The sequence below is a fragment of the Diabrotica virgifera genome, chromosome 2 (genome assembly GCF_917563875.1).
Source record: "Diabrotica virgifera virgifera chromosome 2, PGI_DIABVI_V3a".
In the NCBI taxonomy this organism is placed as follows: domain Eukaryota; kingdom Metazoa; phylum Arthropoda; class Insecta; order Coleoptera; family Chrysomelidae; genus Diabrotica; species Diabrotica virgifera.
This window is the reverse complement of record NC_065444.1, coordinates 137,478,090-137,550,178: the sequence shown is the minus strand read 5'-3', so window position 1 is coordinate 137,550,178 and position 72,089 is coordinate 137,478,090. Positions and strand designations below refer to the sequence as shown.

Genomic DNA, 72,089 nt, shown 5'->3' with positions numbered 1-72,089 from the left:
TTATTTGATAATAACGTTTCGATTAAAGGGTAATTTAAATAAACCCTCACCTTCATCAGGTTGTAACTCGACTTCTATCGCCGCTATAAAAATTAAAAAAAAAATTAATTCATATTCTTGAATGGTTTCTTTTTGACTTGCATTTTATGGCTTTTTGCTTAAAATGTACTGTTTGCGAGTTATTTTTGAAAAATCACCCAAATCACAAAAATATTAACTAACCGAGAGAAGTGTGTATAACATTTTTTGCTATGAATTGAATTCTCCATCGATTGCCGCAGTTATTTAAAGATTAAATATTTTCACCCTCAAGAATGGATGATATTCCTCCCTGGCGTACAAACGCATATCGGCAATATAAATATAGTTTTTTTTTGACATGTTTCCTATGCGCATTTCAGATTTCATGTCAATCTTAGCGGTTGTAATCCTGAGCAAAATCTGTGAAAGAATGGATTGAATTTATTTTAAAGTAAAATATAGTGTATTATGATATTTTTTGTTCAAATCGGTAATACAAGGGGCAATTCGGTAGATCTACCGAAAAGTCGGAGACGGAACATCACATGCGAGAAATAGCTTCGTTCGATTAAGGGGAACGGACCAAAATGCAAAATTTTAACGCATGTCAAAATTTTCAATGTGTTTTAAATGTATTAATTTTTTTCGAATCCGGAGAAAACTAATAAGGATTTTTGAAAAATTTAAACGCAGAATGAAAGACTGCTCTATTAACAAGGGTAGAAAATCCCTTACAATAAATAAAAAGTTTCTTTTGAATGAAATATTTGCAATTAAAAATCACACTAGATTTTCTCTTTTATTTTCATCCCTGTAACTTTGTAACTTATTAAAATAAACATTATAGAAGTTTTCAGTGACTTTCGGCCCTCGGTAATAATGTAATATTTCATTCTGCGTTTAAATTTTCCAAAAATATTAATTAGTTTTCTCAGGATTAAAAAAAATGAATACATTTAAAACACATTGAAAATTTTTATGTGTCAAAATTTTGCATTTTGCTCCGCTCCCCTTAAATACGACTAGTTACTAGTTGACAGCGGCGGATCCAGCATCGTTAAGAGGGGGGGCCGATTGGCTAAAATGAAAATCGGATCGAAGAACTGAAAAATACCTGTTCATTCTTCTTCTTCTTTATGTGCCGTCTTCTACCGAAGGTTGGCGACCATCAAACGATAGGTTTCTCTGTTTTGTGCCGCATGTATTATGTTCGCAGCTTCTGGTATTTGAAACCATTCTCTCAAGTTTCTCAGCCAGGATTTCTTCTTCCTGCCCAAACCTCTTCTACCTTCAATCTTGCCTTCGACGATAGCTGTAGCAGACTGTATTTATCATTACGGAACACATGGCCCAGGTATGACGCTTTCCTCCTTTTAACAGTTGTTAACAATTCCAACTCTTTACCCATTCGTCTCAATACCTCTGTGTTGGTCACTCTGTCTGTCCAAGGAATTCTCAGTATGCGTCGATACAGCCACATTTCTAGAGCCGCTAACTTCTTTATAGTTGCTGCTGTTAACGTCCACCCTTCTACTCCGTAAAGTAGCGTAGACAGTACATAGCATTTTGTGGCGCGCCATCGGAGGTTAACGCTTAGGTTGCGGTTGCTTAAGAGCTTTCTCATTTTTATGAATTTGGATCTTGCTATTTCAATTCGGATCCTAATCTCTACGTCTGGGTCCCACTTATCATTTACTGTATATCCCAGATATTTAAATCGGTGTACTCTTTCAATACGTTCGGCTTCAATATTCAGGTCGATATGTTGAATGTTCTTTTTACTGATCACCATAAATTTAGTTTTCTTTCTATTGATCTTCAGTCCAAATTGGTTGCCAGTTGTATTTACTCTATTTAGCATCATCTGTAAATCTTCGATGTTATCGGCTAGTATAACAGTATCATCTGCATATCGAAAATTACTTATTGGTACGCCATTAATCTTGATGCCCTCATTGTACTCTTCTAGTGCCTCTAGAAATATTTGTTCCGTGTACACGTTGAAAAGCAGTGGCGAAAGAATACAGCCCTGTCTAACCCCTCTAGAAATGGTTATGGTTTCACTCACCATATGTCCATTCTTTATGTGGGCTGTTTGATTCCAATATAGATTTTTTATAATCTGGATGTCCTTAGTGTCAAGTCCTGAAAGATGTAATAGTTCTATGAGTTTGTCATGTTTGATAGTATCAAATGCTTTCTCATAGTCGATAAAACAGGCGTAAACATCTTTCTGTTGATCCAGGCATTTTTGAATCAAGACTTGTATTGCAAATAGGGGCTCTCGAGTTCCAAAACCGCATCTAAAACCGAACTGTGTTTTACTTATGCTGTGTTCTAATTTTGCTCGTATTCTGGAATGGATAATACGCAAGAATACTTTAAGGGTATGACTCAGTAAACTTATAAGGCGATATTCCCTACACGTCTTAGAATTGGATTTCTTGGGAAGGGGCACAAATGTAGATTTCAGCCAGTCCGATGGAATTTGACCAGTATCGTATATCTTATTGAACAGTTTCAATACTACATTCATGTTGTTCTCGTTAAAAACTTTTAAAAATTCGACTGGTATTTCATCGCATCCTGTTGCTTTCCCATCTTTCGTTTGATCTATAGCTTTTATCACCTCACTTTTCAATATTTTTGGTCCATTCAGATCAAGAGAGTTCGTAGAAATATGACGATAATCCGTAAACAAATCTTTTATGTAAATTGCCCAAGTCTGTAACTGTTCTTCTTTATCTACAATAAGTTTGTTGTTCTCGTCTATTAACTTACCAAACTGTTTTTTCTTGTAAGTATAAGAAAACTCCTTAATTTTTTTATGCATGTTAAAACTATCGTGTCTTCGTTCTAGCTCTTCTATCTCTTGACATTTTTCTTGTAACCATTTCTCTTTGGATTCTTTTATCTTTCTGCTGACAGTTCTATCCAGTTCTTTATATTGTTCGGGAATATTCTTATTTTCCCTCCTTCTGTCCATGAGGTGTAATATTTTCACCTGTTCATTAATTTTTAAAAATCTATCGAATGACACCAAATACGACCCCCCACTCCAACCCCTGGAGGTGGGGTGGGGCTCAATTTTAAAATCGAATTGGAAACCCACATAACAGTTTTTATTGCAGAATTGGATTCCTTACGTAAAAGTAAGTAACTTTTATTCGAGACATTTTTTCTATTCACTTCCAAATGAAAAACTAAAAAGCACATGTTTAATATTTTTCAAAAACCTATCGAATGACACTGTATCGTGTTTGGTGGCATTCGATTATTCGATAGGATTTTGAAAAATATTCAACTTGTGTTTTTTGATTTTTCATTTGAGAGTGTGTTTCTACTATAGATATTAAACAATTTCTATAAATTACCTATGGTATCACGATAAATCGTTTTTCAGATTATAGCGCCATCTATCCCGAATTCGAAAAAATGTTCCGAATAAAAGTTGCTTACTTAGAAATACAAATCTGCAATTAAAACTGGGGGGTCTCCATTAAATATTTTAAAGTTACCCCCATCCCACTTCCAAGGGATTGAGTAGGGGGGTCGTGTTTGGTATCATTTGATAGATTTTTAAAAATTATTGAACACATATTTTTCATTTTTTCGATCCGATGTTCATTTCGCGAAATATTCAACGGTTTCGCTACTTTTGGGTTGGGACACCCTATATATAAATTTGATGAAATAAAAATAAATATATGTAGTGAATTATCATTGAAATTTAAAAAAACCTACAAAATGAGACTTTTATAAGTTAACAACTTACAGTAGTTTCGGAAATGTAATAATGAATTAACCGAATGTAATTTTCAAAAAATCAAAATACTTTACTTTTTTCAGGGCAAAAAAATTCATGTCGAAATATTAGTTTTAATTTTATTTCGTAATGGGAAAGTACGTCATGGGACACCTCATTTAAAATCGTTTGAAATACTGATTACAAAAATGTATAATACGTACATGCGCAAAATTTTGGTCAAATTCTTTTTAAACGCACTTTTTTTTCGAATCCTGAGAAAACTAATACGAGAACCTTTGAAAAATTTAAACGCAGAATAAAATATTACATCATTACCGAGGGCCACAAGTCCATTAAAATAAACAAAAAGTTTCTTTTGAATGATATATTTTAAATTAACACGCTGACGGACAGATCGTCTATAGACGTCTAATTTCCATTGATGTAATGTGACACAACGTCTATAGACGTTGCATTTTCCCCTATTCTATTTTGCAAAATACATATAGTGTCACAACACTTGCTTATACATTTGACGCACTGTCCGTCAACGTGTTAAAAATCATACTCAATTTTCTCTTTTTTTCACCCCTGTAACTTATTAAAATAAACATTATAGAAGTTTTCAGGGACTTTCGACCCTCGGTAATAATGTAATCTTGCATTTTGCGTTTAAATTTTTCAAAAATACTTATTAGTTTTCTCAGGATTATAAAAACATGAATGCATTTAAAAAGCATTGGACCGACATTTTGCACAAGTATTGCCTATACATTTTTGTAATCAGTATCTCAAAAGCTTTTAAATGAGGTGTCACATGATGTACTTTCCCATACGAAGTTTAAAATTTAATTTATTACCATAATTTTATAATGTGGATGATTGCATCCCGCGACATAAATGACGATCTATCGTACTCGTGTAGAAATACTTCTATCAAACGTGATATAAAATAAACTTATATAATATTGTAACAAAATAATTATTGACCTACCCTCGTATACCAGCTCCCGTCTCCGGACAGACAGAACACTATCGATGTTTCGAGATACGCCGATGCAGCGACGATGACGTGCAAGCGGTCACATGGACATAGCTGGAGATATATAGATATTTCTGGAATATCTGTATCGCATATATAAATAGGACATATTTGTAAATAGAGTTAGTCTTAAGCTAAAGTTTGTAAAGTAAACTTGTATAAATAAATAATAAAGTCGTAAATAAATTACGAACCGCTAGTTTTATTGTAATTAGAAGTAATTACACAAATAACCGCTACAGTGGTGTCAGGTGTGGGGTGTAAATAAATGAAAAGTGAAAAAAAAAGACTTTTGAACTTTATTCGTCGGGAATAATCGGAGTGCGTTAATTGTTCGGTATTCGGAAAGACTTTTGAACTTTATTCGTCGGGAATAATTGAAGTGCGTTGATTGTTCGGTATTCGGAAAGACTTAGACATTTTGAAAAGTACGTGTGTGCCGACCAAAGATGTTGCTACAAGAACTGACCATAAAACAGCTCCGTGAACAATTAGAAGAGTACGAATTAGACAGCAGTGGGTGCAAGATAGTCCTACAAGCACGACTCAAGGATGTCCTCACGAAGAACGGAGATGACCCAGAGACGTTCCACTTCCAGTCAGCAGAGCAAGTAATCTTATCGAAATTAAAAACTGTTTCTGAAACGATCGATGAAACTTCTAGAAAAAACAACGAAAAACTTGAAGAAGTTAGTAGAAAAAGCGACGATAAATTCGAAAATGTTGCTAAAAGATTCGACGAGACTTCTCAAAAGATCGATGAAACTTCTAGACAGAACAACGAGAAATTTGAAAGTGTTTCTCAAAAGATCGATGAGAAATTTGAAAGTGTTTCTCAAGTAATAAAAGACGTTTGTAGACAGACCGACGAGAAATTTGAAGAAGTTTCCAGAACATTCGATAAGATACAGAAAAGTGTAGACGACAATAAAGAAATGCTAGAAGAGAAGATCAAACAACTAGAGAGCATGATAACTGATACAAAAGTACAACCATCAGTTAATGCAGTAGCTTTAGATCTTGTAGTGAAGGATGAAACACCGAGAGACGAAACATCGCATCATATGAGATTTAAATTACCACCATTCGATGGGAAGTCCTCTTGGTCCATATACCTTAGACAATTCGAAGCTATTGCGACCGCCAACCATTGGACCGAACAAGAAAAGGCTGTTTCCTTGACTGCTGCTTTGCGAGGTGATGCTGCAGATATATTAAGATCAATTCCTAAGGGTCAAGAAAAATGTTACCAGACCTTGTTCACTCGTCTAGAAAAACGCTATGGAGATGCCCATCTACAACAAGTATACAAAGCACAACTGCGAAGTAGAAGTCAACGAGCAAGTGAGAATCTGCAAGAATTTGAAGCAGATGTGGCTCGTGTGGTGCGGTTGGCTTATCCAGAGGTGCCAGACAGCGTTTTAGAAGAAATTGCAGTAGATACCTTCGTCAATGGGCTGAAAGATAATGAACTACAGAAAGCTTTACGACTAGCAAGACCGAAAGTTTTAGATGAAGCACTTGCTATTGCATTGGAACACGAAACGGCTAGTCAAACTTCACGAGGCCATAGAGTAAGAACCATTGAAGAAAGTGACGAACACAACGATGAACGTCTGGAGGAAATGATACGGAGAGTATTAAGTAATCAGATGCCAAAGAGACGCGAGCCTAGATGTTGGAATTGTGGAGACGTAGGCCACATTCGTCGTAATTGTAAGAAGATCGTACAGCCGTCGGAAAACTAGAGCGGGTCGACACCAAGGGGCAACTGCCGACCTCGAGAACTAGAGCCCCCATAGTAACTGTCAACCTTACGTCCTCCGGTGGAATCCACAACTTATACATCGAAGGTCGTATCAGTAATAGATGTAGATCATTTTTGGTGGATACAGGTGCAACGAGAACTATCGCACGTCCAGATGTAGTACGAGACCATAATAAATTATCACCTGCAACAGTAAAGCTTAGAACAGCGACTGGTGAGCTAATTAATACATATGGCGAGGCTAATATGTCAGTATCCATTGGCCAGACCACAGTTGAACATCAAGTATTAATTGCCGAGATCTCCGACGAGTTCATATTGGGGATGGACGTACTACGAAAAGTGGGGGCAATATTGGATGTTCAAAATGGAGTTCTCAGGATCAACGGTGAAGAGTTGCCCTTTCACGACGACAAAGAAGATGTCATCCGCTTACTAACTACATGCGACGTAACCATACCCGGTAATAGTGAGAAAATTCTGATGACCATGCTTGATGGACACTGCCGAGAGGGAAGTTTAAGGATGGTCGAAGATGTAGAAAATGTCGAGTTCCTAACGGCGAAAACTTTGGTAAAAGTTCGAGATGTCATCCCTGTAAGAGTTATGAATTTAAGGGAAACTGCTATTAAGTTAAGTAGAGGAGCTTTGATCGGACAGTGTGTTCCCGTGGCTTCAATTTGCTCTATGAATACCAATGAGAAATCATCAAAGTCAAAGTATCCAAAAGACCTTGTCGAGATGATCATTGAAAGATGCCAAGACCTTGACTATGAACGAACGGAAAAAGTAAGGTCTATGCTGATAGAGTATCAAGATGTTTTTGCTATTGATAAGAAGGATAAGGGCAAAACAAGCATAGTAACGCATAAAATAAATACCGGAGACGCTCAGCCAATCAGACAACGGCCTAGACGACTTCCATTTGCGAAAAGAGATGAAGCCGAAGAGATTATCAAGGATATGGACAAACAAGGGGTAATTGAACCATCGAACAGTCCATGGACATCACCAGTAGTTCTGGTAAAGAAGAAAGATGGTTCAACGCGTTTTTGTATCGACTACCGCCAGCTCAATGCGGTAACAAAAAAAGATAGTTATCCTTTGCCCAGAATAGACGATACATTGGATACTCTCTCCGGTTCTCGTTGGTTTTCCACACTCGATTTAAAAAGTGGATATTGGCAAGTAGACATGGAGCCAGCCGATCGGGAGAAAACCGCATTTTCGATAGGATCAGGGCTTTGGCAGTTTACGGCTATGCCGTTTGGTTTATGTAATGCCCCTGCCACATTTGAAAGATTAATGGAGGCAGTTTTAAGAGGTCTAACATGGAAAACATGCCTGGTTTACTTGGATGATGTAATTGTGGTTGGAAGGTCCTTTGATGAACATGCCAAGAATCTAATAGAAGTCTTTCAACGATTGAGGGCAGCGAACTTGAAGTTAAGTCCGAAGAAATGTCACATGTTTCGACGAGAAGTTAAGTATTTGGGACATATTGTATCGAGTAATGGTGTAACAGCTGATCCCGAAAAGATTGAAGCAATTAAAGATTGGCCAGTACCAAAAGATAAACATGAAATTAGAAGTTTCCTTGGCCTATGTACATATTACCGACGATTTGTCAAAGGATTTGCCAATATCTCCAAGCCCCTAACAAAGTTGACGGAGGAGGGCAAAGAATATACATGGAGTGAAGAGTGCCAAAAAGCTTTCGAACAACTACAAATGGCTCTGATCAGTGCACCGATATTAAGCTACCCGGGACAGGCAGGAAAATTTGTTTTGGATACCGATGCTAGCAACAGTGCTATAGGAGCTGTTCTCTCCCAAATCCAGGACGGACAGGAAAAAGTCATCGCTTATTTCAGCAAAGTCCTGTCGAAACCGGAAAGAAACTATTGCGTTACCAGAAGAGAACTGCTGGGTGTAGTGAAGGCTTGCGAACATTTCCATAAATACTTGTATGGCAGAAAGTTCCTTCTTCGCACCGATCACGCTGCTCTAAAATGGCTCATACAATTCCGTAATCCAGAGGGCCAGATGGCAAGATGGTTAGAACGATTACAAGAATATGATTACGAGATAGAACACAGGGCCGGAAGAGTTCACTCAAATGCTGATGCCCTTTCGAGACGACCATGCAGTGCGAATTGTAATCACTGTGCCAAATTAGAGGAACGATTTTGCCCCGTGAGACGAACCACCGTAATTAATGAGCAATGGCAGCCCCAACAGTTACAAGACGCCCAAGAAGATGATCCATGTATAAAAAGAGTATTGGATTGGATGCGGCAAGGTGAAAGACCTAGTTGGCAGAACATTAGTGCATGTAGTCCAGAAGTCAAGGCCTACTGGAGCCAATGGAATTGCCTGGTACTAAAAGATGATCTTCTGTACAGAACTTTTGAGAACGATGATGGTACAGAATCTAAGCTTCAGTTAATTGTACCTAAAAGTAAAGTGTCAGAAGTATTGCGTCAGTTGCATGACGGTACATCAGGTGGACACTTTGGTATTACGAAGACTCTGCAAAAGGTTCGAGAACGGTTCTATTGGGTGAACTGTAAAGATGATGTAAGAAGATGGTGCCGAAAATGTGAACCGTGTGCATCCGGTAATGGTCCGGTTGGTAAAAAGAGAGCACCCATGAGACAGTACAATGTTGGAAGTCCTATGGAAAGAGTAGCTATCGACATTGCAGGTCCATTTCCAGAAACCGATGCTGGAAATAAATACATCCTGGTAGCCATGGATTATTTTACAAAATGGACTGAGGCCTATGCATTACCAAATCAAGAAGCTGCTACCGTTGCAGAGGTACTTGTTAAAGAATTCTTTAGCCGATTTGGTGTTCCCTTGGAGATCCACTCCGACCAAGGGCGAAACTTTGAGTCAGCTCTTTTCCAAAACGTTTGTAAATTGATTGGTGCCAATAAGACCAGAACAACACCCCTGCATCCTCAATCAGATGGGATGGTCGAGAGGATGAACCGAACGATGGGTAAACACTTGTCCAAAGTTGTATCTGAACATCAGCGAGATTGGGACCAACACATTCATTTATTCCTGATGGCCTACCGCTCGGCCGTAAATGAAACTACAGGTCAAACACCAACCTGCCTGATGTTGGGTCGTGAAGTTCGGTTGCCCTGCGACCTAGAGTTTGGCTGCGGACCTTCCGAGGAACATGTTGCAGGCGAAGACTACGTTGACCGCCTGAAATTACGAATGAACAACATTCATGAACTTGCCCGACAACACATCCAGATAGCCAGTGACAGAATGAAAGATCAATATGATTCTCGATGCAAGAATGAAAGCTTCGAAGTAGGTGATCTTGTCTGGCTTTATAATCCGCAACGTCGTCGAGGCTTGTGTCCTAAACTGCAAAGACAATGGGAAGGTCCGTATGAAGTTAAGAAGAAAATAAATGACGTAATATATAGAATTAAGAAGTTGCCAAACGGTAAACCAAAAGTTATTCACATAAATCGTCTTGCACCATATGCTGGCTCAAATGAAACAGAAGAAGCACGAGTCCTCCAACAGGAGATGAAAGATGTCGCACAGCCAAGTTTTAATCAATTTATGTCAAATTACGCAGAAAGAAAGAGTGCTAGATTCGGCGTGACCACAGAAGTTCAGCAAGATCTGTTTGGTGTTCCAGAAAACGTCTCTCTAGCCCACTGTGTTGCACAAGACCTCGAGATGACTAAAGGAATCTCGTCCGTATTCAATAGAAAGTTCGGCCGCCTGGACGAGTTAAGGAATCAACAACCTAAAATTGGAAGAGTATTGCGATTGGAAGATGGTCCTCGATCTTTGCTGTATATAGTGACCAGGAAGTCTTATACGGACACGCCAAGCTACGAGAACATATGGCGTGCTCTAACTAATTTGAAGAAAATGGTCTGTAATTATGACATCAAAGATTTGGCTTTACCAAAAATTGGCCATGCAGTAGAAAATCTGGATTGGAAGATTGTGAGAAGCATGCTGGAAGTGATCTTCAGAGAAACTGGCGTACGGATTACTGTGTGTTGCATGAACCCGAAGATGTCATACCCTTCAAAGACAGTAGACTGTTACTTCTTTTCTAGGGGTGTATGCAGAGCTGGAGAATCCTGTAGATTCCGCCATCCTGGGCCATCTAGAGTTGCTGATCGGGACGCTCAGATCTTAAGAGGGGAGCAGTGTAACAAAATAATTATTGACCTACCCTCGTATACCAGCTCCCGTCTCCGGACAGACAGAACACTATCGATGTTTCGAGATACGCCGATGCAGCGACGATGACGTGCAAGCGGTCACATGGACATAGCTGGAGATATATAGATATTTCTGGAATATCTGTATCGCATATATAAATAGGACATATTTGTAAATAGAGTTAGTCTTAAGCTAAAGTTTGTAAAGTAAACTTGTATAAATAAATAATAAAGTCGTAAATAAATTACGAACCGCTAGTTTTATTGTAATTAGAAGTAATTACACAAATAACCGCTACAATATATAAGACATACATTTCATGCATATAAGACATACCTTTTTTCATAAAACTCTCGAAAGTAGAATTGGTATTTACTACATCATCGTTGATTTTTATCGGACACACTGAAAAATCGCATGACTTGTTTTGAATGCTCTCAGAACTTAAAAATTTGATCCAAGATCAGTAGGTTACATAGTATGATCTATCTGATAAGATGTACCTTGTACATATTTATTATCATAATTACTATTAATATTATTACCCAAATTACGTTGATTTTTTAAAAAATAATCAGTTATATTGCGAAATTTGAATTTTTTACTTTTTAAGTTCTCGGTAGAAGCTTCTGATTCCTTTCGTTTATTTGACATCTTATAACTCTTAAATCACAAACTATATTAATATAAAAAAAGAAGAATAAACTGAAAATACTATTAATCACGCTAACATTTTACAAACTAAGATCTGTACGAATCAGTAGAGTTGTTACTTGCATCAATACCAAAAATACACTAATTGACTAATTACTAATAATTAATAAGGGTGTTCTTTTTTCGTGGTCAGCTAAATCGGCGCGGCGTCTGAACATATTTATATTTTCGGCGAATTAATATAGTTTTTGCTAGGCGCGCAATTTTCGAGAGATTTTCGGCGAATCGGTTATCTGCCAAACGATTTTATAATTATACGTGGAGATGCTTAAGTATGCGTTCACAGTATATAGGATTACATATTTTTTTAAATATGCTTATTGTGATCATTTTTAATTCTTAATATATAAGGATTATAAATTACTCATTTCCAAAAACACTGGCGTCCGTGGCCCGTTTTACCCAAGCCCATACATACTGTGCCCATACTAATAAAATATATTTATATGTAATTCATAATTCATATAATATTGTAATTTTAAAACTGTATAATCCATTTGAAAAAATAAATGAATGTTCTTGTAATCTTTATATTATAATTAAAAAAAATAAATCACTTGGGTTGAGAGGGGGGGCCGATCGCCCCCATCGCCCCCCCCTGGATCCGCCACTGCTAGTTGATATTAGGAAATAAACTTATCGAGCGATAATAACACTGCAGAGAAAGTAAGGGAACAAAAAATGCTAAAGGCAAGCAGAATCTCAGGGTGTCTTAAATACACGATATAGAGAAACATGCTTGAAAATCGAAGCAAAAACGTAATTATACAAATCTAAATCCGAACTACCATGACATAGGTATAAAGCAAAAACAAGGCTTGACATAAGTACTATAAGAAAATATTTGGAGAAGAATGATACGAAAATAGTAAGAAGCATAACCGCAAAACACTATTAAACCTATGCAGAATAAACAACATTAAAAAATGAGTTCAACAGACGAAAAAGAGAATGGAACAGCCTCATCAGCAAAATAGAAGAGGACAGCATAGTACGTAGTACGAGATAAGTCTCCATTTAAAAAAAGGACAGATTCACCATTAAAGAGATGGAATGATAATATTACATTTAAAGAAGAAGAATTATAATCAAACTTCAGGAAATGTCCTCACAATAATATATTATTAATTAGCAATTCTAGATTACTATCCGACGGAAACTAAACGATAGAAGAACAAATATTGTTAAAAAAGTATTGCGCTAACTTAAATTCACCATTCCTTTGAATAAAATATCATGTTCAACTTTTTAGAAATCATAAAAATACTTTGTAATTTATAAGTGTTTGTTTAAAATATCGACTACTGAAATAATATACTGTTTTAAAATATTCATTACTTAACACTCGAGAAATGCAAAATAAACTTCGTTCGCTTAAACACCAAACTGAAAGGGGAAACCCCGATTTATCTAAAGAGGCAGTGAGAGAATTGACAACATTGTATAAGTCTGTAAGGTGGTGTATACGAGGCCGTAATACCAGAATCCTGATAAAAATTATACTAATGAGGCTGTAAAAATAGAACGTCCTAATGAGGTGCTAATGATAAAAGAACCGAACGGAACAGTATATATTGAATTTAATCTTATCAAAATGAAAATTTGTGCATTGAGAATGTTTTGTCACTAGATTCAATATATTCGATATCTAAACTATTATATACACCTCTAAATAGGAGAGGCTGTAAGGTTGCGGTATGGTTTGAGTCCATAGGAATAGTAGGATGTAAATATATATATATATATATATATATATATATATATATATATATATATATATATATACAGAGAGAGTCTGTAAAGTGGAATAAATTCAATATCTCAAATACTAATTGTTTTTTTGGAAAATGCTCAGACCCGTCGATTAGTATTTCAAATTGTCCTTTTTGACATTCAATAAAAATGTATACAGGGTGTCCCAATTTAGAGATATAACGTCATCGTCGATTTTCTTAAATGGCAACACTGTCATTTTGATAGCTATTTTGATAGGGTTTGTAAAGTTATACATAACTGCAAAATATCAAATTTTTATTCTCTACCATTTACAAGATAATAGAAAATAACAAAGTTATATCTGTAATTTGGAATATATTCAATAATTAAAATACTAACTGTTTTTTTGAAAAATGCTCAGACCCGTCGATTAGTATATCAAATTGTCATTTTTGACATATAATAATAATGTATACAGGGTGTCCCAATTTAGAGATATGACGTCATCGTTGATTTTCTTAAATGGCAACACTATCATTTTGATAGCTATTTTGATAGTGTGTGTAAAGTTATACACATCTGAAAAATTTCAAAATTTTATTCCCTACCATTTACAAGATAATAAAAAATAACAAAGTTATGAAGAACAAGAAGTAATCAAATAATAATTGAATTTATTTATTTCAATTAAGCAAATGCTCATAACGTTGCCCATTGACAATTTGACAATAATTGAGGGCAACATTATGAGTTTTTGCTTAATTTATTGAAATAATTAAATTCAATTATTAGTTGATTACTTCTTTTTCATAACTTTGTTATTTTTTATTATCATCTAAATGGTAGAGAATACAAATTTGAAATTTTGCAGTTGTGTATAACTTTACACACCCTATCAAAATAGCTATCAAAATGACAGTGTTGCCATTTAAGAAAATCAACGATGACGTCATATCTCTAAATTGGGACACCCTGTATACATTATTATTATATGTCAAAAAGGACAATTTGATATACTAATCGACGGGTCTGAGCATTTTTCAAAAAAACAGTTAGTATTTTAATTATTGAATATATTCCAAATTACAGATATAACTTTGTTATTTTCTATTATCTTGTAAATGGTAGAGAATAAAAATTTGATATTTTGCAGTTATGTATAACTTTACAAACCCTATCAAATTAGCTATCAAAATGACAGTGTTGCCATTTAAGAAAATCGACGATGACGTCATATCTCTAAATTGGGACACCCTGTATACATTATTATTGAATGTCAAAAAGGACAATTTGAAATACTAATCGACGGGTCTGAGCATTTTCCAAAAAAACAATTAGTATTTGAGATATTGAATTTATTCCACTTTACAGACTCTCTCTGTATATATATATCTTTGTCAACTATTTTCCATCCACGTCTGCATGTAGGTTTCCACATGCTTCCATCTTTCTCTATCTTGCGCCAATCTAATCCACTGTTTGCTTGTCACTGGGGACGGGGGCTTCTCATGCTTATTGTCGCCCCCCTTGGTCTCCATTCTAGGATTCTTCTGTTATCATCATATTTTGCTCTGTGACCGGTTCAGTCACAATCGGTTCAAAGCCGGCGTTGCGTGATATTTTGTTATCAAAGTTGATTTTCTTGAAAATTTAGATTTGGGTATTATTTATCACCGTCTTCATAATCTACACTGTGCCGAAGTGCGCTTTTAGCCTAAAGGTGAAAGGTATCCCTTCTAGGGAGTAAAAAGTTTTTAAATCAAAATAAATTATGGAAGTCAATATATTGACTAATTCTAAGCAATTTTTATCCTGTTTTTTTTTGTGAAGTTAATATTTTTTGAAGTGGGTACTTTACGATTTTTGTTACTTTTAAGTTTAAATAGTAAGTAGATACGAATAAAAATTGGGCTTTTGAAAATTTTGGTAAAACATTTACCCCTACTTCCTCTTTCGTTACTCTATTCATGCATTTTGTTGCACATTATGACATGAAATTTTAAAATTTGATGCTGATTCTGATATCTATACCTACAAGAGCTAGGGACAATTTTAACAAAAACAGTAACCCAAATAAAGTTTTCTACGCCATATATTTTTCAATTTCGCCTTCTCGGATTGTCTTCTCTTTTTTCTAGTACCCTTGTATGTCTCCTATTACACGCCCTTCATCCATGGTTTATTCCGAATAAAAATTAAATTCCTACTTACTATTTTTTTAAAAGTCGTTACTCTTTTAAAATACACTATTGATGTAATAACTTATATGAATATTCAAAAATCGATAGAATGTCTTTTTATTCTTCAAGTGTCATCTCCGCGACGTAGGTCGGCAATCATTATAGCTATTCGGACTTTAGAGAGGGCTGCTCTGAAAAGTTCATTTGATATATGTACTAGTACATCCGTACAATTCTCTGAGGTTGCGAAGCCACGATATTCTACGCCTCTCTATGATTCTTTTTCCTTGAATCTTTCCCTGCCTATTCAGTTGGAGCAAGTTGAATCTTACTCTACCAAGATATGCATATTGATGTACTCGTTCGAGTTATATTTAAAAGAGTTATCTCTTTGTTGGTGACATGTTCTGTCCATGATAATTTCAGAATTCTTCTATACACCCACGACTCGATTCCAGATTTTTGATTGATGCCGATTTCAAGATCCAAGCTTCCATTCCATAAAACGAAGTCGAGAGAACAAAGCACCTAGCCAACCTAAATTAAAATCTCACTCTTTTCGTTTTGTTAAAAGCTTCCCTAGCCTGTTTTATTCTGATTTTAATTTCCTGGAAGCAATCATTTGTGGAGTGTATAATTGTTCCAAGATATGCATTTTGGTGTACTTGTTCGATATTGGTTCCGTTTATGAGAAGATTCTCGTTATTTCTTTATTCTCATACATTTTTTCTTCTTGACGTTCATTGTTAGACGGTATTCGTGTCCATACACTGCTATTCTGGTCATCAGTCTCTGAAGATCTTCAATATAATCGGCTATCACTATGTCATCCGCATATCTAATGTTGTTATTCCAGCTGTTTCACCCTCAACACTACGATTTTTTAAGATCTCTTCTGAGTAGACATTAAAAAGAATTGGCGACAATACGCATCCCTGTCTCACCCCACGTCTAATTTCAATTTCCTCTGACAGCTGTTCGTTAAGAGGAAACAGTAGCGATCAACAGGTAGCAAAAACGCGTTCCAAGATTGCGACTGTAATTTTGAATATTTTTTCGAGATATTTGGCACACGTATTCGTAATATAATAAAGAATGGCGGTACAGAGCCCAATTTGAAAAATATATTAATATGTGGAAATTACTCTGTAATTAAATACAATATTCAAAAAACGAGCCTGTACCGCCATTAAGAAGAACAAAAAAATGCACTTTCTTCAAATAAACTTTTTTATCCGATGCCTAGATTTTGTGTCATTTTGGAACTACTAAAATTTTTTATTTCATTGGCTCTGTACCGCCATTCTTTATTATATTACGAACACGTGTGCCAAATATCTCGAAAAAATATTCAAAATTACAGCCGCAATCTTGGAACGCGTTTTTGCTACCTATTGATCGCTACTGTATCATCTTAACACGTACTTTTGCTCGCTGCCTAGTATAAATTCGATATGATCTTGAGGTCATTGTAGTATATCTTTTTGGTTTTAGGACATTCATTAATAATTGTTCATTTCGTAGTCAATAAAGTATGCATATATAGATTAAGTTTTCAATCTAATAGCACATAAAATATCATCAAAAATATTACTCTACATCCCACCAGATTGAAAACAATGGGAACCTTCTCTGGTTACACCTCCGAGGCTTCTAAAATTTGCAAGCCATAACGAATGCTGAGACTAAAGAAGATGAGGTAATTTTACAATTTATAATCAGAGAGTGCAGCAAGCACCTCTACCAGTTTCGAAACTTATTAGTCTCTCGAACTAGAATATAGTGCGGCTGTAGTTTCGTGTTGTAACGAAATTGAAAATGGTTATTCATTTTTGATATGCATATATATCTTGATTGACGTCCAGGTACCTTTGTATTAGTATATTAAGTGAAAAAATGTTTCACGTATTCCTAGGCTTTTAAAAAACCCAAACTGTGTATTATTAATGCCTACGTCCAGTTTATCATATATATTCGGTTATGGATAATTTTCAGTAGCAACTTTAGTACATGGGACATCAAGCTAATGGTGCGGTAATTGCCGCATTTTCTTGCGTTTTTCTTTTTAGGGAGACAAATAAAAATCAAGATCGACGTTAACCATTCTTTGGGTAATACGCCTGAGCTAGAAATTTGGTTCAACAGTATCACTAACACATCAAAATGCTCCTCATCTATAATTTTTAGTAGTTCGATAGGAAACATGTCAGGTTCAGGGCTTTTCCCGCTCTTCATTGTTTTTAATGCGTGTACCATTTCTTCTTTTGTACTAGTTGGACTTATTTCTTCTGAAGTAAGTTACATGTGTTTAGACACTTCTCTGTCGTCCGTTATATATTATTGACAGGTTTTAAGTCGTTTTGTTTGTCTTGCGTATGTGGTCTTGCGCTTTTTAGAAAGGTCAAGTGATATTTCCTGCAATATGTTTATGAGGTTTAAATGGTTTAAATGCCCATTTAAAAGCAGCTGATAAAGTTATTTTAATGCCAAATAACCTGCAACTACTAATCAATGATTTGTTAAATACATTATGTTTGTATTATTATAAGTGCAATTTAGTAGTCAAATATTTACCTTTGAATCTTAATACTTTGATTAATAATACATTATGTTTTAGCGAAGGAAGGGATACAACATTGTGTGTTCCAAATGATAAAAGTATCCGAGTACGTAGACCTTTTTATTGGCCTTATAACAGAAAGCGCATCAGTAATCGCAGCGTACCTCTTGTTGCCACGAATCAAAATCAACAAACTAGTCAGCAACGCCGAAGACGAGTTAAGTTTCAAGAAGAAAAAGATACAAATAACCAAACTAATGAAGGCACTGAAAATGCTGAGAATATTGCACAAAAGAAACACAAAAAGAAGAAGAGGAAGCAAATTGATTATTCTTTGAGAGTTAGTAACATCAACAAAAGTTTAAGGTACAAGCTAATGCATTTATATTAATCATTTACTTTTTTAAATATACTCATAGTCTTAATCCTAATTAGGTTAGGTTTTTACTTTATCTCCAATCTAAAAAATTATATGACTAGCCCCAGTGATGCACTAAGGACTTTTGTTCATAAGGACTTGTAGATGTTCTAGGTTGTCCGCAAAAAATATGGTGTCGTTTACTCGTAGTAGAATAACTTTTTCAGTTCCGTGCAAAGCTTCGATAAAATATTCTTTCAAAGTAGAGATTGAAACTTAAAGGGAAAAAAATTCAAATACAACCTTGCCTCACTCCACGCATGATTTTCACATATTTGGTGTGTTCACCTTCAACTCTGATTTTTGTAGGCTGATTCTAGTAAAGGTTTCAAATTATTCTCAGATCTTGGTTGTTAATTTCTACTTCTTTCATCATCTTGGCGTGCTGTACTCGATCAAACGCTTTCTCGTAATCAACCAGACATCTGTATACGTCGCAATTGACGTCTCTCCATAAATGGAATAAGATTTGTATTGAGAACAAAGCCTCTCTCGTACCATCAACATTTGTGGACCCGAACTGGTTGGGGAAAATTTGACTTTCACATATCTTGTAAATAATTCTCTTATGGATTATCTTTAGGAACAATTTTAGGAGATCACTCATCAGGCTTATCGTACGGTATTCTACGCTTTTTTTGGTTCCTGTTTTGTTGGAAGTGCAATAAACTCAGACTTTAGCCATTCTATTGGTATTTTTACAGAGTTGTATATGGATGCTTCAGAAGTCAAACGGTGTAAGTCACATTCTCCCTAAAAATGACTAATGAGATGTAACACATTATTATTACATATAATAATATTATAATTTCCTTGTTTGTATTTATGAATATCAGTGGCGGCTGGTCAGAGGAGGCAAGGGAGGCTTAGCCTCCCTATAAATTCTTTACACATGCTACACTGTTTTGTTTACTTTGCTATTTTGCTTCGCGTTAGGCTTTGGCCACACGGGCAGTTTTTTACGGCCGCCGTAAGAGCAGTAAAAATCAGCGCGAGAATGGGTCCCACGGTGAGAATAGTAGATGGCCACGCGATATTTTACAGCTCAGTCTGGCCATATACTATTATCACCGTGGAACCCATTTCGCGCTGATTTTTACTGCTCTTACGGCGGCCGTAAAAAACTGCCCGTGAGGCCAAAGACTTAGAGATATCGGAAAAAGTTTTTTGAACAAGTTGTTCCAAATAATGTTCTAACCCCACATACCAAATTTCATCACAAAATTCGCACTTTTAGTTTTTTCATTATTTGTAGTCAGGATCCTAAAACTGGAGAGGAGGCTGCTGGCCTGAAAATCTCACTTGCTAATGCTCCGCGCAGCCCAGCAGCATTTACGGAGACCCAGTCTCCTTAGAGCTGCATTATAGTTTAACGCACGCGCTGCCCGGAGATTGGGCAAGGGCGGCTAATCGGCCAGCAGCCTCCTCTGCAATTTTAGGATCCTGACTACAAATAATGAAAAAACTAAAAGTGCGAATTTTGTGATGAAATTTGGTATGTGGGGTTAGAACATTATTTGGAAAAACTTGTTCAAATAACTTTGAACCTTCAACCTGTATGGACTGCAAAAGTTCAAATCTGTATTTATTTTGATATGCATATCTAATTATAGAGATAGAATTGTTAACAAATAAACGACACAAACTTTGGTAATACACTTTTACAATTTGACTAACTATTTTTAAAATGATATGATATTATGAAATTATGAATTATGATATTATAAAATGTAAATAAAAAATGGTTAAAAAAATGGGGCCTTAAATTAGATTTTTTGGCGGATTTTTTTTGCTAGTGCAAATTTGTCTAGATATTTTACAGTTAGGTATAGCCTCCCCTATGGTAAAAATCACGAGCCGCCACTGATGAATATAATACTTATATTATGATAACTAAGGACGGTTTATTTATTTTTAATGACTCCTTATTTTTCTGCAACTACTTTCACAAACATCTCATCTTATTTTAAAAATTTATTGACTACACCGATTAGCTTCTGAGGCATCGATATATGAGTATTAGGGTGGAACGAAAAATTCGAAGTCATTATTTTTTATGGGGCTAGTGCGAAAAAGTTGTGTTTTGATGTATAATAAAACTATAAGAAATCTTTTTTGTATTGGACCCTATCTTCAGTTTCCACACTAAATTTAAACTTTTGGGAATAACAAGATAAAAATTTATTTTTTATCAGTTTTTTTAATCTAAATAATTGTTTTGTGATACAATATACATTTCAAGATTGGTAGTCTGATTTTGTGTTAAAAAACGGCATAATATTTCTAGACTGCAACCTTGAACGAATAAAGCCATCCCTTGATTCTGGTTCACAAACAGCAGCTGATGCTTCATTTACTAACTTAACAGTTCTTTCCACGGATTTCGTATGACAAGGGCAGTTTAAGACCTCCATGTTGTTGTAATTCCCAGAATCAATCATATCCCTTACATCTTCATTCTAAATAAGTTTTAGCAAATGAGGAGCCGTAACTTTGAATCCAAAAATAGAAATTAAGTCATTATAATCTGCAGCACTAAAATTTAATGTTGGTATTTTGAATCTCCGGATCTTTTTTTCTTTCTGACTTTCTCTAGCTTTCGGCACTCTGCGTAATCCTAGCTCCCGTATATATTTTCGTTCATCTTTCATCATACCGAGTAATACATTTTCGGGATAAGCAAAATAAGCATTCCCTTGCATAACGGCATCGACAATTTTTCTTTGGTCAACAGGTAGAAATCGTGAATAATGGATCATTCGCCATAAATGTTTTGAACCATCAGAACAGCTAGGATACAGTTTTATATAAAACCAAACTGGTGCATACACTTTTTGGATGAAACTTACTAACATAATTAATTGGGGGCTGGGGCTGGGACATTCAGTTCCAACATACAATCGAAGCAACCGATTATCAACTGTCAGCGGGAACATCCATAAACTATGTCGTAAAAATTTTGGAGTTTTTAATATCCTGCCCCCAAGCGTCATTTATAGTTGCGCCCCTCCCCTCATGCCGACGTCGCAATTGCAACTCGTGACACCCCCCTTTTAGTGATTTTTCTAAATTCCATGTTATTTCTGGATTTTTTAAAGTTAACTCTCAAATCTCTTATCCAACCAAATCATGTTGTTCATTAATATCCGCGTACTTTTTTCTCTCAATTCACTGCAAAACTAATAATTGGCTTTATTTGGACAAAAGACGATACTTTTATCGGAGTTCTCATGCTTTCTTAAATTTAGATACATCAAACGACGTCGGACGTGCACTCATGGCCCCCACTCCCCTGTCGTATACCATCGTAATTGCAAAGTCCCCCCTCCCCCTTTTCAACGACGTAGTTTATAGATGTTCCCCAGCCACCTTGCGTGTGATATTTTCCCAGGTTTTTTAAGGCTCAAATCATTAGGACATTTCCCGCAGCAACTGCTTGACTGATTTGGTACTAGTACTTCTGATCGGTACTAAGGTCTGTTGTTTCTAATAATATTGCTAGGTTGTTTTCTATTGCGACAAAATCGACATCAACCTTCTCTTCACAGCGTTCCAGAAGTTTCCCTATTGGCCCTGAAAAACCAAGTGGTCCATTGGTGCGTCCATCTAACTGTTGAATTAAATGACGTAGAGATAGCTCATTGCAATGAAATAAGCATACTAGCCACTGAAGTGAAGTGCCGCAGTATTTGTGACGTAGATGGTTGGACTGGTTACTGTTGACAAAGGAGCAATTAATTCTTCTTTACGATCATGTGCATCAGAAGAATTTGAGTCAGACAAGCTGCTACTTATGGAAGGATTAGAATAATCAACGGTACATGCTTTAAGAACAATTTCGTCAGTATTATATTTTTGAGAACTTGCCTTTGCCTTCATGGTTCTTTCTGGTCCACTGGTCCAATTGCCATTTTTCGACAGGATCGTTGATCTTGAAGAAAAATTCGCTCATTTTATGGTACTTTCTTGATTTTATCACAAGTATACACACAGTTCCAGTCATGTTGCACTTGCAAGCCGCGATATTCAATAAGTTTTTACACACCTTTCGAAACTGGCAAATCTTTTCTATTTATGTATCATATGCTTGCTGAGTTTTTGTGTACCTATCGCTTAAGATTTTGATACTCTGTATAAATATTTTTTGAAGTTATACTTCTTTAGGCGCGATAGGGAGTGAATTTTTATTTTTCTGCGCGCATGCGCACAGAGACAGTAGGTATGTTGTTCGTTGCTAAATCTTTTAAGTTATATGTATCAGTCCAAAAAAGGTGTAGAAAAAATATATTAGTGTTTTTAGTAAATATATTTAATATAATCTTTGTGTCTTTGGATTTGTCTTCCTCGGGAGTAAGGTAATACGTAATATTAAAACATTTTTACAACTGAATACATTTTTACAACTTAAACAACTGAATGAATAAAAATGGTATACATTTTTATTTTTAAAACATTTTTATTTAAAACTTCACTTCGTCTAGTTGTTACCGTGGTTTGTCATAATGTCCGAGAAACAGTCAAAACAATGCCTTCGTAGCCTCATTGGTACAGCATTCGTCCTTTTTTTCTTTTTTTAATTTTTGGATTTTTGGAAAGTGGTAAGTAACTATTAAAATCAGTTTAATATTTAATGAAATAAACTGTGCATTTTATTTCGCTGAAATCATAATATAATAGAAGTATAACTTCTTACGTGCGTACAAAGTACACACACATTCTTTTTTTTTTCTACAACCGTGTTAAAAATGCAATTTTTAGCACTCCATATGAGCGTTAAAAATGCTACTTTAAAGCACTAGTGCATTAAAAATTTTAAGGCACTGCAGTTAAAAGTGAATTGTCAAATTGTGAAACGTCAAAATATTTACATTTCATTTATTAACATTAATATTAATAGTACAACTTGCGCAATTTGAAAAAGGTGGTTTAAAACTATTTATAAGGTTTTTTAAAATTTAATTTAAACTGTATTATTGCATTTTTAACACGTTTGTAGAAAAAAACTATTAAAATTTGTTAACATATACAACAATAAAAGTAAGATGTTATTCTATAGTTGTTAAGATTTACGTATTGACAGTATAGGCAGTTTTGATGTAATGTCAAGAAAAATATAAAAATGGAATGTCAGTCAAGTTCAAGTAAAAGTTTTTGTAGATATTGTCCTGTAATTGAGAATGAATACATTATAATTGTTGATATATAAGACGTTTGTAGAAAAAATATTGTATGATATACGTGTTAAAAAGTACATTTTTAAGGCACTTATGTGAATTGCAGAATTCGCTTCGCTCATTCTGAAAACTTTCACATGCGTGCCTTAAACGTGTACTTTTAACACTTTTATCATAAATGACTATTAATCATATCTTGAATGCACTTATGCGATAATGTTGGAATAGAAGCTTTTATTCATATTTGTTCTACTTTCGTTGCAACGGCGTTTAAGACGTCGCGTCGACGATAGATGGATCTTTATTATTATTTGTCAACTTAAGTTCATTACGAATGTCACACTTAGTTGGTAAAACACGATCATTGAAATTTGATCAGAGCCATATTGATTTTTTCGATAAAAATAGTTTTTTTGTTTTTTCATTTTTCAAATCCAATATGGAACCTCAAGATATTTTTGAAGTGAAAACTTCTTTAGGGACGTTGTGCGATTTTTGAATAGGAGAAAAAGCATTGGATTCGCGACCGTCATCGCGTCCGTCATCGCGTCCGTCATCGCGACCGTAATAATTGCGACTGTCATCACTTATGCTATATATTATGTGTATGTATATATAAATTGTGTAGAGGTATTTAACTTTAAAATAAATGTAAAACCTGTTTTAGGATGGGGAAAAAGGTTTGAGGTCATCGAGGGGCATGACCATTGGTATGTTCAAATTTCTTCCTATATTAGCTAGGGTGTCAGCTTCTTCGTTACCCGGGATATTTGAATGTCCTGGTATCCATGCTAATCTGATGTCAAAGACATTTTCAGTTGCATGAACTGTAAGTCTTTTTGTTTCAATAGGCCAAAACTCTGATATATTTTTGACTGAACAACTGCTGATTTTTTCAATTGCAGTGCTGGAATCCGAAAAAATGATTATTCTGAATAAGTTTTTTTAAGTGCTAATTTAGTTGCCTCATAGATTCCTATATTCTCCGCCTTACATATGGAGAGGTGATTTGGTAACTTTGAGCTGTATTTGATGTTGATATCTGGTATAGTGATTCCAAACCCTGTTGTAAGATCTTTCTTCGTTGCATCAGTGAATATAAAGGTATGGGTTGCTTTATATTTTTCTGTGTTTATTAAAAATTGTTGTTTGATCATGGGATCATTTTTTTTAGATTCAATAGGACTGTCTTCACTATACTACACAGTGTATTATAAGGGACTTCATAACAAGGGAAGTTGTTTGACTTATAAATGTCCTTGAGATATGGCATGAATTCAGCCAAACCTGCTATCAAATAGGGCGTATTGTCATCTCTCCAAAAGGCTGGTCTATTTATTAATATTCTTCTGATATTTGAGATTAATTTGGTTAGAGGGTGGTTTCTAATACATATAATTTTCTTCAAGAACCCTATGGTTAATAGTTTCCTTCTTTGTTCTGGTTCTAGTAAGTTTGCCTCTGCTAATAGTGCTGCATGTGGAGTTGACTTCATACAACCAAGAGCTATTCTACCCGTGTTGAGCTGCCCCCCCCCCACTTGCAAAAATTAAAAAACAAATAGCCCTGATTTATGAGCTATTTATGAGCTTTCATATTCCGCAAACTAAAAATTTTGAGCTCGTTCCACTGAGCAGGAATTTAATACTTTAGTGGGGGGGGGGGGCTGACTACTTAAAAATAGGAATATTGAATCGGTTTTTGCGGCAGAATTACGAGCTATTTATGAGCTCTTGAAATTATATAGTTTCGATTTTTGAGCTCATCCCCTTCACCCCCAAACAACCCTTTAATTCATTTAACTTAAGAGAAAAATGCTGAGAAAACTTAAAATATATATACTCTAAGAATAAACTATTAAGTCCACCTTAACCTAAGTGCTTAACCTCTGAGTGGCGCTTTCCTGCCATGGACGTGAATAATAATTTCAGTGAATTCTTAGATAAGCTTATCTGTAACTTCAATAAAGCATTTCCTTTAATTGCAATTAAGCCAAAACATCACAAACCCTGGACTACTAAAGGTATCCGAATATCTTCCAAGAATATGCGTTCTCTTCTCTATATCAAGAAATTTACTACCAACGTCTCTATCACTGAATATATCACCAAGTATAGGGCAACCTATGTTAAATTTATAAAATCAGCTAAAAAAGTCTACTACCAGAACCGTCTGGGAAGCTCCAAAAGTGTTGCAAAAGAAACTTGGTCCATAATAAACGATCTTCGAAATAAAACCCACACTGCTCAAACATTTTCCCTTCCAGACCCTGAAAATCTAAATGAATACTTTGTTAATGTGAGTAAAAATGTTACATCAACTATTTTGCCACAACAAGATCCCATTTCATATCTCCCTAATTCAAGAAAGGTCTCGAATTCATTCTTTATAAAACCAGTTGTTAAATCTGAACTAATCCAAACAATTAATAGTATCAAAAGCAAATCTTTTTGATATCAAATAGTATCAAAAGCAAAAGATCCTCATCTCACTAATTAATGATTCTTTTGAGAAAGGTAAATTTCCAGAGTGCCTGAAGACAGCCATCATTATTCCTCTTCATAAGGGTGGTGAAATATCTAATACCTGCAATTATAGACCTATTGCACTACTACCGGTACTCTCCAAAATTATTGAGAGACTCATAAAAGCCCGACTTATGTCCTTTCTAGTGGAAAACAACATTTTATCACAAAATCAGTTCGGCTTTTTAAATAATAAATGCACCACTGATGCCATGTTTTCTGTACTACATGAGGTTTATCAAGCACTGAGCAATAATCTTTACACTGCCACCGTTTTTTGTGACTATGCCAAAGCTTTTGATTGTGTAAATCACAACATTTTGATAAAAAAACTAAATTTCTACGGAATTCGAGGCATTTCTTTAGATTGGTTCCAATCTTACTTGGAAGATAGGAAACAACTGGTTAGAGCAAATGATAAAGACTCTAGTCTCAAAAACATTGTATGTGGGGTACCTCAAGGTTCAGTATTGGGTTCTCTACTTTTCCTTATCTTTATTAATGACATCACGAATTTAAAAATCGATGGAAACATCTTTCTTTTTGCTGATGATACCAGTATCACTTGGAGCAACTCAAATATTGCAACTCTTCATGCTACTATAACTTCTGATCTACTTACAATAAAAACCTGGTCTGACTCAAATTTACTCTCGTTTAACGTAGATAAAACAGTAGCATTGTCTTATAAAGGAGCTCTTCAACCCTTACCTCTTAATAACAGCCAGATCAGTACCGTTGATTCTGTAAAATTTCTTGGCATTTTTTTAGACAGCAACCTTAAATGGTCCCTCCATATCGATTTGTTACGGAAGAAACTCTCTTCAGCCTGCTATGCTATAAGATCTGTTTCGAATGAACTCAATTTAGCATCTTCCAAAATAACATATTTTTCTTTGTTCGAGTCACATCTTCGTTATGGTCTTCCTTTTTGGGGTTCTAGTACAGCTGCCCAATTCGATGTTATTTTAAAATTACAAAAAAGAGCTATAAGATATCTGTTTGGCCTCAGAAGAACAACACACTGCAGAAGTTACTTCAAAGATCACGGAATTTTAACCCTTCCATCTTTGTATATTTTAGAAACTGTTTGCTTAATTCGTAAACATCTACATGTCTTTCCACCAAGACCTAATCATCACTACTTCACGAGAAATTCTACGTTTGACGTCTATTTGCCGACCCCGTCCTCAGAGTTAGTAAAGAAATCGATATTATATTCCGCAAAAAAAATGTACAACCATCTCCCCCTACAACTAAAATCTGCACCATCTTTTCCCAAATTCCGTAAACTGACAAAAGCCTACCTGTCTGAAAGACCATATTATTCAGTAGAAGATTATTTTAGTCAATAACTAAGAAATTACAGTACCCTTTGCACAAGTAGTATTTTTATTATTTTTTTATCTATATTTGGGTGTCATATGCAGCAGCTTAACTTTTTAACTTTTAAACCTTTTTTATTAATTATTAGGTAGACTATGGATTTGCAATTTATTTAAATTTTTGCAATTGATTATTTCTGTTTTAACTTCGATTTATTTATTTATTTTATTTAACTTATTGACGATTTATGTAATTTTAGTAAATTGGATTGTTACTGTTTTGTTTTTTTTTTACTATTTATAAGCTTTGTCGATAAAATTGTAAAATTTTTCATGGCAATAAAGCATATTTCTATTCTATTCTATTGTCACGTGCATTTCGATTATTGAGCTACAACCCCTTCGCAAGAAAACCACCCTATCTTCCCGGCTTAAGAGAAAGTTGTACTTAAATGCATTAAATTAATTATTTGGCGACTACATATCATTTAATAATTTATAAGCTTCCAAATTACGCGCATTTAGATAAGTAAATTGCAATTTATTTTGTATAGTGCAGTCACTGAAGGTAAAAATCAACGATTACCTTCAATTTCGGTGAACCTTCATCGATTTTCACGAAAATTGGTCAGTGGTTAGAGGACACCTCAAGAAACAAAGGTGACATGGTACCACCTTGCGCCTTTACCCTGAGGGTGGATACCGCCCCTTCTCGGGGGTGAAAATTATTTTATAAAAAATAACTGCACAAATCTATAAAAGAACAAATTATAAGCAAAAGTTATTAAAATAAGTCAATACTTTTTAAGTTAGTAAAGATCAAAAATTTTAATTATTCGTGAAAAAAATGCATGTTTTGAAGCGGTTTTTCGTAAATCACTGAAAAACTGTAAGTTTTTACAAAAAAGTTAATAGTAGTTTAATTCGTATAGCTTATATTCTAAGAATAAACTCTTAAATCACGCACCTTTCGATTATTGAGCTACAACCCCTTCGCAAGAAAACCATCCCATATTCCCGGCTTAAGAGAGAGTTGTACTTAAAATAATTTAAATTAATTATTTGGCGACTAGATATCGTTTAATAATTTATGAGCTCGCAAAATATACGCATCTCAATTATTGAATTGCCAGTTTCTTTCTGTAGTGCATTCACTGAAGGTAAAAATCAACTATGACCTTCAATTTCGGTAAATCTCCATTCATTTTCACGAAAATTGGTGAGCGGATTTTGATGCTATCAACTTTTTCTGGAGCTCATTTTTGATAGGTATTTTTAAGTACTTTGACAAGTATTTAGTACCTAAGTGTTATAAAATGCATCTCTTTCCCATTATTTAAGCTTGAATCCTTAGATTTGAACAGTCGCAGAAAAAAATATACATTTAATTACCAATAACTTACTTTAAATTAACATTAAAGTGTTTTTCAAGTAAGCTGTTTATTATATTTTTATTAGCTTCAATTTTAGTGATGAAAACTTTTTTGTAAAAACTTACAGTTTTTGAGTTATTTATGAAAAATCGCTTTCTCCATTCATTTTCACGAAAATTGGTGAGCGGATTTTGATGCTATCAACTTTTTCTGGAGCTCATTTTTGATAGGTATTTTTAAGTACTTTGACAAGTATTTAGTACCTAAGTGTTATAAAATGCATCTCTTTCCCATTATTTAAGCTTGAATCCTTAGATTTGAACAGTCGCAGAAAAAAATATACATTTAATTACCAATAACTTACTTTAAATTAACATTAAAGTGTTTTTCAAGTAAGCTGTTTATTATATTTTTATTAGCTTCAATTTTAGTGATGAAAACTTTTTTGTAAAAACTTACAGTTTTTGAGTTATTTATGAAAAATCGCTTTAAAGCATGCAAAGTATTGATTTATTAATAACATTATATAACAAATTTTGCTTACAATTTGTCCCTCTCTCGATTTGTGGGGTTATTTTTAATAAAGTAATTTTCACCCCCGAGAAGGGGTGACATATAACCCAGGCTAAAACCGCAAGTTGTTATTGTCAATTCGTGAAAATGAATGGAGATTTACCGAAATCGAAGGTCATAGTTGATTTTTACCTTCAGTGACTGCACTATAGAAAGAAAATGGCAATTCAATAATTGAAATGCGTATATTTTGCGAGCTCATAATATGTAGTCGCCAAATAATTAATTTAAATTATTTTAAGTACAACTCTCTCTTAAGCCGGGAATATGGGGTGGTTTTCTTGCGAAGGGGTTGTAGCTCTATAATCGAAAGGCGCGTGATTTAAGAGTTTATTCTTAGAATATAAACTATACGAATTAAACTACTATTAACTTTTTTTGTAAAAACTTACAGTTTTTCAGTGATTTACGAAAAACCGTTTCAAAACATGCATTTTTTTTTTCACGAATAATTAAAATCTTTGATCTTTAATAACTTAAAAAGTATTGACTTATTTTAATAACTTTATATAATAAATTTTGCTTTTAATTTGTTCTTTTATTGATTTGTGCAGTTATTTTTTATAAAATAATTTTCACCCCCGAGAAGGGGCGGTATCCACCCTCAGGGTAAAAGCGCAAATTGGTACCATGTCACCTTTGTTTCTTGACGTATCCTCTAACCACTGACCAATTTTCGTGAAAATCGATGAAGGTTCACCGAAATTGAAGGTAATCGTTGATTTTTACCTTCAGTGACTGCACTATACAAAATAAATTGCAATTTGCTGATCTAAATGCGCGTAATTTGGAAGCTTATAAATTATTAAATGATATGTAGTCGCCAAATAATTAATTTAATGCATTTAAGTACAACTTTCTCTTAAGCCGGGAAGATAGGGTGGGTTTCTTGCGAAGGGGTTGTAGCTCAATAATCGAAATGCACGTGATTTAATAGTTTATTCTTAGAGTATATAAGCTATAGGAATTATATCCGCAATACGATATATTTTAAGTTTGCTCAGCATTTTTCTCATAAGTTAAATCAATTAAAGGGTTGTTTGGGGGTGAAGGGGATGAGCTCAAAAATCGAAACTATATCATTTCAAGAGCTTATAAATAGCTCGTAATTCTGCCGCAAAAACCGATTCAATATTCCTATTTTTAAGTAGTGGGGGGGGGGGGGCTGACTCAGCCCCCCCCACTAAAGTATTAAATTCCTGCTCAGTGGAACGAGCTCAAAATTTTTAGTTTGCAGAATATGAAAGCTCATAAATAGCTCATAAATCAGGGCTATTTGATTTTTGCTAGTGGGGGGGGGCGGGGCAGCTCAACACGGGTAGCTATTCTAACACCTTCAAAAAAGATTCAATCCAGTTTATTTAGGATTGATTTATTGGCTGGTTTTATAAAGAGTCCACCGAAGTCTAAATGGGATCTCACAAGTCCCTGAAATGCCATCAAAAGGGTGCACGGGTCAGCTCCCCACCATACTCTGCTTATGGCTCTTAGTACATTGAGAGATTTTTTTGCTTTTATGATATTATTTGTTATGTGTGTATACCATTTGAGGTGTTGCTGGAATGTTATCCCAAGGTATTTCACTCGTGGTTTATAATTAATTTGATGTCCATTAATTTGGATAACAGGTGGGGTGTTTCTCCTGTATCCCTTTGTGAACCATATTGCCTCACCCTTTTCCAGTGAAAGGGGTAATCCATGACCTATTAGGAATTCTTGTATATTATTAAGTGCCATGTTGATGTTTTGTCCCATATATTCTACATTTACGCCTTTTATGAATACAACTAGGTTATCTGCATATCCCATTATTTTACATCTCCCCATGGGAGTATTAAACAAATCAGCTATATATATATATATATATATATATATATATATACATATATATATATATATATATATATACATCCTACTATCAATTTGGCATCGATACATTATGCATTTACCATCGATTTGGCATCTTCTTGCAAAGTGGCATCTGTATATCGATGCCACTTTACACTACCTTAATAACTTTATTCCTGTACTTGCTACCAGAAGTCTAATCAGCTCGGTAGTTAGAGATTTGATTCCTTGATGTTACTTTAATATATCAGCTTTCCTTGTTTACCTCTTACTAAGTTATATAAGTTTATTCCATAAAATGTTTGAGTCCAAAATGATCGTACAGTGAAAATATTATATACATTTAGTTCAGTGTTTTACCGTTTTGTCGCTGCCGTTATATACATGAAAACGTATATCCCACTTTCATTATCAATCATTTTGGCATCAGAAATTTGGCATCACTGTTGAATACAATATTATTCACAACGAAAAATAGACAATTTGAGAATGTATATATTATTTTCATAAAGAAATCAGTCTGGCATCATGTTTTATTGTTTTCACCCAATTTTGAAAAAATGTGAAAACTTTGTATTATCCACGTCCGTCTGTCCGTCTGTCTGTAACCACAACTCCTCCGTCAATATACCAGCTAGAATGACAAATGAGGTATCAAATGAAAGCTGATAATCCAAGGATGGTACTAAAGGTGAGATATTTGACCTTGGCGGTCTGTCCGTCGGTCTTTACGACCGCGAATATAACTCCTCCATCATTATACCAGGTAGAATGACAAATGAGGTGTCAAATGAAAGCATATAATCCAAGGATGGTACTAACGGTGAGATATTTGACCTAGGCTGTCTTTCCGTCGGTCCCTCCGACCGCAAATATAACTCCTCCGTCATTATACCAGGTAGAATGACAAATGAGGTGTCAAAAGAAAGCTTATAATACAAGGATGGTACTAAAGGTGAGATATTTGACTTAGGCGGTCTGTGACTCGGTCCCTCCGACCGCGAATATAACTTATCCGTCATTATACCAGGTAGAATGACAAATGAGGTGTCAAATGAAAGCTGATAATCCTAGGATGGTACTAAAGGTGAGATATTTGACCTAGGCTGTCTTTCCGTCGGTCCCTCCGACCGCGAATATAACTCCTCCGTCATTATACCAGGTAGAATGACAAACGAGGTGTCAAAAGAAAGCTTATAATACAAGGATGGTACTAAAGGTGAGATATTTAACTTAGGCGATCTGTGCGCCGGTCCCTCCGACCGCCAATATAACTCCTCCATCATTATACCAGGTAGAATGACAAATGAGGTGTCAAATGAAAGCTTATATTCCAAGGATGGTAATAAAGGTGAGATATTTGACCTAGGCTGTCTTTCCGACGGTCCGTACGACCGGGAATATAACTCCTCCGTCATTATACCATGTAGAATGAGAAATGAGGTGTCAAATGAAGGCTGATATTCCAAGGATGGTACTAAAGGTGAGATATTTGACCTACATGGTCTGTCCGTCGGTCCGTCCGACCGCGAGTATAACTCCTCAATCATTATACCAGGTAGAATGATAAATGAGGTGTCAAATGAAAGCTTATAATCCAAGGATGGTACTAAAGGTGAGATATTTGGCATAGGCAATCTTTCTGTCGGTCCGTACGACCGCGAATATAACTTCTCCGTCATTATACCAGGTAGAATGACAAATGAGGTGTCAAATGAAAGCTTATATTCCAAGGATGGTACTAAAGGTGAGATATTTGACCCAGGCTGTCTTTCCGTCGGTCCGTGCGACCGCGCATATAACCCCTCCGTCGTTATACCAGGTAGAATGACAAATGAGGTGTCAAATGAAAGCTGATAATCCAATGATAGTACTACAGGTGAGCGATTTGACCTAGGCTGTCTTTCCGCCGGTCCGTACGACCGCGACTATAACTTCTGCGTCTTCATACCAAGTAGAATGACAAATGAGGTGTCAAATGAAAGCTGATAATCCAATGATGGTACTACAGGTGAGCGATTTGACCTAAGCTGTCTTTCCGCCGGTCCGTACGACCGCGACTATAACTTCTGCGTCTTTATACCAAGTAGAATGATAAATAAGGTGTCAAATGAAAGCTTATTATCCAAGGATGGTACTAAAAGTGAGATATTTGGCCTAGACAATCTTTCTGTCGGTCCGTACGACCGCGAATATAACTTCTCCGTCATTATACCAGGTAGAATGACAAATAAGGTGTCAAATGTAAGCTGGTAATAAAAGGATGGTACTAAATGTGAGATATTTGACCTAGGCGGTCTGTCGGTGGGTCCGTCCGACCGCGAATGTAACTCCTCTATCATTATACCAGCTATAATAATAAATGAGGTGTCAAATGAAAGCTTATAATCCAAGGATGGTACTAAAGGTGAGATACTTGAGCTGGGTACTCTTTCTGTCGGTCCGTACGACCGCCAATATAACTCCTCCGCCATTATACCGGGTAGAATGACAAATGAGGTGTCAAATAAAAGCTTGTGGGTGAAAACCTAGGACTTACGAAGTCCAATTTAAAAATAGGGCATATCAGAGATATGCCTTAGACATCATAGAAGACAATGACACAGAAAAATCAAACAAGCAATATGTCAAAAGGGCCTTAGTTATGTATCTTCGGTCCTGTTGGTCCAATCGTGATGTATAGCACCTCAAATGATAGGATTTGACAAACAGAATACAATGAGAGAAAAATCAAATACAACCTCATGTCAAAAGGGCCTTAGTCGCGTATCTTCGGTCCTATAAGACCAATCGTGACGTACGGCATCTCAAATAATAGGACTTGACAAATAAAATACAATGACACAGAAAAATCAAATACAGCAACAAGTCAAAAGGGCCCTAGTTATGTATATCTAGTCCTATTGGTCCAATTGTGACGTACAGCAGCTCAAATGGTAGGGTTTAATGAACAGAATACAATGACACAGAAAAATCAAATACAGCAATATGTCAAAAGGGCCTTATTTACGTATCTTCGCTCCTATTGGTCCAATCGTGGCGTACAGCACCTAAAATAACTGGATTTGACTAATATAATACAATGACGTATGAAAATCAATTACAGCATCATGTCAAAAGGGCCTTAGTCTTGTATCTACGGTTCTATTGGTTCAATCGTGACGTACAGCGTCTGAAATGATGGGATTTAACTGGCAGAATAAGATGGTGTAGACAAATGAAAATGACGGCATGTAATAACACTTTAAAATTGTAGAAATAAAATGGATTAACACACATGGTATGACATATTAGGTGAGAGTATTTGACAAATAGAATACGATTACATACGTCCAGTTTTTGACAAGCGACTTCTCTACATATGATAAACGCGAAAGGGCCCCAACGTTCACTGCTCGACATAGGCCTCCCGTTCACTGCATATACCCACTGCTTTCTGACGCTGTGACTTGAGAGGATAGGATTTAACGAATAGAACGACAAAGAAGACTAAACAAGGCAGCTCACGGGAAAAACACAACTGTCCGTTTTATACTCTACAGGGAAGCATCAAATATTCAACGTAAGAATATATTAGAGTATAACGGTATGATAAATCTTTTTCTTCTTTTTTTCATTTAGTGCATTCCGTACGTTTTTTAAACATAATCAGGAGAAGTTGTTGAATTTCTGAAGTCTATAAAAGAATTTCTTAACAAACCTTTTTTTAATTGTGTTATGGATTATTTTTAAGAATGTGTTTAAAAGGCAGTTCGCAGGCTTATTGTTCAATGGTCTTATCACTTTCAAGCGCCTGTCTTTTTTGTAGGACTATTAATTGTTACTTGTGATTTCAACCATTCTAGCGGGGCAATGCCTTTTCTATAACTGAAATGAATATTGTTATCCATTTAATTTTTTTCCTCAATTAATTGAATGCCTCCTACTGGTGTTTGGTCTAAGCTTACCGCTTTTCCCCATTTAAGCTAAACTGCTCGTCAAAAGTTAGGGATATAGAAAATTATGCTCATTTTCATAGCTAATTTTTTCGAGAACAGATTAACGGATTCCACTATTTTTTTTAATATTTTAGATTTTTCTTTTGTATTTACACAGTTGTGCAAAGGTTTACACAAACTTCTTTTTTGTACTTATACCGAGTGGTAGGTATAAGTACAGAAAAGAAGTTTGAGTAAACCTCTTGATAGGTATTAGTTACGTATCTTCACTCCCATTGGTCCCAACGTGTCGTACGGCGGCTCAAATCATTGGAATCAGCCAACAGAATACAATGACTAGGGAGCGGATTTATATGCGATCAATTTTGATGAAATATTCGCATATATATGCGGTAAAAAATTACGAAATATGCGCAAGATATGCACAAAAATTCAAAAAATGCGCATTTCGGGAAACCACAAATTTTCTGTCTTATTTAGTAATCTTATTTATTATTTTTCAAATAAAATCATTTTTTATATATGCAATTTATTCACAGTTTTTACAAAAACTGCTACCAATAGTTACCTATTTAAAATAAAACAACAATATCACTATAAATATATCTTCGATTATAATTCACTACAATGTGTTTTTCCAAATTCTTTACGAGGAAACATATTCTTTGATCAGACAAAATATTTTTATAACTTGAAAAACTCCTTTCAACATCGATAATTGGTGCGTATTTAAAATAACTTGTTAATTTCCGTTAGAAAATCGTAAAACTTTGGCTAAAGGTGTAAATTCTCTTAACAATAGAGGATTTAAAAAATCACCAGAATTATAGGTAGGTACCTACCCTAATAGCACAAGGACGCCCAATGGACTTCCTTCACGGACTTTAGGGACGTCCATTGGACGTCCGTTTTCGTCCGAGGAACGTCCTTTATACGTCCTATTTTGGTCCAAATGTCGCGCTACCGAACGTCCATTGGACGTCCATCTAATGTCCGAGGGGACATATATTGGATCTTAATCGGACGTAAATTGGACCTTAATCGGACGTCCTAGGGGACGTCAATTGGACCCTAATCGGACGTAAATTGGACCTTAATCGGACGTAAATTGAACCTTAATCGGACGTAAATTGGACCTTAATCGGACGTAAATTGAACCTTAATCGGACGTAAATTGGACTTTAATCGGACGTAAATTGGACCTTAATCGGACGTAAATGGGACCTTAATTGGACGTAAATTGGACCTTAATCGGAGTAAATTGGATCTTAATCGGACGTCTTAGGGGACGTGAATTGGACCTTAACAGGACGTCCAATTTTGGTCCAAATTCCACGTTGCCAAACGCCCAATGGAGGTCCACCTAACGTCCGAAGGGACGTTCGGTGGACGTCAATTGGGCCTTCATAGGACGTCCCAGTTTGGTCCAATGTATTGCTGCCGATCATCCATCTAACGTCCTGGGAGGACGTTCGGTGGACGTCTAGAGACGATATTTATACCTGTGGAGAATGTATTGTGGGAAATAAAAAATATATTTTTTAAGGAACTTATATTACATCTTATATTAATTTACAATTATTGGATATTAGATTATTTACATTAAATTATAATTACATTTCTCCAAGAAATTAACGCACCACCTTAAAAATGGGCCATTTTTGATGTCTCGAATTTCCTAAAGCCATTGTCCCATCTAAGTGATTTTTTTAATAATATTATAGCCTAGGCTATATGGGCTACCTCCATAAGCTTGTCATGCACGGGGAGCTATACTGTAATAATATTATATCACATCGCTGAGGGAACTCTACATTACATATACTTTTCGAATCAAAACTTTTATTCTCTTAATATTATTACTTAAAAAATATATACTACATTCGTCTCGCTAAACTCGAAAAATAACTTATAAACCATAAAAATCTCCAAAAATATAAATGACATAAACGAGAATTGGCACAATTATTATTATGGTTTTAAGTTGATTTTTCGGATTTAACTACAATATTATGCAAAAAATTATGTTATATCGCAGATTTAAAATGGGTTTATCTCGAAAACAGTTATATTAAGTTTAGCGAGATGATTGTAGTACACTTTTTTTAAGTAAAAATATTAAGAGAATAAAAGTAGACTGGTACGCAGTCTGATTTTTGCATAAGAGTTTAATGAAATGGTAACAAATCAATTGGAAGTTCTGTCCGACAAAATACATGGAACGTTTTCGGTAGTCTGATGTTCCAAGTTTTTAACCTGTTCCACAATTAAAACTTCCCCGGTTCCAGTATTCCCGTACATCAAAGTTTGTCCGACTAGACACCGTGAAGCTATTAACAAATTTTCAGCTTGCTGTTAATCAACTTTTTTTATTACGCGGGATCCAGGTCTATAAATGAATACAATAAATAAGTAGGTAGGTACATATTATACACTTATTTATACGAGTACAATTAATAGTAGAGCTGGTTTTTGGGATGTTACAAGCAGCATTTGCATTTCCACAGAGATACTTATGACAGAAATAATAAAATACCGAGACGGACTATTATTATAATAATTTACAATAGGACCCGACGGCCGACGCTATAGGGACAGGTAAAATTTATGACTGAACAATGCACCGAGCATCGATACAAGCAATATGTACCGGTCGAAGGTTATTTTTTATTGTGCCAAATGGACGTATATAGTACCTACCTTTAAAAATCGAATACACAAATTAAAAGATATTTAACAACCATAAAGATTTGTCAAACTCTATCACCGACTTCATGAAAACAAGTATTACTACATTCTTTGATGGTTTTTGCTGTAAATTTTAAAGGATTGACATGAAATTTGGCATACGCATAGCTAACATGCCAAAGAAAAAAAGTGATATTGTGCCAATGTGTGCTATTGCCCTGGGGTGAGTTTCACTCTTTCTCTGGGGAGAAAAACGTTCAAAATAAGTCCGGACTTCGATAAACTGATTAATATTAAGCAACCTTTATTCCATACTTACAAAGTATGTGTACTTACAAATTAGTATGTGAATTTGGGGGGTGAGTTTCACCCCGAGGAGGGGTGATATACAAAATATAGATAGATACACAAAAGATGTACAAAAATGTTTCAAAACATCGAAAAAATGTGGTAAAATGCAAATATACATATCATATTATGATAAAATTGCGATTTTGGCGATTTGCCTTTTTGGATAGAATGATGATGATGTTGATTAGGATAAAACTGCGAAGAATTTTTTTATCGAAATATAGTAAAAAATATGAAAAATATACCAAAAAGCTTGAAAAAATATGTAAGTATGTAAGGAAAAACATAAATAATTAAATAAACTTTTGACAACACAACACAAAAGTTTGAAACACTCACTATTTGGATTGGTTGTCCTGGCTTGTGATTTTCTTCTTTGCAGATGACGCTCACGGATCGATGTCAATGTCCAACGGACGTCCGAGCACGGACGTCCAATGGACGTCCAAAGGACGTTCATATTTATTCAACACGTAAGTACGTCCAACGTCGGACGTCAGAAGGACGTTCATTTATAGTCCATCCGCATTAGGACTAAAACTGGACCTATTTTGGGCACACGTACGCTCAACTTCAAAAAGATGCTCTCAATATTCATCTGTAGTAAGGATACATTGATAAAAATTATATTTTTGCTTATTAGAATTAACCACCAAACTTCTATCATCTTGGTAACGGGAATAATAAAACATTATAAAGTCCACTTTACATCAACAATAATTGAACAAGAAATTGACGACAAGTTATTCAAGGTCAAATTTGGCTTATACAAAACACAATTCTACTTCCAATTTTGCCGTGAATAAACAGAAAATAAAGAAATTTGACAAAATAAAACATATCCAATTGTTCTATTTCATCAAATTCCTTCATTTTCTTTTACAAATCATACATTTTGTACTCGTCAAATTTGGCCTTGAATAACTTAGTCAATTTCTTGTTCAATTTATTGTTGATGTAGAGTGGACATAACGAATAATTTACCGATCAGATTTTCACACTTTACATAAAAACAAAAACATGTATTAGATATTAAACTACATATACAGTTTTGAATTAAATATGATTTATAATCTTTTCCATTTAAACTATTTTATTAACATAATTAAGTTAATATTTTATTAAATAATTTTGCTGTTTAATCCCCTTATTGGTAGAATATGTCCAATATGGACGATTGGAAAAGGTCCGTATTTCGTCCGAGTACGGACGTCCAAAGGACGTTCATATTTATTCCACCCGAAGGACGTCCAACACCGGACGTCCGAAGGACGTACATATTTAGTCCACCCGAAGGACGTCCAACGCCGGACGTCCAAAGGACGTACATATTTAGTCCACCTGAAGGACGTCCAACGCCGGACGTCCAACGCCGGACGTCCAAAGGACGTACATATTTAGTACACCCGAAGTACGTCCAGCGTCGGACGTCCAAAGGACGTCCGTTTATGGTCCATGGACGTTAGGACCAAAAATTGACCTATTTTGGACGTCCAAAGGACGTCGTGTGCTATTAGGGTATTAAATATAACAAAAGTATATAAAATTCGGATTTCCGGGTAAAACATCCTTCGTCATTTTAACATCCTACAATCATTTCATAACGGCGGCGTATTATCCTATAAGTACTTTGTGTAGAGATCGTTTATTTTCTAAGAAAAAATGAAAGGCGGTTAATGAGCTGTCTCTCTTGGTTCTCGAATTAATACAGACCACAGCCTGTGCGTGGAAATATTTTGTCGAATTAAAAAATTTAAATTTTATTTTGGACTAATGAAATAAAACATTTTAGTAGTTCCAAAATGACACAAAATCTAGGCATCGGATAAAAAAGTTTATTTGAAGAAAGTGTATTTTTTTGTTCTTCTTAATGGCGGTACAGGCTCGTTTTTTTAATATTGTATTTAATTACAGAATAATTTTCAAATATTACCTAATATATTTTTCAAATTGGGCTCTGTACCGCCATTCTTTATTATATTACGGATACGTGTGCCAAATATCTTGAAAAAATATTCAAAATTACAGCCGCAATCTTGGAACGCGTTTTGGCTACCTGTTGATCGCTACTGTATCACCTTAAACAATTTTTTAAACAAATTCACAAAAATAATTTTTTAAGTTGGGTTATTCTGAGCAAAAAAGGTATCTTGAGGTTTTTCTCTAAAATTGATTTTTGTCGAGTTATATGGCCATTTTCGCATTTTTCAGGTTTTAAATCGCGTATAACTCGACAACAATCAATTTTAGAGAAAATTGACAAGAGACCTTTTTTGTTCAGAATGTCCAAAATTATCTAAAAAAAAATTGTTCAAAGTGAAAAAATTATTTTTGTGGATTTGTTTAAAAAATTGTTTAAACAATTTTTCGACCACGGCACCTTGTGAATACGTTATAAGGACCTCTTTTTGAGTAAGTTTGTGCAAAAAAATCGAATCGGAATAATTTCACTAACAGGGGCGACGATAAATCCGGGACTATAGCGCTAATTATTAATAATTAAAAATAACAGCTTTGTAATAAAATAATGACAAAAATCTCTTAAGGACCTTGAAGCAAGGGTTTGAAACTTGATCTGCTCACTTTTTAATTTCATAATAATAACTTTTAATCGAGTTATTAAGACTTAAAAATGGCCATTTTCGCATTTTTCAAATTTTTAATCGCATATAACTCGACAACAATCAATTTTAAACAAAAATGGCAAGACACCTTTTTTGCCCAGAATGACACAAGTTATCTAAAAAAAATTGTTCGAAATGAAAAAATTTTTTTTGTGAATTTGCTTCAAAAAAATTTTTTAAACAATTTTTCGACCAATGCACCGCCCGGCACCCTTTGGATATGTTATAAGGACCTCTTTTTGAGTAAGTTTGTGCAAAAAAATCGAATCGGAATAATTTCGCTAGCGGGGGCGACGATACTGCCCGGTCTACTTTTGATGCTGATGGTGATAGAATAGATACTTTTTATATAACAAAAATAAAACTTTTTTTAAACTCTTTAAAAAATTTGTGGCGGGTTTTCCCCGAAAAGTGCGTTATTTTTTGGACATTTTACGTTGAACTAGTCGATTTGGAATTTGACGAATAAGAACCAACTTTTGATTAGCTCCAACTCTGTTTTTATTGTGTGTCCAGACTTCATACATACATCATTTTTTTTACTGTTTTATAAGCTTTATATTTGCTAGGAATAGTTTTTCGATCAAATACTTACTTTTTGATTTATTTGCGAAAAACCATCTAAAAACAAAAGTTACAAGGAATTTAATTAGTTTATCCACTTACGGACTTATTTGGACCTATATTTTTTCACACTCGAGAAGGGGGTGGTACTCATCCCCAGAAAAAAAGCACACACTGGCACTCTGATGTTCATTTCGCGAAATATCGCAGGGTTCGTATTTAAAATTTTTAATTTACTCCTCACCCCTTTCCGTGGGGGTTCGTTTTTGGTATCATTCGATAGACTTTTGAAAAATATTGAACACGCATTTTTTAGTTTTTCGATCTGACGTTCATTTCGCGAAATATTCGCTTTTTTGTGAAACTTTGTGACTCGCCCATCATTTCTTCAGATTTGGGAACACTTAATAATCGGAGGGGGCCAAGTCAGGAGAGTAAGCCGCATGAGAAAGTAATTAGAACCCCAACTCGAATTTTTGCTACTGTCACAACGCTCTTGTGAGTCGATGTATTGTCTTAGGTCTTGAGAACACTTTTTTCTTCTGCTTATGGAGTCATTTTTCATTCATCACATACCGGAACTCACCACATAAATTTTGAAGACCCTGACATCAAAACTGTATTAAATTATATGTGATCTAAGTAAGTTAATGAAAAGTCAGAATAGATAGAGTAGAACACTTATAAAAAAAATTGTAACAAGCAATTGGACATCGTAAGTTCTAATTTTTCACAAAAAGTGACCGGAAGTTGAACCGGCAGTCGATATTTGAACCCTTCGTGTAACTTTTTGTCAGCTGATATGACGGATGAATTTTGTTCACCTACAGATATGGACGAACAGACAGGCATGAAACCGGAAGTATGTATTTGTTCTGGTCTTTCTTAGTCGTGTTGACCAATAGTTTGTACTATTTCGACGAATTTAAAACAGTACTTTCGGTTGCAACTCTGGAACAGGCAGTCCGAGGTCAAACTTCTCACATGTAATATCATATTTTGGTTATAGGCTTTCATTTGACACCTTATTTGTCATTCTTTCTGTCCTACTAATAGACGAGTTGTGTTTATTGACGGACAGACATGGATAATTCTAGGTTTTCACATTTAATGATAAAAACAATAATTATACAATTCAGTTAACCTGACTATATCATTGTGATAATGACTTCTTATCTAAAAGTGACAACGGCAATAATTGCCGTTGTAATAATTATTATTCCATTCACTCACGATAAAATATCGCAAAACCTCCAGATTTTAAAGAACCGCTTGGATTGACATAAAATTTGGCACACACGTAGCTAAAATTCCAAAGAAAAAAGTGAGATTATGCCGATATGTTCTCTTGTCCTGGATGTGACTTTCACCCCTTCTTGTAGGTGAAAAAACATACGTGCAAAATAAGTCCGGAAGTGGATAAACTGACTAATTCTAATTCTAAGCAAATTTTGTTCTATAAAAGTTTTAGGTCAATACTTTTCGAGGTATGTGCGAGTGAATATGTTTATTTTTCATAGAAAAACACGTTTTGGACGGATTTTCGCAAATAACTCAAAAAGTAAGTATGTACATATTTTATCGAAGAAAATATTCCTAGCAATAATATAGCTTATGAAAAAGAGGTGTCAGTATAAGGTCTGTAGAACCAGTAGAAGCAGGGTTGCAGCTAATGAAAAATAGGTTCTTATTCGTCAAATACCAAATCGAATATTTCAACGTAAAATAACCAAAAAAATAAAGCACTTTTCGGGAAACACTCATCATAACTCTTTTAAAGTGTTTAAAAAAAATTTTTTTTGGTGTTTTTAAAACAGTTTCTAGCGTGAAAAGTAAGCAAGTTACGCTGAAAATAAAATCGTTCCCTTTTTTTTGGCAAAAGAAAGTCATGAAAATTAATTGTTACCGCTTCACACGTTACTTTAGATAAATGTATTGTTTATACAGGGTGTCTCCGAAAATAGTGCGTTCCTTTAAGGTGTGGATATAATACACAATTTAGAACAAAAAGGTGTTGTAACATTTTTTCCTAAAGTTAACCGTTTCAACAAAAATTACGTTGTTCTCCATAAGAGTAAATTTTTATTTTCATAAATTTATATGACCTGGCAACATGGCGTAGAAGAACCTGTGACTGTGAAATTTAATCTAATTGGACCACTTGTTTATTTACTAATTGAGTATCAATTTGCATATCAAAATGTATTTTCGTTTTTTGGTCAAACGGCTGAATTTAGAATAAAATGTTATAAGACTTTTTGCTCTACATTGTGCTTTCTATCTATACCTTTAAGGAACGCACTATTTTCGGGGAAACCCTGTATATGATCTGTAAGTTGCATTGGTTCAAAATGCTTATTTTTGAAAGGGGTTTTGTTGAAAGGCCTCGAACGAATCACTAGTCACGAGTATGTATATGCAAATTTTGAACAGCCATATCTTAACCAATTTTTGTCTTCCAGAAAATCAAAAAATTCCAAATATTTAAAAAAGCAACACCTACATTTTTTACTCTTTAAGATATTTGGTATCACTAATAATTTTTAAGTTATTTTGACAAAAGTCTTTTTTTCAAAATTAAAGATTTAAAAAAATTTACTTTAAAACCAAATTTTTCCACAAATAAGCACTTTGAACTGATGAAACTTACAAACACAAACAATACATAAAGTTACTTGTGAAGTGGTAACGATTAATTCCATTTGGGCTGTTAATTAGAGGGAGTTTTTAGAATATTTTTAACCAAAAAAAAAGGAACAACTGTATTTTGAGCGTAACCTGCTTACTCTTGCTGCTGGAAACTTTAAAAAAAATAAAAATAAACGTTTTCTTAAACACTTTAAGAAAGTTGTAATAAGGTTTCCCAGAAAAGTGTTTCATTTTTTTTATTTCACGTTAAAATATTCGATTTGGAATTTGAGATATAAGAGCTTATTTTTCACTATAGTCTGTTTTTAAACAAGAGGAGTCATTCAAATTTCCCGCGCCGTACACCTTGTTTGTAATTGGTACAACCTCAGGCAATTTTACTCATATCAAATTTTGACACTATTGGCATTTCATAGGTCAGTTTATTTATTTTATCAGCAATTTTTGTATTTTCTGCGTTCTTCCTTTTATTTTTAGATTTTTAGTCAAGATTACCGTCAAAGGCCGATATGATCAACCAAAAAAGAAGATTTATCTGATGATATTTTTAGTGACTTTCTTGGGTGTGAATCTGCCATTTAGTTTACCTACTCCTCTTGGTTTTAAAACAAAGCTTAGCAATAACTCTGCTTCTACTGGGTCTACAGACCTGACACATATACCATTTTTTCACTTTTTTATAAGCTATATTTACTATTTGCTAATTTTTTTTCAATAAAGTACCTACTTTTTGAGTTATTTGCGAAAAACCGTATAAAAACGTTTTTTTTTTGTTGAAAAATGAACATATTCACTCGCAAATATCTCTAAAAGTATTGACTTAGTGAAAAACGCTATAAAATAGAAGTTGCTTAGAATTAGTCAGTTTATCCAATTCCGGACTTATTTGAACGTATTTGTTTTCATACCCTATAACCGACGAAACTCACCTCCAGATCAAAAGCACATATCGGCACAATATCACTTTTTTTCTTTAACATATTAGCTATAGGTACGTATCCCAAATTTTATGTCAAACCAAGCGTTTCTTCAAAATTCTGACCAAAAACCCTAAGTAAATTAAACGAAAATATAAAATGAATTTTTCAAACAAATATTTTAAGTCGGTATGAGAAATTTTAATTTAACAGATGAAATCAAATAAACACAATTCAACTCGTAAAATATTTAGACCCTTGCTTGGTAATCCAGCTGAACAGGTAAAGAACCTACCTTTTATGTAGTTTATAATCTGAGAGGATGGAATATTTTACCAAAATATTCCATCCTCTAAGTTTACAATAGACCTTTTCTACCTGTCCTCAAAAGATCGGTATTTTTAACTCGTGGCAACGTCGAAAAGCGGCAAAATGATGGGAAATACACATTTTTATGTGGTGGAAGTCAAAATGGTTATGAAGTGTAAAAATTTTTGTATATAATTTAAATTTTTAAAACTAAAATTTTAGAAAACTGAGAACGATACAGGGCGTTAAAAAATGCGCTCAACAAACATACACGAATTAAAATTCGAAAATGATAGTATTTCTTGGTGATGCCAAATGACTGCAACATGAAAAGATGACATAATGATAGCGGGATGTATATATATATATATATATATATATATATATATATATATATATATATATATATATATATATATATATATATATATATATATATATATATATATATATATATATATATATATATATATATATATATATATATATATGTTAAATAGAATTGTGCTTAAGGGTGAACCTTGTGGAAGGCCCTTGGTTGCAGTTATAGGTCCAATGAAAGATCCATCATTGCCTCTGGTATATATCAGTCTATTTTGAATTAATTTGTGAATTACATTGTTCAGGTCTATAGGAATTTGAATGTTGTTCATTTTCTGATATAATTTGTAAATATTGACATTATCGTATGCTGATTTTTTATCCAGGAAAACTGCTATTACTGATTCTGATAGTGTAAAGGCATTATGTACATAAGTTGACAAGTATGCAATGTTGTCATTTATTCCTTTTCCTTTACGAAAACCTGTTTGGTTTTTGCTGAAAAGGTTTTTGTTTTCAAGAGTGTGGTCCAAACGATTTTTGATGATGATTTCCATAGTTTTAGCTACGCATGAGGAGAGTAATTGGTCTAAAACTCTCAGGTGATGTGGGTTGTTTATGTGGCTTTAAGATTGGTATGATGTTGAAGTTTTTCCAATCCTGTGGCAGCTGCCCACCTTTTAATATATTATTAAATATGTTTATTAGTAAATGCTTCATTCTAAAAGGAAGGTTTTTAATCATTAGATAGGATATGTCATCCATACCTGGGGCTGATGATTTTTTATTGTTTATGGCCCAATTAAATTCATGAATGTTGGAAGGGGGACTGGTGCTATCTTCATTTATTTCCAATATTTCGAAGTTTGGGTCAATGTCCACTGAAGACATTTTATTTAAAATGTCTTGCTTGAGATGGTCTGCATAATTTTGACATTTTGTTTTATTATTTGTATTTGAGATTTTTAAAATTTTTCTTTTTTCTTGTTGTTAAGCCTCTTTCTTGTTTGTGCTGTTATTCTTTTTACATTAATGTAGTTTTCTAGGGTTGGGGCATTGTTGAATTTTTCTATAGAGGCTTTTCTTTCTCTTATCCATTCTGCACATTCCTCGTCCCACCATGGATTTCCTGTCTTCTGAGTTGTCCCACAGTTTTTATATGGTATAGCATTTTCAGCTGCCTTGTTGATAATATTACTCCAAACATTGTAGGTGACTACGTCCTGCGCCTCAAGTTGATTTGCTATGTTGTTGTAAAATAGTTCCCAGTTTGCTTTATTAAAATTTCTTGTTTTGTGCAAGAGATGGATGTTTGTAAAGCTGTTGTTGTTTTTCATGTTCACTTCTAGGACTGTAGGAAGGTGATTGCTATTACCGCAGTCTGAAAGGGTGTACCATGTTGTTTTTAAGGCTAGATCACTATTTACTATTGTTAAATCTACTGCACTCAAGTGATTATTGGGATTTTGAAGGAGAGTTGGGGATCCGTCGTTCATTATCACCATGTCATTGTCCATTATGAACTCAGAAATAATTTTCCCACCTATGTTGGTTGGGCATTTGTCCCAAATAGGATGGTGTGCATTAAGATCTCCCATTATAATGGTTTTATTTGATGGTGAGTTATTATATATGTCAGACAGCAGTTCATGATTTACATGAATATCATAATTGCTGTACACTGTTGTTATATATACTTCACCTATTTTAACAATTATGTATTGGATATTTTGTGTACTAACAATTTTGACATTATCATGTAAAGTATTATTTCTAATGGCTATTGCCACTCCTCCATAGCCGTCGTCCCTATCAGCTCGAATAATTTTATAAGATTTAAGTGTAAACTGTTTAGTGTTTTTTAACCAGGTCTCATTTAGTAAAAGTACATCTTGATTTTCCTGTGATACTAAGTTCATTAAATTTGTTCTATTAGAATTGATGCTTCGTAGATTCTATTGTATTATTTTAAATTTGTGCATTGTTGTGTTTTTAGTTGTCAAATAAGTCAGCCAGGTCCATTGAAGATGGTCCTGGTCTGGTGTTTTGCCAAAGGAAATTTCTTATTGTATTTCTATTATTTTCAGAAGTGTTTGAAAGATAATTGATAATTTGTTTCATTTCCTCCTCTTGAGTTAATGAAATTTTGTTAGAATTTTTAAGTGCACTAATAGGCTGATGTGTGTTAGATTCATAATGTGGACTGAAAGTTATAGACTGTGAAGATTTCTGGCTTGTTAGCTGTCCATTGGGGAAGTTTAGACATTGTTCATGAGCTTTTTTGTCATAACCCTTTTGGATTATTCTTTTTTTATTTGGGTTGTTAGTCAAGGCTTGTTGGTAAGTTCTTTTAGTTGTATTGGCTGTAAAATGTTGGGTTCTTCTTTCTGAGGGTTCAGTATATACCTCTGGATTATCTGCTAGTGTTTTGTTTCCCCGTACAAGTGGAAATTCAGCTTTATTAATATAGTACTCTCCTTTTACTTCATATTGCTTTTTCACTATTTCGTTTGCATCATAATATGTTATGTTTTCAAATGCCATAATTTCTTTGATATTTTTTGTCTATTATATTCCGGACACAATTTTGACGTAGACCTATGTTCTTGTTTACAGTAAAAGCACTTTGTAACGCATGTAAAATTTTGTGTTTCTTCCGAGTGCTTTTCCTCTCCACAGTTAAAGCATTTTTCTTTACTTTTGCAATTATTTCTCGTATGGCCAAAGCGAAGGCACTTGCAACATTGTGTTACTGGGGGCACATATACATTAACTAGTCTTTCTAGTCCATAAAATTGTATGGATTGCGGTAGTCTGACCCCTCTAAAGGTAAGGAGCACTGTAGCTGTCGGTTCATATGATACATTGTCTTTCTGGATAGCCTTTCTGGTGAGACGTCTAGCATTTAGTATTTCTACACCCTGATATGCTTTGCAGCATTTCAGTAGCTCATCTTCTTTAATGTCTATATCTATCTGTCGTACAATGCCTTTACACGTAACAAAGTTGTATGGTATGAAAATTTTATAGCCCTTTTCTATAAGTGTCTTATTATCTACAAATCTGTTAGCAGATGTGGCATTTATGAATTCAATACATACCCTATTTAGACCTTTATTTTTAATCCCTTTTAGATCTGTTAAGCTCAAGTTAAAGATGTCCCTAGCTATTTTTATGTTGTTGACTTTACCAATGTTGAATCCCACTTTTTCAGTGGACTCCAAGTACACAAAAAATGGACCATTTTTTGGACCGCAGATTATCATACTGCGAGTATTTAATTGTTGGTGTTTTTGTCATATTGTCATTTAATGTCGTTGTACCGCCTTTATCACGTGGAATGTCAGGGGGGGAGGTCCACCCCCCGGTGTCACCCATAATAAGAAACTACAAGTCCAACAGTAGCAAAAATTCAATAAAATTAAACTTAAGTCAAAATCTGAATCAATCAAAAGCAAATACAAAATCGATCAAAAGCAAAAACAATAGTTGGAAACAATGCTCAACTTACCAGAGGCACGTGCACAAGTTTTGTTAATTTTGGAGCAGCTCGCGGCGAAAAGTCTTATCACCGCGAACGATAGTCACAGATTTGTCTATTTCAAATTTTCTTCCAAAAAATCAAACGTCAAACACAACAAAAATCACAAGAGATATTCGCTGCGAAAAGAAGCCGAGGCTGTTCATTCCATCGGACCTCGACTTCCTATCAGCGATAAACAAAAAATTAACAAAAAGTAACAACTGTTTTCAAATTAAATTAGGTTTGATAAGGTTTTTTCAGCAAAAAGCAAAAACTGACAACTACTCGCGAATAAGTTATCTGACAGATCCCGATGCTAATGATTGTTTTTGATAGTATAATGTCACTGTCACTGTCGTACTGCCGACGCACTGTTGTCGCACTGTTGAAAGTTTGGAAAACTTTCGAAAAACAAAAATATTGATGACGCGCTAATGTTGCCTCTGAACTTTCTTATTCGTAGAGAGAGACTGATATCACGATTATTAAACAGCAACACAAATAGAAATGTCAATAAGTCTTTTGATCTCAATATTTTGATCTCTTTTATATTAAATTTATACTAAATAAAAAATAAATTTACTAAATAAGAATTCTTCCTCCAGAAGACATAAATGCCTGTCTTTTCTCTATAAAAGCGTCTTGTTCTTCGTTCGCAGTATGATATATAACCGTAACTATACACAAAGAAATAATGAGCAGATGGAAAGAGTATTTTCAAGAACTTCTGGAAGCAACGCATATCCAGTGGAGGAGGAAGTAGGAAACATACTGCAACAGGGAGAAACAGATAAGATAAAATTAGAAGAGTTAGAGGATGCTATTAAACGGCTAAAAAAATCTAAAAGCTGGTTGAAATCTAAAAGCGCCTGGGTTCGATAGAATAACGAACGAAATGCTGAAGCACGTGGGAGATAAATGAAATGAATACTCCTGGAGATTTTTAATGAAATATGGAAGACAGAGATAATTTCGAAAGATTGGGAAATGGCGCTGATTTTGCCCATTTACAAGAAAGGAGACAAGAAATGTTGCAGTAATTATAGAGGAATTTCTTTACTATGCACGTCTATGAAAGCCTTCGAAAAAATAATTGAGAGGCGACTGTATGAGAAAATGAAAATTCGCTGTACACACAACTTAAAAGATTTAGCAACAAACTCCATACTCTCTGTGTGCGCATGCGCGCAGAATAATAAAAATTCACTCTCAATCATGCCTAAAGAAGTATAACTTCAATAAAAAAATAAAATTATTAAATAATATTTTTTCCCACAGAAGGCATAAATGCCTGTCTTTTCTCTATAAAAGCCTCTTGTTCTTCGTTCGCAGTATGATATATTTCTGTATGTGTTTCAAGCTCACAAGGTGGAGATGGTGTTACCAGAGTGTTACCATCTACTTAGGATGACACATACTAGAGACTACTGTGTGTGAACTAAAATATTTGAAAACACTTCTCTCTTCCAAAAACAAATTTGTACAGCACCTCAAAAATGAGACTTTGTAAAGTTCATTTGCATGCGTAGAAGCTGAGAAAAATACTTATTTTGCAACCATTCGTTGAACTACGGTCATGTGTGGAACGTATTCATCTACAATGCGTAGCTTTTTCACAATATTGAAATGAATGAAAAAAGAGCTATGATGCAGTCAAAATTTCGATACCCACGAGATACGCCTTTTGTACCGATTTTCCCCAGATCAATTAAAAAATAGCGACCAGTAATTTTTCGATATTTTAAGTTTTTCGGCTTGGTTTCCTGGCTATCATATATTTGTTATATGCTATGACAACATAAAAAAATAAATTTTTAGAAATAATTTAGAATCAAAGTAAAATATAATTTAAAATTGATAGATTCCTATTCAAATGGATGAATATAATTGAAAGTTATTTTAATAATAAAATAATAGTCATTAAACTGTTGAAAATTAGTGGTTGAAATCTAAAAATAAGGATAAAAATTTTAAGTTTTATTATTTTGATGTAAACCATATGTTACAGACCTAAGGAATTTAAAGAACTCTTAAAAGAAAGGGGCATCAAACCTACCAATATAACATGGCGAGGTTATAGAGGTATCTGCTTTCTTCATTACGCCAAAAAGAATTATAAGAAAGAAAATGATGATTCAGATGCCATTAATAGCGTTATAGAAATTATTCAGGAGCTTAAACTGAACCCTACAAAACCCGAGGAGAATTTAAACGTTGAGGTAATGGAGCCCATTACCAGAATTGAGACTGTTGATGTTACTGCCGTTTAATAGAACATTTTAAGGTGAGTATATTTCGTTTTTCTAATAGTAGATAAGATAAAATAGGATTAAAAGTATCATCACGTCCACTGCTGGACATAGACCTCCCTCAGTTTTTTCCAGTGTTCTCTACACTGGGTCGTTTGTAACCAGTTTCCCGCTACTCTGTTTACGTCGTCGTTCCATCTAGTCGGTGGCCGTCCTTAGCTTCTTTTATACTTTCTGGGCCTCCGTTCCATGATTCGTCTTGTTCGCTGTCCATCTTGTATTCAAGTGCTCTGCCCAGTTCCACTTAAGCGTCGTTATTCGTTCGATGACGTGAACTCCTGATCTTTGCCTGATTTGTTGCTTTGTTATGTAGTCTAGAAGGCTTACATACAGCATTACACGGTCCATGGCTCGTTATGTAATTCTTAGTTTATTTGCGTACTTTTGTGTAGGTGTTAAAGTCTCTGCTCCATAAGTTTTTATGGGCAAATCACATTGGTTATAAATAAACCTTTCACTTGAGACATATGAGAATTGCACTTTTTAGAATATGGCTTAGGGTAGCCAAATACTATCCATATCGGGCCTATTCTCCTTTGTATTTCATGTTTCGATTATCTCTGCTTGTTTTGATCGTCTCTGCTTGTTTTGATCTCGTGTCCCAGATATTTGTAAGTGTCTGTTTGTTGTAGGGTATTATCGTCACTAGTTATATTTCGTTCATTACAAGATTTGTGATAAGTTATTATGGTCAATTGTTATATTTCCGTTCATTACAAGATTTGTCATAAGTTTAGTTTTCTCAAAGTTTATTTTTAATCCTGCTCTCTCAGACATAGTTTTAAGCGAATGTGTCATAGAAATTATATCTCGTAAGTTGTCTGCGATTAATACAACGTTATCTGCAAACCTCAGATGAATGAATTTTTCTCCATCTATATTGATGCCCATAGCCCATATCTTACCACTGAGTGTACATACATATTGACTCTAGAGCTGCCGTGAACGATTTTGGTGAAACATTGTCTCCTTGTCTTACTCCTCGACCTAAGCTGAATTTTTCTAGTATTGAATATATGAAGTACATAATTCGCAAATATTTTACGGCTATCCCTACTTTTTCTGTCTTTACACGGCAAATTACGTGTAGTAAAATTCACACTGGTATGGATATGTAAACATTATTAGAATGTCATTCTACTTGAAAATGTCATCATTAACTTAAAGAGATGGCTTTTGAATGTTCTTGGATAACTGTTATTTGTATAATAATTGCAAATTATTAATTCAGTTAATAAATGTGATAATTTTTTCACTATGTATTCAGTGATTGTAATAATTTATATGTACAACAAAAACTAATAGGTACTCAATCGAGAAAAGAGGAAAAGTGTTAAAGTGATTTTTTAATAACATATTGTTACTATGGAACGCTTACTTACAATTTTGAACATCTTTAACAACAAAATACTTGGATCACAGAATATATTATCCTGATGTATTCTCTGCTTGGATCTTCCACAAATAGTACACAATAAATAATTAAGTTCACGTCTTAAATCAATTATTTATCAAATACATACACTATATATCAATATTATTTAATCAACAACTCAAAATATTCCCGATGCCATGTCAAATATTTAAAATTGTCACTGATTGTCACTGTCTGACTGACAATATGCTGATAATATTCTATTCGACTGAGTGCGTTGTAAGACAAAGATAGATTTGGAAAATATTACCACGGACATTGTGTTCATTTTTTTCGAATCCTGAAAAACCCAATAAATATTTTTGAAAAATTTAAACGCAGAATGAAAGACTAGATTATTACTGAGGGCCGAAGTCCCTTAGAATAAATAAAAAGTTTATTTTGAATGAGATATTTGAAATTAAAAATCACACTAAATTTTCTCTTAGTTTTTCACCCCTGTAACTTATTAAAATAAACATTATAGAAGTTCTCAGGGATTTTCGGCCCTCGCTAATAACGTCATCTTTCATTCTGCGTTTAAATTTTTCAAAAATACTTACTAGTTTTCTCATGATTCGAAAAAAATGAATCCTCATTTGAATAGCATTGCAGCTGAAAATACGTACCCATCCCCTTAATAGAAATATGAAGAGGGACTATATTTAATACAATTTATTTCCCGACAGTATATGTCTATCATTCACCGTTTAGCGGAGGTGGCGCCCCAAATTTGACAAGTTTTAAAAATAGATATTTTTTTTTAAATTGAACGGGATTCAAAAATAAACACTGCTGCAATTAATCACAAATAAGTGGCAGATTTTTTTGTATAGTTAAGCACATTTGCCAATGTTTTAATTACATTTTAAAAAACCCTTTTTTATAACATCCGAACCGCTTTTAGAGTAAAAAAACTTTCAGCGATTACCCATGTACTGGTGCTATTTACAAATTTGTATAACGCACCCCCATTTTTTCTTCGGAACCACCCCAAAAAGAAAGAGAATTAATAAAGAAATTTTCTTGGAATCCTTTACACACTATTGAAATTTACACACCTTTATTGAAATGCTTGATATATCATTTTGTGCACGTTCTTATTATGGGCCATTCCACGAACGCCTGTTTTGGATTACTTCTACAACGGATATTTTACTGTGCAACATAAGAAGTACGAAAGTAAATGGCGCTAATAATTATTCCAATAAACAACAATGTAATTTGCAATTTACTTTCGTTCTTCTTATTTTGCACAGTAAAATATTCGTTGTCGAAGTAATCCAAAACAGGCGTATGTTCGTGGAATAGGGTATACCCATCCATGAACACCAAAAGCGATTTCTTGGTGTAGTCCTTATAGCAAACGACGTAATAAAACGGGGCGTTGAAAAAAATTATTTTTTTTGCTTTTTGACCTATATGGGCATATGCTCCATCAATAAGGTTTTTCATAACTACACATGGTTATTGCTACATCCCTGCGGAAACTACCCCTATCCCTGAAAATACGTTTGGCGAGCATGTTTTTACGATTTTCTCATTACCTATGGATTTTTTCGAAACAAAACTTATACAGAATTTAAGACCACTATTTTATCTACAAATAAGGTCCTATGTATTTTTTTCGTATAAGCAACCATTACGGCACAGTGGCGCCGTAAACCTCGGAAATGCTTTGGGGGGCTTCAGTTTTTGTGTTTTTTTTTTCGTCACCTATTCATCTTTTTGATAACATACTTATGGCAAATAAAAGAACACACTGTCTGCTACACATTATGACCCATTTTACTTTCTTTGCATCCTAAAGCCACAGTGGTGGCCCAAAATCAATTTTTGCATATTTACTTTATTAATTAATCCTCCTTTTTTTGGGGTGGTTCCGGGGAAAATATGGGCGTGCATTATACAGGGTGTCCCGAAAAGATTGGTCATAAATTATACCACACATTCTGGGGTCAAAAATAGTTCGGTGGAACCTAACTTACCTTAGTATAAATGTGCTCATAAAAAAAGTTACAGCCCCAAAATGAAAATCGATTTTTTTTTTCAATATATCGAAAACTATTAGAGATTTTTTATTGAAAATGAACATGTATCATTCATATGGGAGGAACATCTTAAAATAAAATTATAGTAAAATTTGTCAACCCCATAAAATTTTATGGCGGTTTTGTTCCCTTAAACCCCCCCAAACTTTTGTGTACCTTCCAATTAATTCATTATTGTGGTACCATTAGTTAAACACAACGTTTTTAAAACTGTTTTGCCTCCTAGTATTTTTTCGATAAGCCAGTTTTTATCGAGATGCGGCTTCTTTTTTAATATATTTACATAAAAATTTTATGGGGGTTTTGTTCCTTTAAACCCCCCAAATGTTTGTGTACGTTCCAATTAAACTATTATTGTGGTACCATTAGTTAAACCCAGTATTTCTAAAACTTTTTTGCCTCTTAGTCTTTTTTTGATAAGTCACCTTTTATCGAGATGTGGCAATAATCATACTTAACCATATACAAATATGTGGTGAATTCGACAAATATTCAAAATATCTCGATAAACAGTGGCTTATCAAAAAAGTACTAAGAAACAAAAAAGTTTTAAAAATATTGTGTTTAACTAATGGTGCCACAATAATAATTTAATTGGAACGTACACAACAGTTTGGGGGAGTTTAAGGGAACAAAACCCCCATAAAAATTTTATGGGGTGCAGAAATTTCACTTTATTTTTTTTTAAGATGTTGCTGCCATAAACATTCCACATGTCCATTTTCAATAAAAAATTTCTAAGAGTTTTCGATATATGAAAAAATATCGATTTTCATTTTGTAACTTCAAAGGGCTGTAACTTTTTTTGTGAGCACATTTGTACTAAGGTAAGTTAGGTTCAATCGAACTATTTTTGACCCCAGAATGTGTGGTATAATTTATGACCAATCTTTTCGGGACACCCTGTATATATATATATATATATATATATATATATATATATATATATATATATATATATCAAATGAAATAGAGACTGTGGAGAAATCCCCTTACGAATAATTCACACATCCACCATTTTGGGTTGGGAAAAATTTTTTATATATATATATATATATATATATATATGTATATATATATATATATATATATATATATATATATATGTATATATATATATATATATGTATATATATATATATATATATATATATATATATATATATATATATATATATATATATATATATATATATTTCTTTCTTTCTTTAAAATAACAGCTGACCTGGTAGATAAAAATGGGGTTGAGGTTTATTGGGTATACAGCTGAATAAAACCAAGTGGTACTCTGTTTAACAAATCGTTATATTTCGCTGATTTTCATCAGCATCATCAGACGAAAGCTACAATATTTAAAAAATGGTACAATGTTATAATATGATCTTTTTTAACAATTTTTATTTTACCTAATTGAGGTTAACGGTAATATAATAATACCGTTAACCTCAATTAGGTAAGATAAAAATTGTTAAAAAAGATCATATTATAACATTGTACCATTTTTTAAATATTGTAGCTTTCGTCTGATGATGCTGATGAAAATCAGCGAAATATAACGATTTATTAAACAGAGTACCACTTGGTTTTATTCAGCTGTATACCCAATAAACCTCAACCCCATTTATATATATATATATATATATATATATATATATATATATATATATATATATATATACAAAACGTACAGGAAGGGCTATGTTCCGCAAAAACCACAAATTACCCCCTTTAAAGGGATGAAAAGGGGGTTTCCTCCATTATTAGTGGATTCCAAACTATGTGTTTGCAACTGTTTCTTTTTGTAGGTTTATGGTTACTCCGGCTCTCACTGGGTCTGTGATCGCTTCCTACTGATAGTTTATTGCGTTCAGATACATCTTGAACAATTTGTTTTTTGTCTGTTATAATATAATCATAATCATATTCACTTTTAGTTCTTCCGTCTGGACTAACCCACGTCTATTTCCTGTTTTGTTTCTTTAAAAAGTGTTCATTGCATACAGTTTGTGTTGCAACATAAAGTTAGTAAGCATTTCGCCTCTTTCGTTTCTTGCCGATTCCAAAATTTACGATTGTCACTTCTTGTTTGTTCTTTTTCCTTCCGTTTTGTTTGCCGTTAAAATCGTCCATTATCACATTGTAATAGGCCAATTCCTGATTTTCTGATCTATCGATTTCTTGATAGGGGGCTTCAACAAGTTCATCTTCGTAATAGCTGGTGGGGGGTATCCGTGGATTATTTTCAGATTGTATCTCTTATTCAGTTATAGATTTATATACATAACTCTTGTGGAAATGCATGCAATGCTCTGTATCTTTTTCTGTAATTTTTTGTGTAGGTACTAATAAACCGATTCCTACAGTTGTCGATTTTCTTTCCCCTTTATAGTGGAATATGTTGCCTGCTTTTAGTTTGAACTGATCTTCACCTCTTCTTTTGACTTCGCTAATTCCTATAACATCACAACATGTTTGAGCTTTTCCTCCAATTTCGTCATTTTCTCACCTTTAGATAAGGTTCTTACATTATACGTAATTATGGACAGCGGTCGTCGTCGTTGGTAGCCTCCTACAACCCGTGGATTTTCGCACCCTCTGATCGCTGTTCGTGAATCCTACCGCTACCTAGGTTGGGAGCAAGCGAGCTGCCGGGGACCGAGGCTTCAATGTCTGTTCATGTTGAGGGGGTTTTGGCATTTAACAACGACGCGACGCTTGCCTGGCGAGTTGGTAAGTTGGTTTGAGAAATTGTTAGAATATGGTAGGTATTGGGGTTAGGACATGATTTCTCTCCAGTACAGGAGTTGAGAGAGAACCAAGGCTTGCGTGTGGCAGGGTCGCATCCCTGGAGTAAGTCTGTCTTTCACTGGAATTGTGGAAGAATATCTACCAGCTACCATATAAAAATTCTTTACCGGATAAAAGTATATAAGATGAAAATTAATTTAGAGCAGAAAAATATTTAGAACAAAAAGATTTACATCAAATCTAGAAGGTACATTCTGATACGGATATTAATTATTAGTGTTACTCAAGTTTGTTTTATTCAGTTCCCATCTTGATTATGTTTATTGTCATTTATTGTGCTCTTTATTGTCAATAGTATAATGCATTTTTTTTTTCAGGTGGTTTTTTCAAGAGAAACATTGTTCCAGATTTACGTATTGTGATTTCTAGGTATTATTACATTTAAGTAGTTAGTTTTTGCAGTTATGTATTGCTGATATTTTTATAATACCGTTTCTTACGTAATACTTATTGTTAACAGCGAATAAAGTTGTTAATAAAAAAAGTAAAATATGTGATTGTTTTATTTAGTTGAGACTTAAATACCTGTAAATACTGAAACCATTATGTTATACAGAATTTAGATTTTGCTGCTTTTTTCAATAGTCTACACCGGTTAAACATTTTATTATCGACTAAATGTTTGTTACGAATGTTCAAGTTCGATGTTCACTGGAATTATAGCGTTGATATTCTAGAAGGAGTTTTTAAAAATTATTTATTTTCAAAATACAAATTACCAAACTATTTTCAAAATACGAAACAACAGAAGTGTTATGGAAAAACTTACAATATGACAAAAGTATAACAAAAGCTGAGAAAAAGTTATAGTAGTTGAAAAGTCTCTATTTATAAGCTACTATTGCGTAGTTTCTTGTATCCTAGAATGTGCAGAATCCAGTGGCGTAACTCTGGTTTGGTCGAGGATAATAAAAGGTAGGTAGAGGAAAGATAAACGGACTGTGAGGCAGAAAACTTGAGAGAGAAAGGTATAAGTGAAGAAGAAAGGGTAAGAAACATCGGCCCCTGAAAAAGAAAAAGCCGAGGAAGAAGAAAAAAGGATCAAGTTCGATGTTATACTAAGTAATCAGCGGTGTTTACTTGAATTAAACTGCTTTCGCTTTTTTAAATATTCTGTGAAGTTTCTCAAGTCAAAGTTTAAAGAATTACAGAAAAAAGTTATAAAAACATCTTTTTTGTAGGTAATAATAATGTAAAAAGTTTTCGGTCTTATCATATCATCTTGATACATGTGCAAATAGATAGCAACGGAGATATGATATAATGCCATAATGACCACCTGTCCATCTGTCATTCGAGCCACGTGACCTGCAAACTTGTCACACCTGGCGCCGACTAGCGAATAGTCAAACTATGACGTTATCGGTTCCATTCCTAACTAATTGGTTCTGAATCTCGCTCGGCCGGTAATGCAGATCCAACGCTTACCGACATGTCTATCTGGTGGTCTGTCTCAGTTGGCCCGTACTCTACTAGGCTAAAAAATATAGCCTATAAATTATACTTGTAAGTAGTGTACAGGAATATATCAGCATCCAAAATAAAAGCAACTCATATTCATTTAATTTTTAAATATCTTAAAAACAAACATCGCCGGTTGTTGTAAAATAATTAGGTGACACCGATTGCCCAACACAGTGCACTAGTTTTCAAGAACGCTTTGTCAGCTATTAGATATTATTAATATTTCACGGTCGAGTCGTGTCAACAATCAAAATAACAACATTTACAAGTTTATTTATAGATTCAGGAGAATCATCGCTGATATTTAGACCTCAAGCACACCAACTAGTTACTGGTACGTTTAGTAGTGTTGAAAATAAATAGATGTTATGAACAAATAGTGCCTCCAGTTAATTAACCTCATCACCATTATTTCTTTATAGTAGAAAATTTATTGAATTTATCTTTATTGAAAACGTTTTTGGATAATTTTTAAAATTAAATATACTAATTACAAAAAAAAAGATTTTATACTTCTTTTTAATTATGGTATATACTAGGGGTCACCAATTAGCGGACCGCGGTCCACATGCGGACGGTAGGCTAATTTTGTGCGGACCGCAATTAAATTCAGACTATTCAGAATATAGTGTTTTGCAATTTTGAAAATGTTTGGCCATGAAATTGTGTACTATGTTTGGCTCATCTTATATGTGCGAATCCGCTTTTTCAAGAGTGAACTTTGTTAAAAGTCGGTATATATCTCAGCTAACAGATGAAGCTCAACTCCCTAATGAAAATCAGTTGCACTAAACTCGTTTCACACTTCAGACAAGATGTAGGTACATTTTTTTACATAGAAACAATTTTTTTAACTAAATTCAAAATCGCATTCGTGTGCTAGCATCGATAGTGTACACATCGTTAAGTGCTCATTAATAGGTTCTACAAAAAAGTAAACCAAGTTAAGTTGTTTCGATAGTTAAAACTACAAAACAAAGGTAGGATTGTTCTTTATATTTTAAAATGAGTGATTCTACGGGTGGCGAGAAGCCACCCCCTGATAAAGATAAAGATGAAAATATGGATACTGTAAATACTCGTTTCGATCTAAATAATAGGTACAAATCATCTGATAAAGGCCCGTATTTTGTATTAGTCGAATCCATCGATCCGAATATAAAAAGATTATCCCCAGTTCGAGTAGGTCATTATTTATTCATTACTAGCGTTTTTAAACATGATGTAATTGATTTAAAATCGGCAGGCCGTAATAAAGTTAAAGGTATTTTTAAAACTCATACATGTGCAAATAGTCTAGTCAATCACGATATAATTACTTCTAATAAATTTGTTGCGTATATTCCAAAGTTCTTTAATCACCGAAAGGGAATCGTCAGGCAGATTGACACGTTCTTAGACGAAAAATATATGATAGATAATATTATTTCTGATCAAAAAATTACCGAGGTAAGACGTATGAAAAGAAAAATTATCGATTCAGATAATGAGGTTGTTTTTGTTCCTAGACAAATGGTAATTTTAACATTCGAAGGAAATATCATTCCTCAATATATTACACTAGATTTGGTAAGGTTTCAAGTTGAACAATATATATACCCCGTGGTACAGTGCCTAAATTGTTTTAAATTTGGTCATACTATGAGGCAATGTAAGGCCACATCCATCTTGTGCAAAAATTGTGGCAAAGATCACGAAGACAACTCTAGCTGTAGTATTCCTAAATATTGTCTACACTGTAAAACAAACGAACACACATCTTTAACGAAACAATGTCCAGCGTATCAACATCAATATAATATTAAAAAAATCAAGGCGATTGAGAATACCACGTTTAAAGAAGCTGAGTTTATAGCAAAAATCCCATCTTATGCCAAAATTACGACACACAATCAATTTGAAGTGCTTAGCAATTTAAATAATTTTCCTCAACTCCCATCCGTCGCAAATGACAGTACAGGAAACTTTTCCTACGTCCCAAAACCTAAAAAAAGTATTAATCCTCCTAAAAGAAAAGTCATATCTCCCATTCAATGTAAAACTTCTCTACAATTTCCCTCATCTTCTCAATCAAAAAAACCAGTGCCACTCCCTATAATTCCTAACCCTTATCGGGATGAATTTATGGCATAAAAAGAAAAATTACAGTTACAAATTCTTCAAGAAATCCCTTTTGTGTTAGAAAGAATAATTAAACAAATTGACCCCAAACTAGTCTCGTCTGAATTACAAAATGTCACTCAAAATGAAATCAAAAACATACTAGCTTGTTTGTCAGACAACGATAGTGATGGGGAATCGTAGAGCAATTAATATTCTGCAGTGGAACTGTCAATCCATTATAAAACAAAAGACTAATTTGCTTAATTTTCTAGAAAGTCATACAATTGATATCATTCTTCTTAATGAAACTTGGTTGTCACAAAATAAAAACTTAACTATTAAAGGATTTAATATTGTTAGACTTGATCGACGTGACGGCTATGGAGGCATTGCTGTTTTAGTTGCAAATAATATTTCCTTTTCAGATATAAAATTCAAAACTAATTATAATCCAAGCATAGAGGTTTGCGGTGTTTTTATAGAACAAGTAAAATTATCAATAGTGTGCGTTTACAAACCTCCTAAAATAAATGTCTTATCCAAAGATTGGGAAAATTTATTTGGTCAAATTAAAGGCAGAGTTCTAATTGGTGGCGATTTTAATAGTCATCATTGTAGATGGGGCTCTGTACAGGACAGTGCACAGGGAAACATTCTAGCTGACGCTTTAGACAATACCAATTTAATACTACTTAGTGACGGAAGACCTACCAAATTATCTAGACCGAACGAACGACCTTCAATGATAGACTTGACATTAATATCCCCTCATTTAACAGGTCTTACCACCTGGAACCCCCTTAATGACTCATTAGGTACAATCCATATCCCTATCCAAATAACCATAGATTTGAATTACACTCCGATAACAATTCACTCCTCAACAAAATGGAAAGAATCTTCAGCGGACTGGTCACTATTTCAAAATCACTTAGAAACATGCCTTCCCGATATTCAATCAATAGATGTTACATCTCTGGAAACGTTTAATAACTTAATAATAACAATAAATGAAGCTGCAGATACCTCCATGAGTATTAAAAAATCATTCCAACCAAAATCTTGTCTTCCAGTATGGTGGGACGATGAATGTAAAAATTTAATAGCACATCGAAAAAAAGCTTTTCGGGAGTACAATCTTATTTCAAATCTTGAAAATTATCTAAAATTTAAACACATACAAGCTAAATGCAAGGTTGTATTCACAAAAAAAAACAAAAAACTTCATGGATCAACTTTGTAAATACCATCAATCAAAATACACCGCTCAGTAAAATATGGACATTTGTTAATAAATTAGCTAACAAAAATTATCATTCTAAAACACAACCAATCTCAAAAGAGTTAATAGAAGAGTTTCTTGATAAGTTCGCCCCACCATACGTCCAAGACGAATTAAAGCAAGTAAAATCATACAACCCTAGTAAATTCAAATTACTAGAAAATCCTATAAACATCCAAGAGTTGGACGTAGCTATTAAATCAACAAAATCTACTGCACCCGGAACAGATTATATTACTTATACGATAATTAACCACCTTCCCGACAAGGCTAAAAAGTACTTAATAAAAATATTTAATGAATGGCTTTTGGAAGGAAATTACATTAACAAAATGAGAGAAACAATTATATGTCTTTTTATTAAACCAAACAAAGACAAAACTCTTTCAACCTCTTATCGACCCATCTCTTTATTGTCATGTATAACAAAAACTTTCGAAAGAATAATTAAAAATAGTCTTAACTGGACCGTCGAACACTATAATCTTTTGCCAAGTACACAATACGGATTTCGATCAGGTCTTGGTACATTAGATGCACTAAGTCACTTAACAACAGATATCCAACTCAATTTTTCTAAAAATAAATTTTTAGCGTGTTTTTTTGTAGATCTTAAAGGCGCTTACGACTGTGTTAATTTAACAATAATGCATTTAAAGTTATGCGAACTGGGGTTGTCCACAAATTTATCCGCTAATATAGTAAATATTTTTAGCAACAGAACTTTATATATCAGAGACCATATGAATCAGTTACATGGTCCAAGAATAGCTCATACAGGATTACCACAGGGGTCCGTATTAAGCCCGATTCTCTTCAACATATTTCAGCGAGTATACACGGCATTTTTACAGATTCCATAAAATGTATCCAGTACGCCGATGATATATGCATCTATTCCATCCGTGATTCATATGATGATTGTGTAAGGGTTCTGGAAAACATCGTGAAACTGGTGGATACCTGGACTAAAAACCATGACCTAATAATATCTCCAGAAAAATCGGCCATCATGATATTTACGAGACATAGGATACGTACACCTGATAGTTTACACCTGTCAGGATATGACATACCAGTTGTCAATGAGTATAAATATCTTGGTATGATCTTAGACCCTAAATTACTATGGTCGAAACACGTCATAAATATGTAAACAAAAGGTGTGAAAGAGGTATAAATCTTCTAAAATGTGTCACTGGTAGAAAGTGGGGTGCCGATCCTAAAGTAGCATTGATTTTCTACAGGACCTACGTGTGATTGATTCTGGATTACGGATGTATATTATACGGGTCAGCAAGCAATACGCATCTACTAAAAATAGATCGTATTCAGTTTAAAAGTTTGAGAATAACTCTGGGTGCTATGAAATCCACACCATGTCCGCTGCTGCTTGCTGAAAGTAATGAACTGCCTTTAAAAAATCGTAGAAATTTATTGGCAACCAAATATGTTCTAAAATTGAGAGCAAGAACAAGCGACTTACTGAGTATGCTGTATGAGTTATCTATTCAAAATTTAGTAAATAATTACTGGAGAATTAAAAATTCTCCACCGTTAGCGGATACTTTTCTGGAAACCAATGATTTACCGGTTACATTAGCAACAAACTATGTCAAGCCACTTTATAAATTAGATTTTGACACGATTTACAAAAAACTAAATATTATATTTCCGAAATATTCAGAATCATCTAAAATAAATAACACTTTATTGAAATCCATATTGAGTGAATACACTACCCAAGTAGCAATTTTTCAACGCATTGGTTGTCAGTACAAACAAATGCACTGTATATAACGTTGCCACAGTGGACTTTCAGTTGTTTCGGCCAACGACCCCTAACCCGACTGACATTATGATGTTACAACGTTAAGTAATATCTTTAGTTATATGGGCAACTAAGTTATTACTATTGTGACAACTACATATCACAGTTAAGTTTTTTCAACAATCGCAACTACTTAAAAACGTTATAATGCTAAACTAATTTACGCCCATGGGTTTTCTGGCCGACTAGGTAGTTGTCTCTCACGACCCCAGGGTCTTTACGTATAGTTCTATAGATGTGTGACACGTTTACGGCAACTTCAGGAGCAAAAAAAGAATTTACTTTATAACCATACTTTTTTCTTATTATTTTATATTTTATTTTGCTGGAAATTTTCGATTTATTTAACAACCTGTTTATTTGTTTTTTATTAGCTGGTTTCTCCATTGTCCATTGTTTTATCAGTAGATTTGATAAGCTTAAATCTTTGTATCAGCTTTGCTAGACAGGGTTGCCAGGCCAGTTCTTACTCTTTCAGTACTATATCCGTTGCAAGATAATTTGGCTGAAACTCCGACAAAATATGTACTTTTTGTACATATTTTGTCTGAATTCCATCCGAATTATCTTGCAGCGGATAGTAGTTTTGCTTTCAAAAAATCAATAGAAATCAGTAGATTCATTTTAGGCCCTGTAAATACAGTAAAATCTGTGTTAACGGTTACCTGTCAAAATCGCCCGGTTTCATAATAAACTTAAAGTAAACATTAAGTAAAGTTCACTTTAAAGTTGACATTTACCCATATATGAACTGTGATAAAGGTAGGTACCAACTTACTTAAAATTTAAAAAACTGATTATGAAACCGAGCGTTACAATCATTTTGAAAATTCTCCAAACCAATTATATGAAGATTTCCTTATTTAGATCTGGTATTTACCAGTTTCATTTCTCTGTCCATCTATAGGGCTTTTCATCGATTGCCATTTGTTTCGAGCTTTTGTCATGTGTCACATAATATTAATATATCTACGCCATACGTCTGGGATTTGTATTATTGTATATATCAATAACGTATGACGTAGATATATTAATATTATGTGACACATGACAGAAGCTCGAAACAAATGACTGTGAATGAAAAGCCCTATTATCATCATCTACGTCCTGAATCTTATTTTCGGTAATGACATTGGGAAATTGTAACAAAATGTCTGAAAATTAATTTAGAAATGGGGTGAATACTATTAAAAAGCAAATTTTATTTTAGTGATAACAAAATATTGAAAATATACCAAACATCTAATAAAAAACATTGCCTACTAGAATTTTTTAAATATCAAAAATATACCAAAACAGTAGATATCTACTAAATGTGGCAACGCTGTTAAGGAGAATGATGCACTTCACTGCACTGGTCACATGACCTCTGTCACCCAATAAGAGGGTGCGTTCTAAAGTGGTTGGGATAGTCGGTCCAGGCCGTGTTTGGTCGGCGATTGGACTTCTCGGTTGTCTCATCCGTCTATGGTTGGTAATAAGGTATATTTTAAGTAATATTGGTAATGTTGTTTAATGCACCATTTTGGTTTTTTTGGGATGTAAAGAAAATAAAAACACAAAATATAAAAAATGCAGGCATTTTCTAATACATACCTTTAAAAGCACCATCAATACATTAAATTTATACAAAACACCTTTAACATAAATTCTGGCTTTTATATTAAAATTAGATTTTTTAAATTGACATATTTTTTGTTAAAAAGGTGATAAAAAATGAGCGCGTGTGTTTTTTAAAGGTGGAATATCCAATTTGACGGTAATCTGAGATGCGTTTATAAATTTCACATCAGGTAATTTTGTTTAAGTCCTTATTTATGTATTTATATAAATTTAAATACCTGATATGATGTCAAAATAGTTTACTTTTTATATAGGTAAAAAAACATAACCAGTCCGACTCTTTGAGCAACCATTGCACGCAGGCTGTTTTTATAGTCGCTTCAGTTGTCTTATGCAACGCTTAAGGTTGCCTAGGCAACGTCAAGACAACTCAAAAATCGTCCACCAAATTAGTGCAGAATTGGGTCGTCTTCTAGGCAATAACAACGTTGTAACAAAACGTTGCCACGCGGTAGACAACGTTGTCGCTTCGACAAATTGCTACTTGGGTAATAAAACCATAATCTACACAGACGGCTCTAAACTTAACGATGGAAAGGTAGAAAGACCAAAAACAAGTCATTTAAAATAAAACTTCATTCGCATTGCTCTATTTACACCGCAGAAGCAGTAGCTATTGGGAAAGCTCTGGATTGGCTGGAGCACGAGGGTATACAAGATGGAGTGATTATTTCGGACTCCTAAGTCAGTTCTTAGCGGACTTAATAATATTGAATTAAATCGTAAGACCTGTGAGCTGATATGTGAAATTAAACATAAAATTAGAAACAAAAATGTAACATTTATTTGGGCAAAAAGTCACAGCGGGATAAAAGGTAATGAAATAGTAGACGAGCTTGCTAAGAATTCCACGCATTCTGGTATACAAGAATATATTTTCACTGTCACAGATCTAACCAAATTTCATAATGAAAAAATAAACTATAACTGGAAAGTATTGGCGAACACTTCAAATAATCAGTATTATAAGATTCATCCTGTGTTACCATCCTTAACAGAATTACCACATATATTTCAATATAACATAACTAAACGATCAGCTGCAACTATCGTTAGACTAAAAACTAGTCACGGTGCTGTTCCAGCTCACCTGGGTAGATTCAACATTATCGAATCAGGAAAGTGCTCATGCGATAATATTTCCCAGTGTGATATTAATCACATCCTTTTTGGATGTTTTAAGAATAAAACGCTTTCAGATATATTTTCTGAAAACCTTGTAAAAAGTAAGGTGCAACTTCCAGCAAACATAACCCATCTCCTGTCACTCAATCAGAAATCAATATTTGAACTCGTATGCAATCATCTATACGCTTCCGGATATATAATTTAGATTTGTAACAGTCAAGTTTCAGTTCGTAAATATACCATAATTAATAACTTATAATAAGATTATATTAATATGCAAAAATCTGTGGCAAATGGACTAGTTTCCATGCCAAACATCACCATCATCATCATCATTATCTAAATTCAAAATTATCTTTTTGCGCCGAAAAATATATTTTTGGATTTTTTTAGGTGATTTTAAACAAAAAAGGTTTCTTGTCATTTTTCTCAAAAATTGATAGTTTTCGAGTTATAAGGGATTTAAAATGTGAAAATTTCGAAAATACGCATAAGCATTTTCTAGGCTTGAAAAATCATGTGTAAATTATTAGTATTCCGGTTGACAAGTGCCTAAATTGAAGTTTATACATTCAGTTTCAAGATTCTAACGAGGAATCGTAATAACGAGTAATTATTTCAATATAGACCGTTGTTTTTTAATTGTTAATCGTCAGGCGTCGCACTTTATGATGCGTCTCTGTCGCATGTATACATATTATATTTATACGTACTTATGCGAAGAATTCCCAACAAATAGGTACTTGACATTTATTAAAATTTTATAATATATTATTAACATAATAATTTGTTTATTATTTGTTTTTAATTATTTGTTTATTATTTGTTTTTAATTATTTGTTTTTTTAAATAATTTGTTTATTTATTCAACTAATTATTGCCAATGTGCTAATTAAATACGCCAATCATATAGTGCGATACGCACCACATAAGGCGACGGCGGCGGATTAAGGGTCGAGAGGATGCGCATAATTAACAATTAAAAATAACGGTCTAAAATGAAATAATCCCCGATTACACAGCAGAATCTTGAAATTGAAAGTTTAAACTTCAATTTAGCCAATGTTTTGAATTTGTTAAAAAAAGTGCTAACTTCTACCTAAAAATTTCGCCCGGCACTCTTCTGATTTGTTATTATGATGGGGATGATATTTTTTAACAAGAATCCGCAAAGGAACCGAATCAGAACAACCGGACACAGTAGCATTAAGTCCGGACCCCGGAAGTGTACTAGGTTTTCGAAACGGACCCTCAGGGAACATAATTGGTGACAACTGGTATATACGGCCAACCACTAGAAAGTTTCCCCTCTTGATTTTTTATTAATAAAAGTTATCAAAATTTTAGTTTGTAATACATACATTTTTAAAGTAATTCTGAAGCTCTTACCGTATAAGCATCTGTGTATAAATCGACTTTATACATCATTATTCTCTTTGCCTTTATCACTATGCGCGGTCGACTTCCCTAATTACGTTTCTCCATAAGTTTCTATCTTGGGCCATATCAATGTCAATCCCCTTTACCGTCTAAGCGTGTCCCCCAGGTCTTCCTCTCTACTGCTTTCAGTAACCCGCAGATCAGCAATTCTTCTTATTGGGTGATTAACGTCTCTACGTTGAATATGACCAAACCATCTTAACATATCATCTCTTATTTTGGCATCAATGGGTGCCACCCTAGACTTTCCCTAATATAATCATTACGACCAACGAATATGACCAAACCATCTTAACCTATCTTTTATTTTGGCATTAATGTATGCCACCCTAGATTTTCCCTAATATAATCATTCTTAGTTTTATTATTTTTTGTCACTTCACTTACCGATCTAAGCATTTTTAAGCATTCTCATTTTCGTCATATGCATTCGTGGTTCCTCTTTTTTTTAACTGCCTAACATTCAGCCCGGTATATCATAGCTGGTCTTACAGCTGATTCATAGAATTTTCCCTTCAGGTTTCTTTTTTTTTTTGAAGGTGGGGATCTTCTCAAGACCGTCTGGGAAGGTGTCCCAGGTGTGTCGGATTCGGTCCGTCCTATCTGTATCTTAACGGGCCGCTTACCGACTAAACCCACCTCCTCTTTCTCCAGCTGACGGGTCTGGAACCTCTCAGCGAGCATATCTGACCCATCGACCTTACTCATAGCTCCCCTCTGGCACTTATAGCATGCATTCCATGGATTGTTGGTTGGCCGCTCGGCCCCCCTACCACGCCTCGCATCAGACTGGTCGGCAAATCGACCGTCTAGCGCAACCTGTGCGCGGGTATTTCGGCCGGGGTGCCTCCAACCCAGGATGGAACTAACCAGAGGATGTCAGTTGGCAGTTACGAGCAACTCCAGGCATTCATACTTTCATCTATGCACGTTTTCTTATCCGCCCATTCATACTTTCTTTCGTTCAACTCCAAACATTCCTTACTTTCATTTAAACACACTTACTCATCCACCCATTCATTCTGTCATCTAGATGGAATAGTCTGTGTAGATCGGATGTAAAAGGTCCTTCCCCACTGACTGTCCCAAAACGATACAAAACATGCTATAACATACAAGAAAAGAACTAGAGTAGAAAGAGATGACAAGAAAAAAGCAGAGATAGAATTAGAGAAGGAAGAAGGAAGAGAAAAGACGAAAAGAAAGAATAGGAAAGAGAGAAAAAAAAGGAAAAGAAGAAAGAAAAGATACAGAACATAAACAGGAAATAGAAAAATAAAATTCTTCAAAGAACAGTGACTTGTATAGATAAATTTAAATAGATAAATAAATAAACTACAATAAAATAAATATATAAGTAAAACCAGATAAAAATAAAATAGGCAGTAATCCCGTCTGAAGATGCCTCTCCTTCTTTTCCTTGTGTTTCATTGTCTTGGTGACAAAAGCAATGACCAGGTCGAAGTCTCTCTCTTGCTATTACTGGCTTTGTCTATTAGCTCGTGTGGCTCGCCCAGAGTAGATCCCAGACCCAGCTGCAGCTCGACACGCCCCACATGGTACGCAGGACACACGAACACGACATGCCGCGCGTCATCAACCACCCCACACTCGGGACATAGATCGTCAGCGGTCTTCCCTATACCGTGAGTATATTTACTGAACGATCCGTGCCCCGTCAAGGACTGTGTGAAACAGTAGTTGACGCGCCGATGTCGACACTCGCACCAGCTCACTACATCCGGGATCACGTCCAGAACGCCTTCCTGACTTCGGCTGCCCATTCCCTTTGCCACATTTCCATACTTATTTTTCTTTCTAATGGTCCTGAACCTATTGCCCCGTTGTCCCTTTGGTACATTCATACTCTCTCTCCGGCCAGGATGTGTACCGGCACAGAACCAGCCACCACCTGTAGGGTAATGGTTGAAACGGTTCTGTACGCGATGCACACCCTGATCAGAGGTTTCCTTTGTGTCCTGAGGTGCATGTCTTTGTATTTCTTCATCTGGAGGACCTTTTACCATACCGGGGCCCCGTACAATACTATTGATAGGACGGATTGTAAAATCACTGTTCTTTTCTGTGATCCTGGGCCCCCTATGTTTGGCATTAACTTGTTTAGTAAGAGGTCCTTTTTTCAGCCTTTCGACATGCTTCTTGAACGTGTTGTCCGAATTTCAATCTGTCTTCTAATGTAATTCCTAAGTATTGCACAGTCTTTAGGGTCTTATTTCGGAGCCATTGTACTCGAATAATATGTTGTTTCTATATCTCGGTCCCCTCAAGATTGTCGCTTCCGTTTTCTCTACTGCTAGTTTTAAATCATTTTCTTCTATCCATTCCGCGATTCTCTTTATTGCTTGGTGTACTTTTTCTATTATGCCCCAATCGCCTTCGACTAGTAAGGCCAGGTCGTCCGCGTATGCAATCGCCTTTACTCCTCTCTTCTTGTTTACTTCTAGTACCCCGTTATACAGTGATGAGCGCGCTAATAACCGGCAAAATAGCACAGAAGATGGAAAACGTATTAAGTTGTGAGATAAAATGAAATGAAACTAGATGAGCTGGGAAATTTAGCGATAGTAACCTTTTTATTTACCTTATAATTTATTGTTTCCCAGCTCTACACGTATCAAAAGAGTATGTCAACTAAAACTGTCACTGTGACAGTGGTATTTGCCAAACTCGTCCGATGCGTCTAAAGGTGGGAAACAATCAATGTGACGTAAATGAATAGGTTAATATCGCTAAATTTCGCAGCTCGACTAGTTTTATTTCTTTTTATCTCAAAACTTAATACGTTTTCCATCTTTTATGCTATTTTGCCGGTTATTAGCGCGCTCATCACTGTATACTATATTCCATAGAGAGGGACCCAAGACTGACCCCTGGGGTACTCCCGCTATCATTTTCATCTTCTTTTTCTTTGATATGCATACGGTTCTTTCAGATAGGTAGTCCTTTATTATGCTGAAGATTTATTCAGGAGCCCCAAATTCGACTAATCTGTCTACAATGAGGCCTCAGTTTGCTGAGTTAAAAGAATTTTTTATGTCCAACAGAACAAGGACCACCCATCTTTTTTTGTTTGCCTTTGCCAGGTTCCCTTATCCAGGTTGCAGCATCGACTGTCGATTTTTATTTGCCTTTGCCACGTCCCTTATCCAGGTTGCGGCATCGACTGTCGATCTACCTTTCCGGAATCCACACACACACACACACACACACACACACACACACACACACACACACACACACACACACACACACACACACACACACACACACACACACACACACACACACACACACACACACACACACACACACACACACACACACACACACACACACACACACACACACACACACACACACACACACACACACACACACACACACACACACACACACACACACACACACACACACACACACACACACACACACACACACACACACACACACACACACACACACACACACACACACACACACACACACACACACACACACACACACACACACACACACACACACACACACACA

At 34.5% G+C, this 72,089-nt stretch overlaps 1 protein-coding gene across 1 annotated transcript; it reads left to right on the top strand.

The window, feature by feature from the left end:
• The first annotated feature begins 17,881 nt into the window (after positions 1 to 17,881).
• LOC126879643 (uncharacterized) lies at positions 17,882 to 58,158 on the top strand. Its single transcript, XM_050642834.1, has 3 exons — positions 17,882 to 18,330; positions 51,093 to 51,368; positions 57,984 to 58,158. Exons 1-2 carry the CDS (start codon positions 17,888 to 17,890, stop codon positions 51,352 to 51,354), a joined length of 705 nt encoding a protein of 234 aa, XP_050498791.1. The 5' UTR covers positions 17,882 to 17,887; the 3' UTR covers positions 51,355 to 51,368; positions 57,984 to 58,158.
• Positions 58,159 to 72,089: the final 13,931 nt, after the last annotated feature.

Excerpts from the sequence above, each read along its gene's own strand:
- LOC126879643 (XM_050642834.1), top strand. The coding sequence starts at position 17,888 with ATGCCAAATAACCTGCAACTACTAATCAATGATTTGTTAAATACATTA. Across the intron at positions 18,331-51,092 it reads AACATCAACAAAAGTTTAAG|ACCTAAGGAATTTAAAGAAC; the intron begins GTACAAGCTAAT and ends CATATGTTACAG.